The sequence below is a fragment of the Alnus glutinosa genome, chromosome 9 (genome assembly GCF_958979055.1).
Source record: "Alnus glutinosa chromosome 9, dhAlnGlut1.1, whole genome shotgun sequence".
Classification (NCBI taxonomy): Eukaryota; Viridiplantae; Streptophyta; class Magnoliopsida; order Fagales; family Betulaceae; genus Alnus; species Alnus glutinosa.
This window is the reverse complement of record NC_084894.1, coordinates 24,265,416-24,337,504: the sequence shown is the minus strand read 5'-3', so window position 1 is coordinate 24,337,504 and position 72,089 is coordinate 24,265,416. Positions and strand designations below refer to the sequence as shown.

At 37.0% G+C, this 72,089-nt stretch overlaps 4 protein-coding genes across 6 annotated transcripts; 2 read left to right on the top strand and 2 right to left on the bottom strand.

The window, feature by feature from the left end:
• Positions 1 to 47,958: 47,958 nt before the first annotated feature.
• On the top strand, positions 47,959 to 52,649 carry LOC133877603 (protein TOC75-3, chloroplastic). The gene is made up of 7 exons (XM_062315982.1): positions 47,959 to 49,193; positions 50,336 to 50,557; positions 50,681 to 50,788; positions 50,883 to 51,074; positions 51,167 to 51,415; positions 51,841 to 52,095; positions 52,275 to 52,649. Exons 1-7 carry the CDS (start codon positions 48,075 to 48,077, stop codon positions 52,512 to 52,514), a joined length of 2,385 nt encoding a protein of 794 aa, XP_062171966.1. The 5' UTR covers positions 47,959 to 48,074; the 3' UTR covers positions 52,515 to 52,649.
• Positions 52,650 to 54,666: 2,017 nt separating this feature from the next.
• On the bottom strand, positions 54,667 to 58,663 carry LOC133877788 (uncharacterized). Of its 2 annotated transcripts, XM_062316201.1 has the most exons (5): positions 58,273 to 58,663; positions 56,437 to 56,611; positions 55,660 to 55,692; positions 55,417 to 55,511; positions 54,667 to 55,220 (listed from the first exon to the last, which is right to left on the bottom strand). In XM_062316201.1, the coding sequence occupies exons 1-5, from the start codon at positions 58,576 to 58,578 to the stop codon at positions 54,984 to 54,986; spliced, it is 846 nt and encodes a 281-aa protein (XP_062172185.1). In that variant the 5' UTR covers positions 58,579 to 58,663; the 3' UTR covers positions 54,667 to 54,983. The 2 variants fall into 2 exon arrangements, with proteins under 2 accessions (XP_062172185.1, XP_062172186.1); XM_062316202.1 differs by lacking the exon at positions 55,660 to 55,692.
• Positions 58,664 to 61,949: 3,286 nt separating this feature from the next.
• Positions 61,950 to 67,594, bottom strand: LOC133877827 (transcription factor PCL1-like). 2 transcript variants are annotated; one of them, XR_009901781.1, is made up of 3 exons: positions 66,421 to 67,594; positions 64,833 to 65,441; positions 61,950 to 62,256 (listed from the first exon to the last, which is right to left on the bottom strand). XR_009901781.1 is itself a non-coding variant. In XM_062316252.1 (2 exons), the coding sequence occupies exon 1, from the start codon at positions 67,339 to 67,341 to the stop codon at positions 66,427 to 66,429; it is 915 nt and encodes a 304-aa protein (XP_062172236.1). In that variant the 5' UTR covers positions 67,342 to 67,594; the 3' UTR covers positions 61,950 to 62,256; positions 66,421 to 66,426. The 2 variants fall into 2 exon arrangements, 1 of the variants encoding a protein (XP_062172236.1); XM_062316252.1 differs by lacking the exon at positions 64,833 to 65,441.
• Positions 67,595 to 70,114: 2,520 nt separating this feature from the next.
• On the top strand, positions 70,115 to 71,018 carry LOC133878200 (uncharacterized). Its single transcript, XM_062316721.1, has 2 exons — positions 70,115 to 70,499; positions 70,622 to 71,018. Exons 1-2 carry the CDS (start codon positions 70,176 to 70,178, stop codon positions 70,787 to 70,789), a joined length of 492 nt encoding a protein of 163 aa, XP_062172705.1. The 5' UTR covers positions 70,115 to 70,175; the 3' UTR covers positions 70,790 to 71,018.
• Positions 71,019 to 72,089: the final 1,071 nt, after the last annotated feature.

Genomic DNA, 72,089 nt, shown 5'->3' with positions numbered 1-72,089 from the left:
TTGGAAAATGTTAGGTCTTCCCTCCCGTTGTACACATGTTTGGACAATAGTGCCACACGTGAAGGAGCCGTGTTAAGAGTCCTACATTGCCAAGGTATGCTTGGGTTGTGGGCTTTATAAACTTTGAGCAAACATCTTCCTTTAAGGCGCCTTTTGTGGAAAAGTAAGGCTCAATGGACTTTATCATGGTATCAAAGCAGGTTCTTTGGACGATGATGGGCCTTTTCCTCCCGATGTTGAACACGTGTTTGGCCAAAGTTGCCACACATGAGGGAGCATGTTAAAGTGTCTCACATCGCCAAAAGATACATGACCTAGGGTTTTTATAAGCCATGGACACTCTTCCTCTCTCAAGGCGTCTTTTGAGAGGGTCAATGGGCCCATGAACTTTTCACATGGTATATAAAATAAAAAATTCAAACTCAAGATTTCAGAATCTTCCACCTTAAGTTTGCAGGGAGATGTTAGAGAATATACTCTTCATATATTGGGGTATTTGGTTTGAGAAATATATTGTAATTATAATCAATCAAATCTGATTGATTTGATTGATTTATTTGTAGCAGATTTGATGATAATCAAATCACATTGATTGATTACCATACTTATCTACTCAAACCCTTCTATGAACAGGAGTCTATTGTATTGTGAAAACATCAAGAGAAATAAGAGTAAAATGTAGTCATTTGGGCTTTGTCCTGTAGACGTAGGTCATAAACCGAACCATGTAAAATCTCTTGTCTCTTTTCTATTATTCTGCTTTATTTTATTTTAGCATTATGTTTTCTTTCATGGTATCAGAGCAGGTTCCTTGGACGATGATTGGCATTTCCCTCCCAATGTTAAACATGTATGTTTGGCCAAAGTTGCCACACATGAGGGGGGCGTGTTAAAGTGCCCCACATCGCCAAGAGATACATGACCTGGGGACTTTATAAGCTATGGTGTCCCCTTCTCTCTCAAGGCATCTTAGAGAGAGGATTGGGCCTTCCCTCCCGCTGCCACTCTGATGCAATACATGTGTTTGGACAATAGTGTCACACGTGAAAGGCATATTAAGTGTCCCTCTTTCTTAAGGCGTCTTTTGAGAGTAAGTTAGGCCCATAAATTTTTATAGAAATCTATGATGAGAATAATAAAAGAGAGTACAGAGAGAGCTGAAGAGCTGAAGGGGAGATGTACGGATGGCCTATGGGTGCGTTAGGTATTGTGATTTCGTAAAAATAAAGTGTGATTTTAAACCAAATCGTAGAAAATGAATTGTTTGGGATATCATTTTTAAAAAAAAATAAAAAATAAAAAAAATTGCAATTTCAAAATGTAGAAAATTTATGTTTTCAAATTGAATGCAAGATATATGAGTGCTTTTTTTAAAGGTCAAACTGCGATTTTGCTAGACAATTAACTACGTTTTTAAAAATCACGTTTCAAATCACATATTCTAAAATCGTAAACACAAATGGCCGGACATCTTATCTATTGAAGTATAATTAATTGTATTATATGAGTCTCTATAACAAGAGCCAAATCTAGCCCATCCTTGACATTTTTTGCGATTGAAGGACAAGATGGGAGCTTAGGTTACCCCATACTGATTGTCAAATGAGCTTAGTGCGAAAAAACTTGAGAGCAGTTTAGAATTGAGCACCCTTCCTCCCCCACAGGTGATGTTCAATCTTTGACGAAAATACTACCACATTAATTGTATTCTTGCAACAATTTTCTGAAGGTCTAAATATTAACGAATCATTTATTTGAAGCAGTATCAGGATTAAGGGTGAGTTTTGGAAGGAAGGGGGACGAAGACGTTGGGCTGTCAGGTTGAATTTAACCATTTTCTCAGTTCCTTTTTTCCCTCTCTGAAGGTCATTGCAGAAGTGAGAGCCATTCGTTTGTTCTTCCCCTTTTTCTTTTTCTTTTTCTTAAAAAAAAAAAAAAATGAAACAAAGTAAAGTCATTGTATGGACAAGTTTTAATTTTGTAATATCTAACGGTTTCACACGATGTAACGTCATTTAAAACTCTTAAATTAACCACGTGGCAACGTATGCACCAATCCTCTCCACCTATTGATACTCATAATCTTTTTCCTTTTTAGACATGAAAAGAGCTCATTTTGTCTAGACTCTACTTTCAGATATCAATCTTCCATCATTATTTGTAGAAATATATACATTTTAAAAACAGAACAATATGTGTTCCCCAACTGTTCTTTATCTCTAATCTGTAACACATACGTCTTCTAATGGATCTCAGAATGATTTTACTTCTTTAAGAACTCTTCATTCAAAAAGGTTTTAAATTTGTTACCAAAATATATGTCCTAATATCCTTTATAGCTTTCATTATTTTGAAATTGATTTTTGTGGTGGTTGAATTGACAAGTTCATTTTTGAAACGATTGAAGACTTGTCAAAACCTCCAAGGGTCTAAAATCAAGACGAGATTGTCATGACAAAGTTCTCGCATTTCTAGTTTGAAACTTCTCAGTGCTCCTTGATATTGATATTGATAATCTTAAAACCTAGATAGCAATATTGGTTGATCGTCCTATGACTCTCATGTATAGTCTTGTCATTATCACCAACATGTGCAACTAAGTCTTCATCTAGCAAGACATTACTTGGCTTAAGAATGCCATGCCCCTGGGTGTAGTAAAAGAAACAATGGAGATATTCCATGTCCAACCATGTCTTTATCAAGCTAGACAATTACAGTGTAGCAATTAATTGACAAGATGGAGATGTTCAATCTTTGAAGAAAATCTAGAAAGTTGTTGTGAGAATACTTTCCACCACCGACTTTGCCATTGTACTCTAGCGCCAAAGGTCTAAATTCAGGACTAGTGAGGATCAACTTGTGGTGATTTTTACAAGATTCTCACCACGATATTAACACATGCCTTAGGTTTCTTAGGTTTCTGGTACAAAACTTCTGGTTGGTCCGTCATTGATGTTGCCAATTTCAAGACCTCTGTATACGATGCCAAAACTCTCAGCATCAATCAATTTGAAGACCTTTGCTACGAATTAAAGTCCTCTATCATTGTGGCCAGTGGAGGACCCAGCCTTACAGGGGCGGAGCCAGGGAATTCCTGGAGGGGGGGCTGAACTTAAATAATATATATATATAGATATGTGTGTGTGTGTGTGTGTGTGTGTGTGTGTGGAGTGGACTAATAGTTTAAGTTTAATGTTAAGAATATGTTTGCTTCAATTGTTGTTTGATTAGATTTTCAAGATGTGGAGTGATGAGTGCCAAAGATTGCATATGTGGACCCCTTAATTTGCATTTACTAAACCATTAGTTTTGTTATTTTCTAATGTTTTTTGTTAGTTTTGGTATTTTAGTATTTTGCAGGTCATTAAGAGAAAACAATAGCTTTATCGTGAAAGAAATCACATTTTGAGAAGACCTAGATGATGTGGTTATGTTTAACCAAATCAAGGAGATGACTAAATCGGAATTTTTCTAATTGGAGTCAAAATCGGATTAGACTAAATTTTAGATTCTGCCTATGTCACAGTATTTTGGCCATAACTTTCAGTTCAAGTATCCGATTAAGGTGAATCAAGCGGTGTTAGAAAGCTAACTCAATTTTCTATAAATCATTGTGAGATAGGATTTTCCTAATTCGGATGTCTGCTATGCCAAAAGTGTCCCAAAATAAAAGACCGTAAATCTGGACGAATTTGGAGTCATTTTCCTTCTTGGATTGAGTTTTGAGTCTCCTACTCAAACTAGGAGACTAACCTCTGACTTTTTTAGAAATTCTAGGGCTTCTAGGATTTGTTTTCTCCCTATAAATAGACCTCTAAGCCTCAAGAAAAAGGGGGTGAAGCTAGAGCAAAATTTTGGTGTCTTCTTGCAACAATTTTTCTTGTAAGTTCTTTTAATGTTTTCAATTCAAGTTAGCATGTTATTTTTAGCCATGAGAGGCTAAACCCTCAACTAAGTTTGAGGATGAAGCCTCACTTATGATTAGCAACAATATTCTCATGTGATGTAATATTTTCCAATTTTAAAAAAAGTTTGATTTTCAATTGTTTTACTTCAATTCAATTTTGTGGAATGATTCTTGGATACCTTTTGTGATTCAAGGATACATTTGATGATTTAAGATAGTTCCATAGTATTGATTGTGATTGGTTTTCTTTGTTTAAAAAATTGGATATCCCCTGTGATTTATTCTATGGATACAATTGATGTTTTGATTTAAATTGGATATCTTGATGTGATTTACGGATACACTTGATGATTTAATTTAAATTGGATTTCTTTTGTGACTTGTGTAAAGAATGGATACATGGGATGATTTTGATTAATTATTTGAAGCAAAAGTAAAACATACTTAAAATTTTATTGTGAGAACTTTGGAAAATATTATTGACCATGAAAATATGTTGCTATGAGTTTGTGAGTGCGGATTCTGATACCTTAGTGCTCTTTTTATTTGATTTCATTCACTCTAGTTAATTTTGTTTATGCTTTTGGTTTTTATTTACAAAAACAATTTCTTAATTTTGGAACTAGGTTAGGATTAAATTAATTTGGATTTAAATTTTGTTTGCAATTTGTTTTGTTATTCCTTTTTTTTAAAAAAAAAATTAATTTTGTTTTATTCCTTGTGCTAATAAAAAAAAAAAAAAAAGATAGAATTTTTTTTTCTTTTTGGCTTATTTTGTAGCTTCTGCTCACCTTTCTGCCGTAGACACGCCACTGCTCATAGGCATCATCAATAAGTTCAGTAGCTGCAGAATTTTGCCAAATTTATTTTTGGTCGATTTCCTCGAGAGAATCTAAGCTTGCTGAAAAATTCCGAGTCTGAGTCGGAAAAGTCTGTTGAGATGGGAGAACCGGTTCAGAATGTGGATCCACCCAGGACCCTCAAGGAATTATTTGCACCCATCACGACCAACACTCGATCCTGCATAGTGTTGCCTGCTACTAATGCTACTCATTTTGATTTGAAGCCAAATGTAATTCAAATCCTTCCTACATTCAATGGTTTAGAGAATGAAGATCCTTATGCTCATGTGAAGGAATTTTTGGAGAGGTGCAATACTTTCAAGTTTCAAAATTTCTCAGATGAGTCTGTGCGTCTAAGGCTATTTCCTTTTTCCCTACGTGGTAAAGCAAAAGCCTGGTTACATTCCAACCTGCCTGAGTCCATCACCTCTTGGGAAATCCTACTGACCAAATTCTACAACAAATTCTTTCCAATCTCGAGGATTAATGAATTTCATCGAAAGATCAGCAGTTTCAGTCAGGAGGAGGACGAGAAATTCTATGATAGCTGGGAGAGGTTTAAAGAGCTGACTATGAAGTGTCCACCCCATGGCTTTGAGACTTGGAGGCTCATTCAATTTTTCTACAATGAGTTGACTCAATCGGAGCGTTACATGATCGAGTCCATGAATGGTGGTGGTTTCTTGAATCTTACAGGAGAAGAAGCTTATAAGACTCTGGATGAACTATCCGATAATTCACAACGGTGGGATTTTTCAAGTCGTCGAGGTAAATGTTCCACTACTACCAAGAAGGAAGGACTCTATGAGGTGAGGGACAATGAAGATCTCAAGGGGCAACTCAAGGATCTCATGCGTACTGTTAGTATTTTGGCCTCATTTTGTGTTTGGACAAAATCACTTACGTGTAAAGATGCTGTAAACAGGGATTCCACTATTCAGAGTCTGCATGTCAGAAGAAATTCAAGTTCCCTGTCAACCGTCCGGACGATCGAGCCATCCCGTCCGGACGCCCATCTGTCCACTGTTCCATCTGTCCGGACGACGTGTCATCCCGTCCGGACGCTAGACAAACCAGCATCATCTGTCCGGACGAAGTGTTCATTCCGTCCGGACCCCATACTGTATCGAGAAGTTTTTGTGCCAGCTTGCATCCGTCCGGACGTTTCAGCAGCATGTCCGAACGCCTCCCAGTACTCGATCAGTTTCTGATTTCTTTCCAAGTTCCAAGAAAGGGAAGATCAATCAACCGTCCGGACGATGTGGTATCCCGTCCGGACGTCTGACAGCTATGGTCTGGACGCGCGTGCATCAAAGAAGGAAATTGCCGATTCGACTTCAACTGTCTGGACGACTGCCTATCATGGTCCGGACGCGCGCATTACTGATATGGAAATTGCATGTTGAAGAATAGCCGTCCGGACGCTCATCCCCCATGGTCCGGACGCTCTAGAGCCTTATAAGGAAATTACTTGCAGCGGACATGCGACCGTCCGGACGATGTTCCATCCCGTCCAGACGATGTCCTTAAACAGGAAAGATTTCTCTACGAAAATTTCAGAAAATCTGTTCGCACAGTTGTCCGTCCAGACGGCCCATGTCCACCGTCCTGACGGTGCCCAGGTATATTTTTCCTGACGCTCATTTGAGCCCCCAGCCTATAAATAGAGGCCCCTGGGCACTGAGAACTGTAAGAATTCGGTGTGAATTCCATTAGAGCTCAGAGAAGTTATCAATCCCTCTGAAGCCGTTTTACAAGTGTGTTGTGCTGTAAACCGAAGTCTATCTTAGAGGTCGGCTCTAAGGTAAGGAGTTCCATTGAAGACCCCTTCAGGTAGGTGAACCTGGTTGGAAAGCATTCATGTTGGGTTACACGTCAGAGATCAAGGTACGACCATTGCATCGGTACATGTGAGTGTTACTGTCTTGTATCTAGCTATGTCTTCTGAATAGTGGAATTCCTGGGTTTGGCTGCCCCGAAGTGGTTTTTCTCTTAACTGAGTTTCCACTTCGTCAGCAAAAATCTGTGTGTCATTTACTTTCCACTGTGCTTTAATTTTTGTTGACACTTATGCACACACTTTATTTTTAGAAGTCAATTCAATTTTTCAATTGGCATCAGAGCTTGGTACACTCTGAGAAGATTAATTTCTTGAGTGTTATTTATTTGACTTCTATATTTTGATATGTCTCAAACTCTTAATTTTGTTCCTGCCTTTGATGGTACGAACTATGGCTATTGGAAGGCACGTATGCGTTTCTTTTTGAAATCTATTGACTGTTGGGGTATTGTTGAAACTGGATGGACTAAACCAAAGGATGCAACACCTGAACTAGTCCCTCAAAAGAATGCTCGTCTTTCAAATGATAAAGCCCTCCATGCTCTATGCCAAGCACTTTCTCCATCTGAATTCACTAAAATTTCAAATTGCGAATCAGCCAAAGCAGCATGGCAAATTTTGGAAACAACATATGAAGGCACAAAACTTGTAAAATCTGTCAAACTTCAAATGTTGATTTCAAAATTTGAAGAAATTAAGATGTTAGAGGAAGAGACATTTAGAGAGTTTTACTCCAAAATAAGTGACCTGAGGAACTCCATGGTGAGTCTTTGGAAACCTATGTCAGATGTAAAACTCATCCGAAAAATTCTCAGATCTTTGCCCGAGCGTTTTAGGATCAAGGTAACGACTATTGAGGAAAGCAAGGATCTTGAAGAGATGAAGATTGAAGAGCTGGTGGGATCTTTTCAAACATATGAGTTGTCTCTGCCCCCGGTCAAGAAATTAAAGACCATTGCTCTAAAGGCTTCCAAGAAGAAGGTAGAAGCCTCCTCTGAAGATGACTCTAAGGATGAAGACAAAGCTGTGGCTATGTTAGCCAAAAATTTCAGAAGACTAATGAAAGATGATCGGTTCAAGAATAAGTTTTCCGATAAAATAAAGAAACCTCTCAGAGAAGCTGAACCAGAGGAAGAAGAGAAGAAAGATCCCAGAGGACCCCGATGTTTTGAATGCTCAGGCTATAGGCATATCCAGGCCGATTGCGGGAATCTTAAGAAGGGCAAGGGGAAGGCATACAATGTGACTCTCAGTGATGAGTCAGAAGAAGATGCTCCGGAGTCTGACAAATTCCTGGCCTTTATAGCCCTATATATTGAAGAAGAAGACTCATATTACTCGGAGCATAGTGACAATGAGGTAGAGCTCAAGGAGGCCTACAAAACACTCTACAAAGAGTTTGAGAAGCTGAGGGAAGGCCGAAAGCAGCACCTGAATGATCTGAACAATTTGCAGACCGAGAAGAGTTCATTGCTGCTCAAAGTACAAGAGCTCGAGGAAAAGCTACTAGAGACACAGCTCCAGCTAGAAAGAGTCACTGTTGAGAAGTTGACTTGTATGCTGTCCATCCAGAAGAGCCCTAATGACAAGACTGGTCTCGGGTATGTAGCCTCCTCTTCTGATATTCCTTCTTCCTCAAAGACTGTATTTGTGAAACCTACAGTCCCAAAGCTTCCTCCCGCTGTTGAAGATAAACAAAAGGAAAAGGTCAATGATGATGTTCCAGGCACTCAGCAGCCTCATTCCATCAGAAAACCTCATATTTCCCATCACTGCGGTCTCAGTGGGCATGTTCGGCCTCAGTGCTCCCTCTTGAAAGCTCAAAAGGCCAAAGCCAAGAAAGAAGCGCCCAGACAAGCTCATTATGGCGCTAGACCTACGGCTCAGCATCAGACTCCTTGGCATCAGGCATCAGGCATCCTATCAAGTACCATGGGGACAAGTATCAAGGCATCAGTATCAAGCCCCTTGGTCTCATGCTCCTCAGCATCAGCGGCCTCAGCAACGGTTTGTACCAGCCAATTACAGAGGCACTTACAAGAGCAAACCCAAGCATTTGAGAAGGCTTCAAGAGCAATACTCCAGTGAGCCTCCTGTCTGGATGCAAAACATGATGGAGTTGATGATGCAGTCTTGTCAGCAACCACCCACTGGAAGGCAGACTTGGGCTGAGAAGGGCAGTTACCCCAGGAAGGGGAACCGACGCACCTAGCAGGTTCGGGTGTTCATGCCTAGGATTTGGTTCCTAATCCTAAGGCATCAGGTTTGATTGCTTGCACTTTTTATGTTATATTTTTGTGCTTGTTATGCAATCTAAGAACTAGCTTGTTGTGCCCCCTGTTTCTCTTGAGAGAACTTTGCAGGTATCTATTGGGGAAGACAGAAAAAGCAGGTCGAGCGACTGTTTTTCTGTACTGGCATCTTTGAGCAGTTATAGGTGTGATCTTACCTTTGCATATGATGTCATTTCCATATTGCATGTTTTGTTTATTTTTTAATAATAAAAAAAAAAAAGAAAAAAAAAAGGGTATTTTGGGGAGAATTTGCAGGACTGTTTCTTCTTGGCTTATTAGATATTGTATGTATCTTTACCTGATATCTCAATTTTGTGAGCATTAATTTACTTTGCTTAGATACATTTGAGAGTATATGATTATTTTGGCCAAGTTAGTTTACCTGGTTGTGCAAAAGTAGGATAGCTCATTTCCTCATGTGATGAAAAAGTGCACTATCCTAGACTCCCTAAAGGTACATCATTCCTTCTCTGACTATTTGCTTCTAGAAATTCTGAATAAGAGAAGAGGTTTGTGATAAGATGGTCAAATTGACCACAGGCTAGTTGAACCTAGCATTTATAAATTTTGGCATTTCCTCTAGCTTGCAGCACCATAAGAATTGAGCAGTTATTCGTATGAATTTTGTGCTTTAAAAATTGTCTATTCACTGCTTCTGTACTGAATTTGCAATATACCTTGCCCTCTATGAGCAAGTAAAAAATTTATCTTGTCCTTTATGGTACAAGTAAAACAATTCAGTGCTGTATCTCAGGGGGAGTGTATCAGATGAGGATGGCTAGGCCCTAGCAAAAGTAAGGTTTGACTTTTGGCTAATCTGTCACGGATTCTCTCTCTTCTTTAGGAAATCCGGCTGCTCTTGTCATGATTTTTCAAACCTTGTCGGTTTAGTCTCCACACACACACGCATTGCATAAGTTGAGTTGCCTATTTGATTTTTCTATTTTTAGGAAAACTATTTGTGCTAAATGAAATCTCAATTCTCATTTATATATCTGTTTAGTTTCTGAGATGCTCTCTGATTGTGTTATCAGTTGATTATACATGCGTGTTCTAATACTGACTTGAGGAAATTTGATCTCTGTAAATTTTCCTCAGCTTTTCTGCTGTTTCAGTGTGGAGCGTCCAGACGGTCTACATTGACGTCCGGACGGACTGGTGGTCCAAACGGATCTCCCTTGGAGTCCAGACTGGTGGTACGGACGGATCTCCCTTGCAGTCCGGACGGAGATGGAGCCCATATGTCCGGACAGGACCTAACGGAGTCCGGACGCGTGCTGTCATCATCATCCGAACGGTCTCTTTATATCGTCCGGACGCGTGAGACTAGTCTGCTCCTTTCCGAGGCAACGAGCGTCTGGACGTCATCAATCCACCGTCCGGACGGGGACCCCATAGAGGCTATAAAAACCCCTGCTCGCCGCATTCTCACTCTACCCCACAAAATCTCACTTTTGGCTGGTTGTGAGTTCCCACTTTTTGTGAGTTTTTGGCTTTTTGCATTTTTCTTATATTCCAGGTATTGTATTTCAGCCCTTATCTCTTCAGTTTTTTTTTTTAAACTGTTAGAATGTTATTTATTTTTGGAATATGAGATGCATACATTTGCCATGTTAAAATTTCTTCGACTTAGTTGTGATATTATTGTGTATTTATTTTTTACAAGTCTTTTTTACTGCTGTTATTCTGCCAAATTTTTGTTATCCTAACAAGAATATTTTTTGGAAAACTTTTCTTTGGGAAATTCTTGTTGGATCTTTTGCAGAATCATGTCTGCCTGCAGTCCACCCCGCAGGGTCCGTCAGAGGCTTGTGGAAGATAAGGCTGCAATTCAGGCCAAATTATGGACCGTTCTGTCATTGCTGAGCGGAACGTCCTTCGGGCTGATATCATGGTGCCACTGCTGGACAACATTCTTGATATCATCCAGACGTACAACTGGGGATATCTCCACAGCTGTGCTTGTCAGGTATACACCAGATTAGTCAAGCTGTTCTACGCCAACCTGGAGGTGGTTCAGAATGATGATCGTGGAGTGGTGCTTCAGTACTCAGTCACAGGCCATCTCATCACTGTTGATCCTCAGGTCATCAGCCACATCATCCGAGTCCCAGTGCTCGAGATTTTGGCCAGCCCATACAATGAGGTGGTGCTTCCTCCATCCCTGGATGATCTCAGGTAATTCTTCCGTACCGTTCCCCAAGGTGAGGAGCGCTCTACTGCGATCCGGATTGGTGCCCTGTCATCCACCCACCGCATGTTGGCCAAGATCATTCAACAGAACATCTAGCCTGTTGCCTGGCGCAGTGATCTGATCCTAAAACGTGCCCAGTTTGTCTATGCAATCCACCTCCGCTTGCCTTTCTGCCTGTGCAAGCACATTTTGGGGGTTATGAGAGAGGCCCGTGATGAGAGCACTGCTGGTCTTCCATTTTGTTGCCTCCTCACTTAGATTATTCTTCAGTCGGGCATGAATGTCAATGGTGAACTGAAGATGAAAATCCAGCAGCCCATCAGTAAGCAGACATTGATGAAGTCTAATGCGCAGCTGCGGAGAGATGACTCCGATGATGAGGAGCCTCCACCTGCTGCTATGCCGGTCGGCTTTCCAGATATGGCTTCATCCTCACATACTGTGCCGCCATCTGAGCCAGAGGTCAATTATGCTCAGATTATGGTGGCTCTTGATGCACTTCAGGGAGGGATGAGCAGCTTGCAGGTGTCTATGTCCTCCATGCAGCAGTCTATAAGTTCCATGCAGTTAGCTGTGCACTCTATCGACAGGCACGTGGAGCAGAACCAGCTGGCCCTTCAGGAGTGCCTGAAGTATCATCATCCTAGCAGCAGTGATGATGAGGATGTTGCAGATGGGATTTTACCCATGCCTAAGGATGTTTGATTCCCTCTTATGTTTGTAGACTTTTTAGTGTTTTTTGTTATTTTGAGACAATTTCTGCTTTGTTAAAACTTTTTGGATATATATTACTCTGTTTCCCGGGTCCTTCTGAGACCGTTAGGGGGAGTAATTTTTATGACAATTAGTTTTTTATTACTCTGTTTTACCCTTTGTCCCTTTGAGACAAAAAGGGGGAGTAATTTTTATTTTCGACCAGGAATGTATTTCCAAACCGGTCAAGTGATTTTTGTCCCAGAATGGCCAAAAAGGGAGTTTGTTAGTATTTTGGCCTCATTCTGTGTTTGGACAAAATCACTTAAGTGTAAAGATGTTGTAAACAGGGATTCCACTATTTAGAGTCTGCATGTCAGAAGAAATTCAAGTTCCCTGTCAGCCATCCGGACGATCGAGCCATCCCGTCCGGACGCCAATCTGTCCACTGTTCCATCCGTCCGGACGCTAGAAAGACCAGCATTATCCGTCCAGAAGAAGTGTTCATTCTGTCCGGACCCCATACTGTATCAAGAAGTTTTTGTGCCAGCTTGCATCCGTCCGGACGTTTCAGCAGCATGTCCGAACGCCTCCCAGTACTCGATCAGTTTCTGATTTCTTTCCAAGTTCCAAGAAAGGGAAGATCAATCAACCGTCCGGACGATGTGGTATCCCGTCCGGACGCTCATTTGAGCCCCCAGCCTATAAATAGAGGCCCCTGGGCACTGAGAACTGTAAGAATTCAGTGTGAATTCCATTAGAGCTCAGAGAAGTTATCAATCCCTCTGAAGCCGTTTTACAAGTGTGCTGTGCTGTAAACCGAAGTCTATCTTAGAGGTCGGCTCTAAGGTAAAGAGTTCCATTGAAGACCCCTTCAGGTAGGTGAACCTGGTTGGGAAGCATTCGTGTTGGGTTACACGTCAGAGATCAAGGTACGACCACTACATCGGTACATGTGAGTGTTACTGTCTTGTATCTAGCTATGTCTTCTGAATAGTGGAATTCCTAGGTTTGGCTGCCCCGAAGTGGTTTTTCTCTTAACTGAGTTTCCACTTCGTCAACAAAAATCTATGTGTCATTTACTTTCCGTTGTTGCTTTAATTTTTGTTGACACTTATGCACACACTTTATTTTTAGAAGTCAATTCAATTTTTCACGTACAATTGAAGCCCTTGCTCTGAATAAGCCAGTAACTGCAGCAAACATTTACCAAGCTGAGGAATGTTCTTTATGTGCCAGCCCGATGCACTTTACTCAAAACTGCCCATCTCTGTCAACAGGTGCTGAATATCCGCCGGAACAGGTCAATGCCTTCAATGATTATAGGAAACCAACAAGTGGACCTTTTGCTGAGACTTACAATCCAGGATGGCGAAACCATCCCAACTTCTCTTGGAAGCAAAATCAACCACAAAATCAATGAGGAACCTCAACTCAAACTCGTAATCAATATCCTTCTGGGTTCCCTTCACAGGCTCAAAATCAGTTTCGATCATCTCACCAAGCACAACCTCCTGCTTTTCAGTCTACCACTCAAGTGCCACCACTGGAACCACAATCATCATTTGAAGACACAGTCAAAGCATTCATACAGTCAAGTAGCCAGAATATACAAGGGCTTAACCAAACTGTACAAGAGCTTAAAATCGCCACCATGAGCAATAGTCAGACTATTCAAGAACTTAAGAATGAGTTCATGGATTCAAAGCAATTCACGCATCAAGCTATTGCTAAGATGGAAGGGCAAATTGGCCAATTAGCCAATCAAATGGGGGAAAGAGAAAAAGGAAAGTTCCCGAGTCAACCAGTGCCCAACCCAAAAGGGCAATTTGTTATTGGAGGTTCGTCCGCCCCTTTTTATGGACAGGAGCATGTGCAAGACATCACCACTTTGAGGTCTGGAAAGCAAGTGGATAATCAAGTGGCTATGCCTAAAGAAGCCACTGAGGCAGCTAAAGATGAGGAAAACCTTGAAAAGCCTGGAAGAGATCTTGGACCAGACACTGTCATTCCAATTGCAAAAGAGAGTCTCCAGAAGTTTGTTCCTAAAGCTCCATTTCTAGAAAGACTTACGGCTCCCAAGAAAGGCTCAAAGTTTGATGACATTTTGGAAGTGTTTGAACAAGTGCAAATCAACATTCCATTCCTAGATGCCATCCAGCAAGTGCCTTTATATGCCAAATTTCTGAAAGATTTGGTCACCATCAAGAGAAGAACAAACGTTCCCAAGAAAGCTTTCCTTACTGAGCAGGTCAGTTCTATTCTTCAGTGTAAGATCCCTGTCAAGTATAAAGACCCTGGCTGTCCTACAATTGCATGCATGATAGGTGACAACAAAGTTGAAAGAGCTCTGTTAGATTTGGGGGCCAGTGTGAATCTCTTGCCATATTCAGTTTATGTCCAATTGGGATTGGGTGAGCTCAAACCCACTTCAGTAACACTTCAGCTGGCCGACAGATCTGTGAAAGTCCCAAGAGGAATCATTGAAGATGTTTTGATCAAAGTTGATAAGTTCTACTACCCTATGGACTTCATTGTTTTAGACACAGAGCTGGTTATGAATGTGGAGATTCAGATTCAAGTAATACTAGGGCGCCCCTTTTTAGCTATGGCTAATGCCTTAATCAACTGTAGGACTGGAGTCATGAAGTTATCTTTCGGGAACATGACAGTGGAGCTAAATATTTTTGATATCAGTAGGCAACCATTTGACTATGAAGGGGTTAGAAGTGCATGCGCAATAAAAGAGATAGTGGAAGAGACTGTCAACGAGCCAATTGTTGAAGACCAGTTGGGAACGTACGTTACAACATTTGGAGGCGACATGGACCTGGAGACATTACTTGAGCAAGCTGACACCTTGTTGAACTTAAGCCCTGAGACAGAAACTGACACCGGGGAAACCACTGAGACATCATCCCCTGATCCATCTCCATTAGCAGCTGAGCCTACCAAGCGGGAACTGAAGCCTCTGCCTGACACTCTGAAGTACAAATATCTTGACCCGTCTGAATCTCTACCGGTGATCATAGCTACTGACCTAAATGAGACCCAAGAACAGAAATTGCTGGATGTGTTGAAAGAACATAAAGAAGTCATCGGTTGGTCAATTGGAGACATAAAAGGCATCAGCCCTGTAATGGTGATGCACAAGATTCACTTGGAAGAAAATGCTAAACCCTCTCGAGAGCCACAGAGACGGTTGAATCCAGCCATGCAAAAGGTAGTTCGAGCTGAGGTAATCAAGCTTCTGGATGCATGTATCATATACCCAATTTTTGACAGCAAATGGGTGAGTCCAATTCATGTGGTTCCCAAGAAGGCTAGAATTACAGTGATCAAGAACAAGGAGAATGAGTTGGTCCCAACTCGTATTCAGTCAAGATGGTGGGTGTGCATCGACTACTGAAAGCTGAATTCTGCCACAAGGAAAGACCACTTTCCTTTGCCTTTCATAGATCAGATGGTGGAGAGACCAGCTGGCCATGCTTATTACTGTTTCCTTGATGGCTACTCTGGCTACAATCAAGTTCCGGTGGACCTAGAAGATCAAGAGAAGACCACTTTTACTTGTCCTTTCGGTATGTTTGCCTATCGTTGTATGCCTTTTGGTTTGTGCAATGTACCTGCTACTTTTCAACGAGTGTATGATCAGCATTTTCTCAGATATGGTTGAACATCACCTTGAGGTATTTATGGATGACTTCTCTGTTTTTGGATCTTCATTTGAGGATTGCCTGCACCATCTTACCTTGGTGTTGGTACGATGTAAGGAGAAGAACTTGGTTCTAAACCTGGAAAAATGCCATTTCATGGTAAAACAGGAGATTGTTTTAGGGCATGTTGTTTCCCACAAAGGTATTGAGGTTGACAAAGCCAAGGTAGATCTGATCTCCAACCTTCCGCCCCCGCTGACAGTGAAAGAGATTCGCTCATTTCTAGGCCATGCTGGGTTCTACAGAAGATTCATCAAGGACTTCAGTAAGATAGCAAGACCTTTGTGCAATTTGCTTGCAAAAGATTCCCCCTTTGATTTCAATGAATAGCGCCATGCATCCTTTGAAAATCTGAAGAAGACCTTAACTTCCACACCAATCATTCAGCCACCTAATTGGACTATGCCGTTCGAGATAATGTGTGATGCTTCTGATTATGCTGTGGTAGCAGTATTGGGGTAAAGAGTGGAGAAGCTTCCTCATGCCATCTACTATGCCGACAAGACCCTGAATGATGCACAACTTAATTACTCTACCACTGAAAAGGAATTGTTAGCTGTCGTTTTTGCTTTGGATAAGTTTAGATCTTATTTGCTAGGGTCTAAAGTAGTGGTCTACTCGGTTCATGCTGCTTTGAAGTATCTGTTGTCGAAGAAAGATGCTAAATCTCGTCTCATCCGGTGGATCTTGTTGCTGGAAGAATTTGACATTGAGATTCGGGATAAGAAGGGTTCCGAAAATGTGGTAGCAAACCATTTATCCAAGCTGACTGTGGACTTCATTGAAGATGCTTTGCCCATTGCTGAGACATTCCCTGATGAACAACTAGTGCATATCTCCCAGACTCCTACACCTTGGTTCGAGGATATTGTGAACTATCTTGTCACCGGCCAAATGCCTGCTCATTGGACCAGGCACGACAAATCCAAATTCTTGGCTGAGGTAAAACATTTTTTTTGGGATGATCCTTACCTATTCAAATACTACCCAGATCAGATTATAAGGAGATGTATTCCTGAGAGTGACCAGCAAAATGTCATCTCCTTTTGCTATGATCATGCATATGGAGGCCACTTTAGTTCTAAAAAGACCCCGGCAACGGCGCCAAAAACTTGAAGTACAAATTTTAATACTCGCAAGCGCATGAATCGTTTGCAATATAGTGTATGTGCAAGTGCGAGATCGTATCCACAGGGAATTGCGTTTTTGCAAACAAAATTTAAAAATCCAAATTAATTTAATCCTAACCTAGTTCCAAAAATTAAGAAATTGTTTTTGTAAATAAAAATCAAAAGCATAAAAAAAATTAACTAGAGTGAATGTAATCAAATAAAAAGAGCACTAAGGTATCAAAATCCGCACTCACAAACTCATAGCAACATATTTTCATGATCTATAATATTTTCCAAAGTTCTCACAATAAAATCTTAAGTATGTTTTACTTTTACTTCAAATAATTAATCAAAATCATCCCATGTATCCATTCTTTACACAAATCACAAAAGAAATCCAATTTAAATTAAATCATCAAGTGTATCCGTAAATCACATCAAGATATCCAATTTAAATCAAAACATCAATTGTATCCGTAGAATAAATCACAAGGGATATCCAATTTTTTAAACAAAGAAAACCAAGCACAATCAATACTATGGAACTATCCTAAATCATCAAATGTATCCTTGAATCACAAAAGATATCTAAGAATCATTCCACAAAATTGAATTGAAGTAAAACAATTGAAAATCAAACTTTTTTTAAAATTGGAAAATATTACATCACATGAGAATATTGTTGCTAATCATAAGTGAGGCTTCATCCTCAACCTTAGTTGAGGGTTTAGCCTCTCATGGCTAAAAATAACATGCTAACTTGAATTGAAAACATTAAAAGAACTTACAAGAAAATTTGTTGCAAGAAGATACCAAAATTTTGCTCTAGCTTCACCCCTTTTTTGTTGAGGCTTAGAGGTCTATTTATAGGGAGAAAACAAATCCTAAAAGCCCTAGAATTTCTAGAAAAATCAGAGGTTAGTCTCCTAGTTTGAGTAGGAGACTCAAAACTCAATCCAAGAAGGAAAAGGACTCCAAATTCGTCCAGATTTGCGAACTTTTATTGTGGGACACTTTTGGCATAGAAGACGTCCGAATTAGGAAAATCCTTTTCACAATGATTTGTAGAAAATTGAGTTAGCTTTCCAACACCGCTTGATCTACCTCAATCAGATACTTGACCTGAAAGTTATGGCCAAAATACTGTGACATAGGCAGAATCTAAAATTTAGTCCAATCCGATTTTGACTCCAATTAGAGAAATTCCGATTTAGTCCTCTCCTTGATTTGGTTGAACATAACCACATCATCTAGGTCTTCTCAAAGTGTGCTTTCTTTCACGATAAAGCTATTGTTTTCTCTCAATGACCTGCAAAATACTAAAATACCAAAACTAACCAAAAACATTAGAAAATAACAAAACTAAAGGTTTAGTAAATGCAAATTAAGGGGTCCACATATGCAATCTTTGGCACTCGTCATGGAGATCTAACTCTTCTGTTAGCTCTAGGTCCTCTGTTAATCTTCCTGATAATGTTGTGAATACTGAACACTTCTCTGTTGAGGATGATTCCTCTTTTGATTTTAGTAAATGGAGTATTCCAAGACTCCCTGCAAAGGAAATCTATAATACTTCTTGGTTTAAAAGCTCTTTCAGAGCTGAATATGCTTTTAAAACTATTGAACAAACTATTCCTATTTCCAATAGGAATGAAAATTTTGAACTATTTAGTAAGAGATTTGTTAACAATTCCCTTGCTAAAGGTTTTATGTTTTTGCATGTTGGATCTGTTCAAGTCGCTGTTAAACCATTAGCAAGACTTGGTATTAATGCTTCTATGTTAATGTGCCTGCGTGATGCTAGATTTACCGATTTCCAGACTAGCATTCTTGGCATGGTCCAGACTTCTTTGTATAATGGACCAGTTTATTTTGATACTTTTCCTAATATAACTCTTGCTTTGAGTGATGTTAATATTGTTAAAGCATTAACCTTGAATGTTTTGACCTCTAGTTACAATATGTTAGAAGGTAGCCAACCTTTGGTTATCATCTATCGTATTTAGTACAAATTGTTAAAAACCAATTTGAATCCTCAAGCTATTATCAAAAATTCGGGTAATTCTACTTTGTTAATTCAAAGTTCTACCCGTGATGCTAACATGCGAATTCCTCGAATGATGAATTGGAGTGAGATCAGTCTCCCTAGTGAGTGGCTTATTGAGAATGTTTCTCAACCAGCCAAGATCTCCAGCGATGATGCTAATCTTGACTACATCCAACAATACCTTGATGGATCTGTCAAAATTAGCTTAGCTGATTTGAACCTTTCTAGGGTTGAAAGACCCTTGTCTATTAATGAAGGAAGAAATTCCTTCGCTGTTAATCAAAGAAGAAATTATTTTGCTGATTCAACCACAACAGAAGGTTTTCAAAGGCGTAATAAAGATATTGAAACCTTTTTGGCTGATTCTTCTTCTAATTTCAAACTAAAAGGAATTTCCACTAATTCCCAAGTTTGCTCTGCTTTTTATTCTGCCAAACAATCGGCAGCCCTTTCCCAGGCTTCTCGAGCTGAAGAAGGAGAAATCTCAACCCCCCCCCCCCCCCGATTTCTATTTCTCCCTCTGCTTCTGATTTAAATGCTCCTATGCCTGAGCCTGTTTTTCATCATTGCAATGTTATTAATGCCTCTCCTAAGAAAATGAATATTCATGATCTTGATTGGCCTTCTTTGCAAAAGGATTTTCTTTCCAAAGAAAATTCAATGAAAAGGCTTATTTTTGCTAATTCTTTTTTAAAATCTGGAAAAGATTTGATAAAACGTGAGTGGGCGGAAAAAATGGTTGAAGCATAAAACCTGGTGTTTTAAATATTTCAAATGTTTGCATAAAACCTGGTGTTTTAAATATTTCAAATGTTTTAAATGTTGTTAAAAAGCCTTTTGTTTTAGCTAAAGACAAAACAGTTGTCAAAGCTTCTCACCCTCCTATTGAAACTCTCTGAGTAAAAGGAAAAGATGACATTGTTGTTATTGCTTCTCCTTTTAAAGTCACTAAGAATGATACTACTCATTCTGAGACTCGAAAAATTATTGAACAAAACAATTTTGTTAATCAATCTCTTCACATTATTGGTCAACAACTTGATCGCATTGAAGAAAAGGTTGATTCCAACAAAACTGTTCAAAAACCTATTCCTTTGGCTGTTAAGAAAGATGTTGAAAAACCTTTGATTTCTTTACCTGAAGAAAGAAAAGGAATTAGTTTAAAACTAATAGCCAAAAGAATTTGGAAAAAATTGAAGAAATGCTTTTAGAGATTAGCCTTCGTAAGGCTGCTTGAGAGACCACCTCGGTCCTTGAAGCCAGTTCTTCCACTATTAACAATGCTTGCATCATAAACCATGACAAAGGCAAAAATGTTTTAAAACATTCTGATACTGAGTCTGATAATTCTGAAGAATCTAATTCTAATGAATCTGACTCATCCACTGATGATGATATTAGAATTCTTGAAGAAAATTTTGGGAAAATCAATGTTTCTCCAAAACTCCAAAGAATTTTTAAAACCAAACCTATTAATCTAACCAAGAATTGGTATAATAAACCCACTCCTTCTGATTAACAGTTTGAAGAAAGGGTTTTTCAAAACCAGTTTTCTGTTTCTGCTGATAAATTGTATGAGTGGAATATTGATGGTTTATCTGAATAGGAAATCCTTAATAAGATGAATCATATGCCTATGGTTGCCAATGCTTATATGACTAACCATAGTCTTTCTGATTTTGATATTGTTGAATTGATAATTACTAGTTTTTCCGCTTCTCTTAGCAGTTGGTGGGATAAACATCTCACCCAAGAGGCTTAAATAGGGATCAAAACTGTTGTTAAAATCAATGATGACGGGATTCTCGTCCTTAATGATGTCTAGCAATTGCCTGATAATGTCAATACTTTGATATACACCATTATCAAACATTTTGTTGGGACTCCGTCCAATATTACTGCTCGTATTTCTGATTATTTGAATAATCTTAGATGTCCTTCTATGTCTGATTATAGATGGTATCAAGATGTTTTTCTTTCTCGTGTTATGCTTAGAACTGATAGTTTCAAGCCCTATTGGAAAGAAAAGTTCATTGATGGATTACCTTCATTATTTGCTCACAAAGTAAAAGATGAACTTGTTGATCCTGTCACGGGATCCATTGATTATGAAAACTTAACCTATGGTGATTTGTTTTCAAGCATAAAAAAACTTGGCATTAAAATGTGTGTCGATCAAAAAATGATAAGACAACAATTAAAAAATGCTAAGAAAGCTAAGTATGAAATGGGTAATTTTTATGAACAATTTGGTTTGCCTCCCATTGCTCCTAGCAGGAGACATAGGAAGAAACCAGATAAGTTTACTAAAAAATATCGTCGTACTAAAAGACGAGTTGTTAAGCCTGAAAGACCCGATAAAATATTTAGAAAGCATAATCGTTCTAAAACTGTTAAACCTTCCAAAGGAAGATGTTTTAACTGTGGTAAAAACGGACATTATGCAGATAAGTGTCCAAACCCACCTAATGAATTAAAGAAAAAATTAATTCTTTAAATATTGATGAGGAAGAAAGGAATGAACTTTATAGGATTTTACAATCCCAAGATTACTTCGCTACCTTAGGACCGTTATAGTTACGGCCGCCGTTCACCGGGGCTTCAGTCGCTGGCTCCCCTGTCATCAGGTCACCAACTTCCTTGACCTTCCGGCACTGGGCAGGCGTCAGCCCCCATACATGGTCTTACGACTTTGCAGAGACCTGTGTTTTTGGTAAACAGTCGCCCGGGCCTGGTCACTGCGACCTCTTTTGTGAGGAGGCACCCCTTCTCCCGAAGTTATTGGGAAACCGATTTTCAGGTTCTGAGGCCACCTTTTTCCCTTTATTACATTACAATAATACCCTTTCTATCCCTTTCTAACACTCCCCCTCAAGCTGGAGCATATATATCATATAAGCCCAGCTTGGAACAAATAAACTCTAACCGATTACGACATAAAGACTTTGTAAACACATTAGCAAGTTGGTCTGGAGATGCCAAGAAGAACAAAAGGCCTTGGACACGTAATGGATCTTGAAGTACGATTTCCGCATCCCCCTGAACAAATCCACCCACATTAGGATTACTCGTTAATGGTTGATCAAGTTTGATAGATTCGCCCTCTGAAACAAGAAGTTCCGGTCTTGGGGGGATAATATCAACCACTTGACTACTGGCAAAGCTTCTACTTTGCTTGCTTCTCTCGCGCTTGCTTGCGCGAAGGCTTAAAGTCCTTTTTGCTAGGTCCAAAAAAAAGCTTCCGTCAAAGCGAAAGATCTGATCCAACAGAAATCTCGCATATTGAGCGCAGCTGAAAAGGGCTGTATTTGCCAGAGAATTGGGAGTTCCTATCGTAATGCATGACTACTTAACCGGGGGATTCACTGCAAATACTAGCTTGGCTCATTATTGCTGAGATAATGGTCTACTTCTTCACATCCATCGTGCAATGCATGCAGTTATTGATAGACAGAAGAATCATGGTATACACTTTCGTGTACTAGCTAAAGTGTTACGTATGTCTGGTGCAGATCATATTCACGCGGGTACCGTAGTAGGTAAACTTGAAGGGGAAAGAGAGATCACTTTAGGTCATTTTCTTCTCGAGACCTTTTACTTTTTTTCATCATATGGGAGTTAGAATTAATTCCCGTTTATCTACTTCTATCCGTGTGGGGGGGAAAGAAACGTTTGTATTCAGCTACAAACTTTATTTTGTACACTGCAGGAAGTTCCGTTTTTTTATTAATGGGAGTTCTGGGTAAACTCAGTGCATTCCCTAGAGGGGACTCTAATAAGAAAGTTGAATACTCAGTCGATCAACCCTTACTCTTACTATATAAACATTTCATAATAGAAATGAATGAATTGTTTTGTTATCTCTTCATTCATTTAAGAATAAGTTCCATTTACACGGTCTCATAATCAATCATTCATGATTAGCCAGACCCTTCATGCAAATAATATCCAAATACCAAACTCGCCCTCTATATAACCTACGCAAAGTAAAAGAAGTTCTTGTCCTTCTTTCAGCCGGTCCTAACTTCCTTCTCTTCTGGTTAATCCTATGAATCGGTAATCGGATCGGCAACAGGTAACAGGCTTTATCTGGGTCTCAAAAACTTGAAGTATAGACTCCGGGATAGGGCCCTGATCAGCATCATTGGGGCTCTCTCTTAGTGTGGCTACATAGGTGGGCTCGCCTCGTCTCACACCCTTCTTGAGTTGTAGGGCGGAGATAAACTTGTCGTCACTCCCCTTAGCTATGGTCTTTCTGATTCATCCTACATTGATGAAGTTACTTCTGATGATTCTTGCTATCATTTTGCTAGCGAATCATCTGATAAAGATGTTTTCAAAATTGGCTGCAATAAATCCTATTGTGAAAACAAATTTTGTAATGTTACTTCTAAAGCAGAAGAACAAGAAAATTTATTAATCACTTTGATTTCAAAAATTGAAAATGATGAGTTGAAAGATGAATATCTTAAAAAACTCAAGAAAACAATGAAGCATGATTTTGAAAAACCAGTTAAACCCAAAATCTCTCTTGATGAAACTTTGGAAAGGTTTTCTAAACAAAAATCCAAAGTAATTATTATCTTAGATTTGCAGCATGAGATAAGTAATATCAAGAAAGAAATGTTGATTTAAAAAATGACATGCATCTTGTTAAAACTGATAACCAAGACTTAAACCGTCAACTATTAATTATAAATCTTCATAAAAAGCTTCAAGAAGAAACTGAAGATTTAAAAATTGAAGAAGTTACTGGTAACCAACATGATCATTCTAATGATCCTGAATCCAGCAATCCAACTGTCTGTTCCAGTAATGCTTTGAAATTTGTTAAACTCACTAAGAGTTTCATACCACCTAAATAGTATGCCAAAATTACTGTTATTGTTGCAAAAAAATTACTCTTTTGATGCTATTGCTTTGATTGATTCTGGATCTAATATGAATTGTATCAAGGAGGGATTAGTCCCTAGTAAATACTTTGAGAAATCCATTGAAAGATTGAACTCTGCTAGTGGGGATTCTCTTCATATTAAATATGAGCTTAGCAAAGTATATGTTTCCCAGAATGATGTTTGTTTCCCTATTCCTTCTATGCTTGTTAAAAACATGAAGAGTGATAAAGTAATTCTAAGAAATCCTTTCCTTTACTTACTTTACCCAATCTCTTCTATTGATGAAACTGGGATAACAACTATTAAGATGGGTACATAAGTAAAATTTACTTTTGCATCCAGATTGGATATTGAGCTAGACTGGCTAAACCTGGTCTCTGCTAAAACCAAACATTTGAATTCTTTGAAACAAGAACTCAAATATAAGAGAATTGCTCAGCAACTCTCTGACAAACTGTTGCAATCCAAGATTGCTGCCTTTAATGCTAAACTTGTTGATACAGTTTGTTCTAATCTTCCAAACGCCTTTTGGCACCGGAATAAGTACATTGTTGCTTTAGCTTATGTTAAGGATTTCTCCGAAAGGAAAATTCCAACTAAAGCTAGTCCCATTCAAATGAATGCTGAAACTTTAGATTTCTGTCAAAAAGAAATTGCTGACTTGCTAGCGAAAAATATCATTTGCAAGAGTAAGTCTCCTTGGTCTTATGCTGCTTTTTATGTTATGAAAAATGCAGAACTCGAAAGATGTTCTCCGAGGTTAGCATTTAATTACAAACCTCTTAATGATGTTTTAGAATGGATTAGGTATCCTATTCCCAATAGGAAAGACCTTGTTAACCGTCTTAGTGAAGCTCTCGTCTTCTCTAAGTTTGATATGAAGTCAGGATTTTGGCAAATCCAAATTACTGATAGGGATAGGTATAAGACTGCATGTACCACTCCCTTTGGACATTATGAATGGAATGTTATGCCTTTTGGTCTTAAGAATGCCCCTAGTTAATTCCAAAGAATCATGAACGACATTCTTAACGCCTTTAGTCATTTTGCTATTGTTTATATTGATGATGTCCTCATCTATTCTAAATCCATTGATGAGCATTGGAAACACTTGAAATCGTTTCTTGAAATCATTGAAATCAATGGACTTGTTGTTTCTACAAAGAAAATCAAATTATTCCAAACCAAGATTCGATTCCTTGGTTTTGATATTTCTGAAGGGCAAATTCGCCCCATTGATAGAGCTATTAAATTTGCTAGCGAATTCCCTGATGCTATCACTGATAAAAATCAACTCCTGAGATTTCTCGGGTCATTGAATTATATTGCTAACTTCTACAAAGATTTGAGGAAATATTGTAAACCTTTGTTTGATAGGTTGCAAAGTAATCCTCCTCCTTGGATTGAAGTCCACACTTCACTTGTTAAAGAAATCAAAACTCATGTTAAATCTCTTCCTTGTTTGGGAATTCCCACTTATAATGCTTTCAAAATTGTTGAAACCGATGCCTTCGACATTGGTTATGGAGGAATTCTGAAACAAATTGTTTCACCAGGATCTTCTGAACAAATTGTTCGCTTTCATTCCGGATCCTGGAATAATGCAAAAAAGAACTATAGTACTATAAGAAATTCTTTTTGTTGTTCTTTGCATTTCAAAATTTCAATCTGACTTGTTAAATCAAAATTTCTTATTAAGAATTGATTGCAAATATGCAAAATATGTTTTGAAAAAAGATGTTGAAAACATTGCCTCAAAACAAATATATGCTAGATGGCAAGCTATTTTAAGTGTTTTTTATTTTGATATTGTGTATATTAAAGGAATTAATAATTCCATCCCTGATTTTCTCACTCGTGAATTTTTGCTGTGCCACTATGGCAAGTAAAAAAGATCGAGAAAAAGGAAAACTTGTTAACCCTCCTGTTAACCAACCTCTGGCCATCAAACCAGAGTCTTCTCCTGTTGGCACTCTAGCTGCCTCCCCCATTACCACTTCGTTGACCCTTACTAATCGGTTCATGACTTTCAGCCCTGAACCAAATGTTACCTTCAGTAGCGCCCTTGCTACTAATTTCAACCCTTTTCTTGGTGCTCCCCAAAGGCTAAGAATTCCATTTGTTAAAGCTGAACCACCTTCAGCTTATGTTCGATTACCTTATTTTCAACACCTGTTCTTTGTTGAGGTAGGAATGGCTCCTATTAAAGATCCAAGTCAGTTGGCTCTTGCTTTCTTTCCCCCTCGTTTCCATTAGGTTCCTGAACACCCCCTGAAAGACATCTTCTATTATACCAACATATTGATTGAGACAAAATCGGTTCATTTCAAACCGATCCCTGATAAAAAAACTGGTAAAATTTTCTACATGAGTGTCTACTTTGACAAGATTATTTTTCTCAAAGATTGAGGTGACTGTCCTTCCCAGCCCAGAATACTTTCCAATTCTGAGCTTTCTTACTCCTATTATGATTATATGGATGCCTGGTTTAAATTCATGCTTTACTAGAATTCCACCAATAATCATTCCTGGTTTATTAATATTGATAAAAAATTTATCGGGATTCTCCCTCTTTGGTTCTCAAAATGGTGGGGAGAGTTTGGAGCAGTTCTGGATATTTCCCCTCTGAAACTTGCCAAAGCTTTTGGAACCTTCAGAGACAACTTCCATACTGATGCTTATAGGAAGAAATTTCCTACCATAATGCATTTTATTATAAAATTCAAGATTCCTTGGATTTTAAAATGGAATTATGTTAAAGAAGGTGACATCCTTGATCGCCACTGGTTTGTCAAATGGTGGGACAAATTCTCATAAACTGATGCTATTATCCAAACTGTTTATAAGGATTTTTCCAGGAAGGCTATTTTTGAAAAGAGTACTTCCCCGGACCATTACTAACGGACTTGTTACACCATCACATTTTCTTCCTCCTCCAGAAGAGAAGAAAATTGCTGGTGATAAAATAATAGATGAAAAGTCTGTTGCTGCCTCATCCTCCTCATCAAAGACCAAAAAGTCCAAGAAGAAGAAGAAAGGCCCTTCCAAGAATGATATAAGAATGTTCCAACAATTTCTCAAAACTTTCAAGGAAGAAAACAAGACTGAAGACAGCAAAGACGAAGAAAAATCTGATTCATCTTCCTCATCTTCAGATGGTGCTACTTTGCGCGGGAAAAACCATGATGTATTTGGGCATGACCCGCTTTGTTCCCAGGATTCAATCCCGGGTATTAAGGACATTCCAGACCTCTACTATTGACCCTCACGGGTTCCCTACTATTGATTCACGCGTTAGACCATTTACAGTTTGTTAAATTTGTTTTCTTATCATTACTTGCATTCTTGCTGGCTGGTTCTACTGCCTGAATCCCCTATCCCCTCATTCATATTAATTTTAAGTGTTCTTCACACATACACACAACTCTCTCAGGTCTCTCTTCATCTCATCTCCTTCCGCCTCTTTATGGTATCAGAGCCATAAATGTTACGATCTTTTCATTCTGTTTATGTTCTCTTTCAATTGTTTTAGTTTGCATCTTCTGTCGCATTTCTCTTTGCTGTTAGGGATCATAACCACCCCTCCGAATTAGGCCCCTCTTTAGGACATACCTGATACCATAAAGGAGGCGGAAGGAGTTGAGATGAAGAGAGACCTAAGAGAGTTGTGTGTGTGTGTGTGTGAAGAATACTTAAAATTAATATGAATGAGGGGATAAGGGATTCAGGTGGTAGAACCAGCCAGCAGGAATGCAAGTAATGATAAGAAAAAAAATTTAACAAACTGTAAATTTATTTCAAAATAATTGAAATACTTACAAAATTAACAGGGATGGATAATACAAAAGGATGATCGAAAGATCAACAGGGATGGAAACAAGATAGCAAGAGAATGCAGATCAGGAAATACAATTTCTCTATCTAAATGCTTTTGCCTTACCCCAAAGGCTTGGTCCTCTTATATAGGACAAATACAAAGGGTAAAATAGTAAATTAAAACAGGACTGTAGAGCAGCATGCAATGGAACTATAGCAGTCAATAAAGTTGTCGGCCAAGTTGTCAGCCAACTGATGGATCATAATTCCGCAAAAGACAAGCAACCTTTCGGTGGAGCTCTTTATGGAGCCAATAATGTTGTCTGATGCGTGAATCAACAGTAGGGAACCCGTGAGGGTCAATAGTCAAGGTCTGGAATGTCCTCAATACTCAGAATTGAATCCTGAGAGCAAAGTGGGTCATGCCCAAATAGGTGGCGGTTTTCTCCGCATATGTTAGCACTGTCTAAAGAGAAGGAAGATGAGTCATATTTTTCTTCATCTTCACTGTCTTCAACATTATTTTCTTCCTTGAAAGTCTTGAGAAACTGTTGGAACATTCTCATATCATTCTTGGAAGGGCCTTTCTTCTTCTTCTTGTACTTTGATGAAGAGGATGAGGCAGCAACAGATTTTTCATCTGATATCTTATCACCTGCAATTTTCTTCTTTTTTGGAGGAGGAAGAAAGTGTGATGGTGTAACAAGTTTGGCAGTGATAGTCCAGGGGATAACAGTAGGAGTTCCTAGGGAAGTACTCTTTTCAAAAATAGTCTTCCTGGAAAAATCCTTATAAACAGTTTGGATAATAGCATCAGTTTGTGGGAATTTGTCCCACCATTTGACAAACCAGTGGCGATCAAGGATGTCGCCTTCTTTAACATAATTTTTAAAATCCAAGGGATCTTGAATTTTATAATAAAATGCATTATGGTAGGAAATTTCTTCCCATAAGCATCGATATTGAAAATGTCTCTGAAGGTTCCAAAGGCTTTGACAAGTTTCAGAGAGAAAATTTGTTATCAAAATTAATAAACCAGGAATGATTATTGCTGGAATTTTGGTAGAGCATGAATTTGAACCAAGCATCCATATAATCATAATAGCAGTAGGAAAGCTCAGAATTGGAAAGCATTCTAGGCTTAGAAGGGTGGTCACCCCAATCTTTGAGAAGAATAATCTTGTCAAAGTTGACCTCATGTAGAGAATCTTATTACCAGTTTTTTGATTAGGGATCTGCTTGAAATGGACCGATTTGGTTTCAAGCAATATGTTGGTGTAATAGGTGATACCTTTTAGGGGGTGTTCAGGAACCCAATGGAAACGAGGGGGAAAGAAAGCAAGAGCCATCTGACTTGGATCTTTAATAGGAGCCATTCCTACCTCAACAAAGAACAGGTGTTGGAAAAAATTCACGAGTGAGAAAATCAGGGATGAAATTATTAATTCCTTTAATATATTCAATATCAAAATCAAAAACACTTAAAATAGCTTGCCATCTAGCAAATATTATCAGTGGGAATTCCCAAACAAGGAAGAGATCTAACATGAGTTTTGATCTCTTTAACAAATGAAGTATGGACTTTTGTCCAAGGAAGAGGATTACTTTGCAACCTGTCGAACAAAGGTTTGTAGTACTTCCTCAGATCGTTGTAAAAGTCAGCAATGTAATTCAACGATCCAAGAAATCTTTGGAGTTGATTTTTATCAGTGATAACATCAGGGAATTTGCTAGCAAATTCAATAGCTCTATCAATGGGGCGGATCTGCCCTTCAGAAATATCAAAACCAAGGAATCGAATCTTGGTTTGGAATAATTTGATTTTCTTTACAGAAACAGCAAGTCCATTGATTTCAATGATTTCTAAAAACGATTTCAAGTGTTTCCAGTGATCATCAATGGATTTAGAATAGATGAGGACATCATCAATATAAACAATAGCAAAATGACTAAAGGGGTTAAGAATGTCGTTCATGATTCTTTGGAATTCACTAGGGGCATTCTTAAGACCAAAAGGCATAACATTCCATTCATAATGTCCAAAGGGAGTGGTAAAGGCAGTCTTATACCTATCCCTATCAGTAATTTGGATTTGCCAAAATCCTGACTTCATATCAAACTTAGAGAAGACGAGAGCTTCACTAAGACGGTTAACAAGGTCTTTCCTATTGTGAATAGGATACCTAATCCATTCTAAAACATCATTAAGAGGTTTGTAATTAATTACTAATCTCGGAGAACCTCTTTCGAGTTCAGCATTTTTCATAACATAAAAAGCAGCACAAGACCATGGAGACTTACTCTTGCGAATGATATTTTTCGCTAGCAAGTCAGCAATTTCTTTTTGATAGAAATCTAAAGTTTCGGCATTCATTTGAATGGGCCTAGCTTTAGGAGGAATTTTCCTTTCGGAGAAATCCTTAACATAAGGCAAATCAACAATGTGCTTCTTCCAGTGCCAAAAGGCGTTTAGAAGATCAGAACAAACAGTATCAACTAGTTTAGCATTAAAGGCAGCAATCTTGGATTGCGACAGGATGTCAAAGAGTTGCTGTGCAATTCCTTGTACTTGAGTTCCTATTTTAAGGAATTCAAATGTTTGGTTTTAGCAGAGACCAGGTTTAGCCGGTCTAATTCAATATCTAATCTAGATGCAAAAGCAAATTTTACTTCTGTACTCATCTTAACAGTTGTTATCCCAATTTCATCAATAGAAGAGATTGGGTAAAGTAAGTAAAGGAAAGGATTTCCTAGAATTACTTTATCACTCTTCATATTTTTAACAAGCGCAGAAGGAATGGGAAAACAAACATCATTCTGGCAAATATAAGCTTTGCTAAGCTCATATTTAATATAAAAAGAATCTTCACTAGCAGAATTTAATCTTTCAGTAGATTTCTCAAAGTATTTACTAGGGACTAATCCCTCCTGGATACAATTTATATCGGATACAGAATCAATCAAAGCAATAGCATCAAAAGAATAATCTTTTGCAACAATAACAGTAATTTTGGCATACCATTTAGGTGGTATGAAACTCTTAGTGAGTTTAACAAATTTCAAAGCATTACTGGAACAAACAGTTGCATTGTTGGATTTAGGATCATTAGAATGCTCATGTTGATTACCAGTAACTTCTTCAATTTTTAAATCTTCATTTTCTTCTTGAAATTTTTTATGAAGATTTATAATTAAAAGTTAACGATTTAAGTCTTGGTTATCAGTTTTTACAAGATGCATGTCTTTTTTCAAATCAACAATTTCTTTCTTGATATTTCTTATCTCATGCTACAAATCTGAGATAGTAATTACTTTGGATTTTTGTTTAGAAAACCTTTCCAAAGTTTCATCAAGAGAGATTTTGAGTTTAACAGAATTTTCAAAATCATGCTTCATTGTTTTCTTGAGTTTTTTAAGATATTCATCTTTCAACTCATCATTTTCAATTTTTGAAATCAAAGTAACATTACAAAATTTATTTTCACAACAGGATTTATTGCAGCCAATTTTGAAAACATCTTTATCAGATGATTCGCTAGCAAAATGATAGCAAGAATCATCAGAAGTAATTTCATCAATGTAGGATGAATCAAAATCGAAGTAATCTTGGGATTGTAAAATCCTATAAAGATCATTCCTTTCTTCCTCATCAATATTTAAAGAATTAAATTTTTTTTTCTTTAATTTATTAGGTGGGCATGGACACTTATCTGCATAATGTCTGATTAAACCACAATTAAAGCATCTTCCTTTGGAAGGTTTAACAGTTTTATAACGATTATGCTTTCTAAATATTTTATCAGGCCTTTCAGGCTTAACAACTCGTCTTTTAGTACGACGGTATTTTTTAGTAAATTTATCTGGTTTCTTCCTATGTCTCCTGCTAGGAGAAATGGGAGGCAAACCAAATTGTTCACAAAAATTACCCATTTCATACTTAGCTTTCTTAGCATTTTTTAATTGTTGTCTTATCATTTTTTGATCGACACACATTTTAATGCCAAGTTTTTTAATGATTGAAAACAAATTACCATTGGTTAAGTTTTCATAATCAATGGATCCCATGACAGGATCAACAAGTTCATCTTTTACTTTGTGAGCAAATAATGAAGGCAATCCATCAATGAACTTTTCTTTCCAATAGGGCTTGAAACTATCAGTTCTAAGCATAACACGAAAAAGAAAAACATCTTAATACCATCTATAATCAGACATAGAAGGACATCTAAGATTATTCAAATAATCAGAAATACGAGCAGTAATATTGGACAGAGTCCCAACAAAATGTTTGATAATGGTGTATATCAAAGTATTGACACCATCAGGCAATTGCTAGCCATCATTAAGGACGGGAATCCGGTCATCATTGATTTTAAAAACAGTTTTGATTCAGGTTTTAGCCTCTTGGGTGAGATGTTTATCCCACCAACTGCTAAGAGAAGTGGAAAAACCAATAGTTAACAATTCAACAATATCAAAATTAGAAAGACTATGGTTAGTCATATAAGCATTGGCAACCATAGACATATATTCATCTTATTAAGGATTTCCTTTTCAGACAAGCCATCAATATTCCACTCATACAATTTATCAGCAGAAACAGAAAACTGGTTTTGAAAAACCCTTTCTCCAAACTGTAAATCATCATTAGTGGATGAGTGGGATTCATCGGAATTAGATTCTTCAGAATTATCAGACTCAATATCAGAATGTTTTAAAACATTTTTGCCTTTGTCATGGTTTATGATGCAAGCATTGTTAATAGTGGGAGAACTGGCTTCAGGGATCGAGGTGGTCTCTCGAGCTGCCTTACGAAGGCTAATCTCTAAAAGCATTTCTTCAATTTTTTCCAAATTCTTTTGGCTATTAGTTTTAAACTAGTTCCATTTCTTTCTTCGGGTAAAGAAATCAAAGGTTTTTCAACATCTTTCTTAATAGCCAAAGGAATAGGTTTTTCAACAATTTTGTTGGAATCAACCTTTTCTTGAATGCGATCAAGTTGTTGACCAATAATGTGAAGAGATTGATTAACAAAATTGTTTTGTTCAATAATTTTTCGAGTCTCAGAATGAGTAGTATCATTCTTAGTGAAAAGGAGAAGCAATAACAACAATGTCATCTTTTCCTTTTACTCGGAGAGTTTCAATAAGAGGGTGAGAAGCTTTGACAACTGTTTTGTCTTTAGCTAAAACAAAAGGCTTTTTAACAACATTTAAAACATTTGAAATATTTAAAACACCAAGTTTTATGCTTTCGAAATAGTCAAAAAACAAAATATGTTTTTGTTCTTCAACCATTTTTTCCGCCCACTCACGTTTTATCAAATCTTTTCCAAATTTTAAAAAAGAATTAGCGAAAATAAGCCTTTTAATTGAATTTTCTTTGGAAAGAAAATCATTTTGCAAAGTAGGCCAATCAAGATCATGAATATTCATTTTCTTGGGATAGGCATTAATAACATTGCAATGATGAAAAACAGGCTTGGCATAGGAGCATTTAAATCAGAAGCAGAGGAAGAAATAAAAATCGGGGGGGAGATTTCTCCTTCTTCAGCTCGAGAAGCCTGGGAAGGGGCTGCCGATTGTTTGGCAGAATAAAAAGCAAAGCAAACTTGGGAATTAGTGAAAATTCCTTTTAGTTTGAAATCAGAAGAAGAATCAGCCAAAAAGGTTTCAATATCTTTATCACGCCTTTGAAAACCTTCTGTTGTGGTTGAATCAGGAAAAGAATTTTTTCTTTGATTAACAGCGAAGGAATTTCTTCCTTCATTAATAGACAAGGGTCTTTCAACCCTAGAAAGGTTCAAATCAGCTAAGCTAATTTTGACAGATCCATCAAGGTATTGTTGGATGTAGTCAAGATTAGTATCATCGCTGGAGATCTTGGCTGGTTGAGAAACATTCTTAATAAGCCACTCATTAGGGAGACTGATCTCACTCCATTTCATCATTCGAGGAATTCGCATGTTAGCATCACGGGTAGAACTTTGAATTAACAAAGTAGAATTACCCGAATTTTTGATAATAGCTTGAGGATTCAAATTGGTTTTTAACAATTTGTAATAAATACGATAGATGATAACCAAAGGTTGGTTACCTTCTAACATATTGTAACTAGAGGTCAAAACATTCAAGGTTAATGCTTTAACAATATTAACATCACTCAAAGCAAGAGTTATATTAAGAAAAGTATCAAAATAAACTGGTCCATTATACAAAGAAGTCTGGACCATGCCAAGAATGCTAGTCTGGAAATCAGTAAATCTAGCATCACCCAGGCACATTAACACAGAAGCATTAATACCAAGTCTTGCTAATGGTTTAACAGTGACTTGAACAGATCCAATATGCAAAAATATAAAACCTTTAGCAAGAGAATTGTTAACAAATCTCTTACTAAATAGTTCAAAATTTTCATTCCTATTGGAAATTGGAATAGTTTGTTCAACAGTTTTAAAAGCATATTTAGCTCTGAAAGAGCTTTTAAACCAAGAAGTATTATAGATTTCCTTTGTAGGGAGTCTTGGAATACTCCATTTACTAAAATCAAAAGAGGAATCATCCTCAACATAGAAGTGTTCAGTATTCACAACATTATCAGGAAGATTAACAGAGGACCTAGAGCTAACAGAAGAGTTAGATCTCCACATCTTGAAAATCTAATCAAACAACAATTGAAGCAAACATATTCTTAACATTAAACTTAAACTATTAGTCCACTCCACACACACACATACACACACAAACACAGATATATATATATATATATATATATATATATATATATATATATATATATATATATATATATATATATTCCTTTGTAGGGAGTCTTGGAATACTCCATTTACTAAAATCAAAAGAGGAATCATCCTCAACAGAGAAGTGTTCAGTATTCACAACATTATCAGGAAGATTAACAGAGGACCTAGAGCTAACAGAAGAGTTAGATCTCCACATCTTGAAAATCTAATCAAACAACAATTGAAGCAAACATATTCTTAACATTAAACTTAAATTATTAGTCCACTCCACACACACACATACACACACAAACACAGATATATATATATATATATATATATATATATATATATATATATATATATATATATATATATATATATATATATATATATATATATATATATATATATATATATATAATTTAAGTTCGGCCCCCCCTCCAGGAATTCCCTGGCTCCGCCCCTGCAAGGCTAGGTCTGCTATTGGCCACAGTGATAGAAGACTTTAATTTGTAGCAAAGGTCTTCAAATTGATCGATGCTGGGAGTTTTGGCATAGTATACAGAGGTCTTGAAATTGGCAACATCAAAGACGGACCAACCAGAAGTTTCGTACCAGAAACCTAAAACATGCGTTAATATCGTGGTGAGAATCTTGTAAAAATCACGACAAGTTGATCCTCACCAGTCCTAAATTTAGACCTTTGGCACTAGAGTACAATGGCAGAGTCGGTGGTGGAAAGTATTCTCACAACAGCTTTCTAGATTTTCTTCAAAGATTGAACATCTCCATCTTGTCAATTAATTTCTACACTTTAAATGTCTAGCTTGATAAAGACATGGTTGGACATGGCATATCTCCATCGTTTCTTTTACTACACCCAGGGGCATGACATTCTTAAGCCAAGTAATGTCTTCCTAGATGAAGACTTAGTTGCACATGTTGTGATAATGACAAAAATATACATGAGAGTCATGGGACGATCGACCAATATTGCTGTCAAGGTTTTAAGATTATCAATATCAATATCAAGGACCACTGAGAAGTTTCAAACTAGAAATTAATGCGTGAACTTTGTCATGACAATCTTGTCCTGATTTTAGACCCTTTGGTGGTTTTGACAAGCCTTCAATCGTTTCAAAAATCAACTTGTCAATTCAACCACCACAAAAATCAATTTCAAAATAAAGAAAGCTGTAAAGGTAACAAATTTAAAACCTTTTTGAATGAAGAGTTCTTAAAGAAGTGAAATCATTCTGAGATCCATCAGAAGACGTATGTGTTACAGATTGGAGATAAAGAACAGTTGGGGAACACATATTGTTCTATTTTTAAAATGTATATATTTCTACAAATAATGATGGAAGATTGATATATAAAAGCAGAGTCTAGACAAAAGGAGCTTTTTCATGTCCAAAAAAGAAAAAGAATATGAGTAACAATAGGTAGAGAGGATTGGTGCATATGTTGCCACGTTGTTAATTTAAGAGTTTTAAATGACGTTACATCATGTGAAACTGTTAGATATTACAAAATTAAAACTTGTCAATACAATGACTTTACTTCGTTTCATTTTTTTTTTTAAGAAAAAAAGAAAAAGAAAAAGGGGAAGAACAAACCAATGACTCTCACTTCCGCAATGACCTTCAGAGAGGGAAAAAAGGAACTGAGAAAACGATTAAATTCAACCTGACAGCCCAACATCTTCGTCCCCCTTCCTTCCAAAACTTGCCCTTAATCCTGATACTGCTTCAAATAAATGATTCATTAATATTTAGACCTTCAAAAAGCAGGTGCAAGAATACAATTAATGTGGTACATCACCTGTGGGGGAGGAAGGGTGCTCAATTCTAAACTACTCTCAAGTTTGTTTGCACTAAGCTCATTTGACAATCAGTATGGGGTAACCTAAGCTCTCATCTTGTCCTTCAATCGCAAAAAATGTCAAGGATGGGCTAGATTTGGCTCTTGAGGCTATTGCCTATTGGTCAATTCTTTCTCCCACCCACGGTCCCACGCCCTTACGCCCTGGCTCCCTCATCTTTTCATTTTTCATTTTTTTTTTTTTTTTAAAAAAAAAAGGATAAAAACTATTTGGTAGTCCTCCTTATTTCTTGTCCTTATCTTTTTATCTCTCTTTTCAACCTCACGCCTCCCCTCCCTCTGTCTGTGCTTCAATTCGCTCATGAATCTTCATTGTCTATTTGTTTACAACCCATCTCAAGGAAATCACATAATCAAACACAGACTACACAGTGAACACTCAAATTTTTCTTTTAGAAAAGCCCAAATTTCAAAGAAAAATCATATTAAGGATTTAGAGCCTGCAGAAAAATAAGTGCAAATAACTCACAATGATGAGTGTTTACTGGTGCTGGTGGTGCTTGAGCCGATGGACAGACGGCCGACGGTGGATGCATAGCCAGATCTTAGTCTCTCAGACTCAGTTCTCTTGCCTCTCGGTATTTTCAACCTCTACGTTTTTTTTATTCTTTTTTCTTGGGGTTGAATGTGAGATCGAGGGTTTGAGGAAAGTTTGAGAGGTATTGTAAAGTACATTTTGTCTCTTTTTTTCCTTGTGTAGTGTGATTTTTTTATTGACATTGGGTTGCCGTATTGAAGAAGATTTGCTACTGATTATTATTATTATTATTATTTTATCTGTTGCGTCTGGTGATTTCTCTTATTCTTTTTTCTTTTTCTTTTTTTTCTTTCTTGTATAATATCCGCCAATTCTAGCCCAAAAGTCTACTTAAGCTAATGAACTTGGGTCCGCCCGGATATATTAACTACCATTTTTCTTTATGCTTTATCACTGTGGAACACAAACTCTACAAGAAGCTAATGAACTTGCATAAGTGTACTCATGACCCTTATTCCAAGTTAAATCAACATTTATTTCAAAAGAAGCTTAAACGGATAAGAAAATGATATATTTAAGTTAACATCAATTAACTGATTTGTTATAATCAGTGCATTAAATGATCATCCATGGCCTTTGTTGGGAAATATTCCCGATAGTTAGTAAATGGGCTGACAATTTCCTTCGGCCCATTGACTAACTTTAATCCTAAGAAAGGGCTCAGCCCGTTGATTCATCGGGTGGCAAAGCCCGAGCCCATCCAAGAGTATCTTGCAAAAAGTCAAGGGAATATTAAAGTCCCAAAATATCAGGAGACATGAATGTCCACGTTTCGGATACATGAAGACCCACGTCCCCATGTTCCGGAGACATGAAGACCGACAATCTAGAGGCGTAAAGACCCACGACCCCTGGATTGTAGGGATCCTGAAAAGCCCGGGATCACTACTCAAAAACCAATTCAAGTCCTCACTATAAATACACACAGGCACTCAGGTATTCTCTACTTGAAATTATTGTTATTAAGCACCCATACACATTCTTTCATAAGACTGACTCAAGCATCGGAGTGGGTTTAGCTGGCAGCCCCAGCAAGTTCATTTATGATCTTTACTGTTTTATAGGAAGAATGAAGAACCTTCCAGAAACTTGTGCCATCATACCGAAAACTGTCTTAACAACTTTTTTCTTTTTTTTTTAATATGTAAAACTACATTAGCACTGAAATTCATAAACAAGAAATTAAGGTCCACATTTGTTGCATTGATTTGGACATTTTTGAACATTTAGAGCTGCAGAAACTGTTTATTGGTGACCATATATATATCATATATGGCTTATTCAAACACAGAAAATGATCATCTCGGCAAACTACTTATTGATACCCAAAACTCGTACACGATTCAATTTTGATTCTTTATCACCAGTTGCATTCTTCTCTCAATTGGCTTGGAGTATTCTTCCATGATTTTCTTCATCGCCAACTGTAATGGACAAAGACCCATGAGATATGAATAACTTTGACAGAATAATTGAAGCTCGATCTTGAACTCGTCGATCTCCACATACATATATATTCAGGATATGAAATTTAACAGCCAAAAAAAGAAAAAAAAAAAAAAAAAAAAAAAAAAAAAAAAAAAAAAGGAAAATTCAATAACCATTTATGTTAAAAAGTGTAATTTAGTGTATTTATCTTTCAATTTTCTATTTTAAATTTCACTCGCTGTTAAAATTTTTCGTTAAATCCTAGCGAAAGGGTGTCGAAATTTATAAAATAACACTCCTTTTGAAAAAAAAAAAAAAAAAAATTGCAAGATTTAGGCATTGGTCAGGATTTAACGGAATTTGCATAAATATCCATGCATGAATCTTTGAAATTTTTTTATATATTTCTTTTTTTAAAAAAAAAAAAATGGGTACTTTGAACATTTTGAAATTGAAAGATGGATCCACTAAATTGATACTTTTTAAATTTTAAGGATATATATGATTACAATAGTGATGAAAGAAAGTGGACAGAAATTTCCTACAAATCGATTTGTAGGAAATTTCTTATGACTCACATATAATATTAACATGTGTCTCTTGGCATGTGAGAAGCATATGTTTTAATAGCATATACTTCTCACATGCTTTTTTAATAGCATTAATAAAAAAACATGTGCTTCTCACATGCTTAAAGGGACATGTCATTTTTATATGTGGATCGTAAAAAATTTACTACAAACCGGTTTGTAAAAAATTTATGTCCAAAGGTTGATATGATAAGTGAAGTTTTCTTTAAAGAAGAAAGTACCTTCACGAGCATTGATGGAGATCGGAAGGTGTGACGGTGAGTTTTTAGCCACCGAACGTGCATTGGCGGACATCTGCGTGTTTGTAGCTAAATTTGCAACTGTACTGACAGTACTGTATTTGGACGACTCATTCCGGAGCAAAGAAGTGACAGCTTCTTTTACCTTCTCCACCACACCCATATCACCAGGAGTTCTTCTGGGACTCATCTTCTCCGATATCACTTGAGAAAGTGCTCTCTCATCATCCCCAGGCTCAATCTTATGAATCAAATACTCCTTCACCGAAACACCCTTATCCCAAATTTGCTCTCCAAAACTAGCATTTCCGCTGTGTGGAGCAGCCGGGGCTGAATAAGCTTGTGGACTCGCCGGCGTTGAGTAAATTTGTGGAGCTGGCCACCGGCATGACAAGGGTTGTGGAGCTTCCTCGCCTGAAACGGTTTGTGAAGCCGTCGGGGCTGAAATGGTGAGGCCTTGAAATTTTGAAGCAATCGCATGGGTTTTTTCATCCAATGGTGACAACTTCTTATTGGCAGTCATAGTTTCAGTCATTGTAGGCTTTTGCTTTTCTTGCTGATCGGCACCACCAAGATTAACACTGCATGCCAAAACATGCTTCTCAGAAACCACGTGAACTGCTCTTGGATGCTGCCTCGCCGTTTCCTTGTACCCTTCAGGAGCCAGCTCCGATTCATACACTAAAAATTAAATATTTTACTAAGGAAATTAAAGAGAATCCATGCACCAAGCAAGAAGGATTTGTTTCATAAGGGGATTGATCAGGTCTCCATATATACTTGGGTGCATATACGTTTAATAGTTGTGCAAAAATTTCACTAACAATGGTTAATAAAAAGTTGGTTCAAAAAGAACCAAAATTTAAAACATAAAACGATTTTAAGGTGCCTAAATATGTGATAAGTAGCATTTTATGACTTTTTTTATTGTTTAATTTTGGTTTATATTAATTTGATCCACCAAGGTGGATCTGTCATGGATCATAGGACAGAAATAAATAGTTATTTGAATTTAATGAATTCTTTTATAACTTAGAGGTTTTTAAAATTAAATTATAATGAAAAACCTAGCCCGTATAGAACCACGGGTGGGTTATAGGCTAGTTAAAATAAGATAGAAAAAACATGGGAATTAATAGATAATCTATTAAGCAAAAAGAGAAGGGAATTAATAATGATGTTACTTGGGGCTCCAAGGTATTCAGCATCTTCATCGTCTTCATCATCATCCAAGCTGACACCCCAAGAGGGTGTGGTAGCACTGCCACCGGTGCTGCTACCATCCTCACTATGCTTCTTCTTGCTGAGAGAACGTCGAATTTTCTTTGCCTTATCCTTAACTTTGGCCAGAACTGATTTCTTGTGAGGGTGGGCGGCATAATCTTCTTCTGGGTCACGATGGTCCTTCCAAAATGTATAAGGTGATGAAGAGGACGTTGTTGACCACTTTGAACCTTCGCCTCCTGTGCATGCATGCGTCTAAACTTTGTTAGAATGGGAATTAATTAAGCGTACGTACGTGATCAAGGCATACATAAATATATAGAATTAATTAATGTTCATGCATGGAATTAAGCTCCCTGATTAAATGACATAATTAACAAGTAAACCAAAACAGTGATGCTGCATGTATATATAGTTAATTTGAAAGCCATGGTAGATATATACGTAAATATATTTATTAAATCCAAGGTTTTATCTATCCTATTAATTTTCATAATAAATTAATTATTGATAATGTTAAAGTATTAATTAAAAGATTAAATATACAATTTCTTATTATTAGGCGGTTATAACTTTTAAGTAACGGCATCTGCTCGCCTAGGCGGGTGGTTACTAACCATTAGGTTATTGCGGTTATTAAAGGCAAAACCACTTATTAGTTAATGGTCCTTTTACGCTTATTTTAGTGTTTTGAGTCACTTTTTATGGCCTATTTTAAACGATTCTGAAAATGTTTTGAGCCTGTTTTAACACTTCTATTTTATTTTAAGATTTAGGTTTCGTTTGGTTTGTGAAATGGGTATTCCATTAGAAAAATGAATAGTTACTATGAATGAGAAAGAGTGGAGTGGAATAATTATTCCACACATATACCATAATTGGAATTGACCCAAAATTACTAAAAAAAACTCACATAATTTCTTATTTTTCAAAAAAAAAAAAAACTCAAATCTTAAAAAATAAAAATAAATAAATATTGGACCTTAGATCTGTGGGTGGCCAGAGGCCACAGATCTGATCTAAATTCTTTATTTTTTTTTTCTTTTGTTTTTTTTTTTAATTTTTAAATTTTAAATTTTAAATTTTTAAATTTTTTTTTAAAGTTTAGTTTGAAAAAATTAAAAAAAAAAATATATATGATTTTTTTTTTTTGAAATGTTATATATTCCCTCAAGAATAACTATTCATCTTCGTAAGGGAATGGTTATTCTCATAGAATATGTCCCTATCAAATAAAGGAATAGCTATTCTAATAAAATAGTCCTTTCATTCCAAAGACTTATTCTGCGAACCAAACGATACAGTGTTTTAGGTAAAATACGTATATCTTGATTCCATATTCCAGCTTAAAAGTAACAAAAATAATTATCATATCTAAAACATTTGATTATTTTTCTACAAGTAATTAAAATCGATATTCTCAACAAGTGGGTTTTTTGTAGAAACATAAAAAATATAGGGACTAGGATAGCAATTTTTGTTGCGTCGTGTGGGTTTGCTATGCTAGCTAACGTGAGCCAAAATTGACTCTAGCTATCATGTGCCACGAACGCCACCATAAACGTCTGCTGGTCTAGTAATATTATCAAAGATAATGAAAGATTAATTAGCTCGTGTTTGTTTATCTGCCTAGGCGGGTAGCAGTTAATAACAGTTAATAATTACATTCGTACAATCCTATTTACAGGTAATTTGAATCATTTCAAGTACAAACAAATTCCTTAAATTAAAGTAACTAAATCCCTTAACTTAGGTAACGAAATCAATGTTTATCATAAATGATTCTTATCCTTATCACCTAGCTATCAGATTAAGCTTTTATGACAAATTGTGATTTTAACATGGTATCATAGCAAAAGCCATGAATTCGAATCTGACTTCATAATTCACATCTATTTCAATTAGATATTTCACATGCATGTTGAGCAAACATATAGAAAAATTTGTACATAGACGCAAGAACACAGTTTTTCTTACTTGACCGACCCTCTTACATTAGACAAAACTGATGAAAGTTGTGTAAAAATTTCTAGCATAGAGGGAAGACAGGTTTCCTTCTTCATTTATTATCCTTAGTTTATAAATGCTATGCTCAAACAATATATCCACTGGTTTAAGGCAGAAATGTCTGAAAGGATTTACCTCGGAGAACTTGTTCAACAGTGAGGCCGCTAGGGCTCTTAGGATTGTCACGGTGTCTTTGCATGCGGTCGAGTTGAGCCATTGCTCCAATTCACGACAAAGGCCAGGGTCTTAGTATTTCAAATAACTGTTTGTGGTTTTGTCAATGCTCCTTAATTTATGTCTTATCATGGAGAGAGATTTAAGAGAGAGGATTAATGGTGATTAAGCGCTGGCTTCGGGGGTTCTTAATTGCATGGACAATAAACAAGAGCCACATGTCATCTTGTTCAGATACATGTGGGCTCCATTATTACACGTGGAAACAGAATGTAGTGTGTTTTAGCTTGCCAAGTGGAACTCAGGGATGGTCGAAACACCAAATATTTGACCGGGCTAGGAGAGCAACCATCTTCGGATCTTCCTCTTCTTAAGCCTTATGCATTGGGACAGGAATTTCGATCTTGTGATGGACATGGAAGCAAGTACAAGAGCCAGGAGTACTCAGCTGGGACCTGATCCAATCAAGCAGGCATATAAAATACAATAGAAATGGTGTCTTAGTTTATACACAAGCATTCATAGGTTTGAAATGCCTGATCATTTTTTTTTTTTATAACTTTTTCTCCAGTAATATCTTCACTTCTCTTCTCAAATTCTACGACTTGTTTTTCTTGTAAAATAATGCTACTTTTCACACCAATTTATTACACTTATTTTATTAAGGTGACCGACAGAGGCGGAGCAGGGGGGTCACCGAACATGCCCCCTCTCAACCTCCAAAAATGTTTCTTACCCATGGTAAAAAATCTTCTAGATGCCCTGTTTGCCTACCCTCAATTACAAAATCAATAACAGTTGAAACTCAGCCACCAAACTTTAGGGACAAACTTTAGCTGCGGGCATGTCTAGAAATTTTTATGGATTTTAAGTTCAGGTTAAATTAAAATGTGGAGGAAGATAAAGAGAACTTAAGAAGCACGATGCCCCCTTAAACACACCGTTTAAATAAAGTTTTGTCATTTGACTGTTTGTGGGCCACTACCTTAACTTCTTTCTTTCTTTTTTTGTTTTGTAAGTTGCCTTAGCTTCTTTCATTTGAGGCGTTAGTGGGCTTAGGAAAAAAAAAAACACATTTGTGGGCCAATGGGTTTGGTTGAGAGACCAAACTCTAAAAACTTTTCAAAACAGCACAACACTAATAAAAACAAAGAAGATGATATGATACATGTACTACAAGTGCACTACAAGTGCGCAACATTAAGGTATATTGGGATGGAGCCCACACATGTGGGTCCTCTCAAATGTGCCTTGGTGTTGTATACTTGTAGTGCACTTGTTGTAATTTGAGCATTACCCTAAAAATAAAAGTCTAAACTCTAAAGTATATACTTAAAAATAAATAAATCAAATCAAATCAAATAGTATATTAAGGCTTAAATCTATAAGGAAAAGCTGAGCAAGAGATAAATTAAAGGTCATTGACAGTTAAAAACAAAATTGAGAATTGCGATTTAGACTTGTTTGAAATTTTGAAGTTTTTCTTTCAGTTTGCTATTTCTTTTTTATTCAAGCCTTTAACAATTCAAATCAATTTCTTTTTTAAAATTTCTCATTTCTTAAAATATTTCATGTAATCAAACTTTACTTTGATTAAACTTTTAAATTTAATTGCTCAATTAAATTAATTGTTATGAATATATATAGTTTTTCTTACATATTTTAATTGTATGAAATATATAATTGTAGTTACCAGAAATTATGAAGAACAACAATGATTCCATTATGCTCCAATCAAATTCTAAATGAGTTCGTGCCGAGGTAGATTTAACAAATATAAAAACATATATTTGCTTAAGAATTTTTTTTATTACCATCCTAATAATAGAGACTAAATTCGAATGACATATCTAAAAAAAAAAACCCTTGTCAACCAATTATGAAGACTCGTCAAAGATAATTGAATAAAGCAACAAGTTAGGCTAGGCATGACATAATAAATTGTATGTTACATTTATATGTTTTAAACAATATAAATGAATTTTTTAGTTATATTTTAAAAAATATATATATTTTTAATTAAGTTTTGTTTAACTTTAGTTTTTTTTTTTCTTTCATAAAAGGATATAAAAATAAAAAATAAAAATCTTGTCCGCACTGAACCAAAATCCTAGCTCCGCCACTAGTGGCCAATCACCCATAATTCTTAAGAAGTTATATATATTTTAAATCTTAGGTATTTTAAAATTTTTTATTAATTTCAGAGAAAGTATCCGGTGTTGTCACCAAATAAAAGAATAGGAATAGTTATTCTATTTCAATTTTTTCGAGTAATACATATTCATACTCTTAAAGGAATTACCATTATATGTACCAAACGTGCTCTAAATCAATTTGCAGTGTATGTATGGCATATATATATATATATATATATATATATATATATATATATATATATATATATATATATATATATATATATATATATATACACACATTATAAGTAAGATTAAACTTTGTTAATAAAGAAAACTAATCACAATAGAGTGGGTGGGTGCCCCAACATCAAAGCCACAAACACAAATTAATATAATGCTTGAACAAATCAAACAAATGATTGAAAATGGATCAAAAACTGACCCAACACATTGTTCTTTGGACTTGAATGCCAATAAGAAGACCACCATATATGGACGAGAGAGCCTTTGCCTTCTTTGGATGACGCTTGCAACACTAACATGAGGACTTGGAGGCTATGGCAGGGAAGGATGCACTGTAATTAATTGATATGGAGCCATTAACGAGGAGCTTCATACTGATGTGACGATGTCCAAGTCCAACAGGAGGGATGCTGGACAAATGAAGCGCAAAGGACATTTATTTATGCATGCAGTCTCAACAGAAAAAGGAGGTCACTTGTGACGGGGGGAAATTGGAAACGATTAAAGATACAAAAAATCTATAAATCTGCAGTTCCGATGGGGGTGGGAGAACGGCGAGAAGGCGCATGAGCGCATGCAGAGAAAGGGGTGTGGGGGGTGGAGGCCGGGAAAGTTTGGGCAGTAGGAGACAGGGATGGGGGGAGTCGAAGGTATAGTGGGTGATGATGAATGACATATCTAAGCTTGAGGGCCTAGATCTGTTACCTAAGGGTGGCGTGTGGGCTCACTCGAAGAGGGAAACGGTCAGTGGAGTGAAGAGGTGGTCGATGAGGGCGGAGGTGAGACATGAAGGTGGTGGCAAAAGAGAAAGAGTTGTAAATTTGGCTTGCAAAACAAATGAGAAAGAAAAAGAAGAGAGCAGGAAGAGGGGGTGAGGAGGAGCAAAAAGAGAAGGGTACCCTTTAATTTTTTTGTATTATATTTTATTATATTCAAAATTTTGAATACAGAGAGAATTTGTTTTTTGAAATTATGTTTAGATAGTCTAAAAAATCTGAAATAAAATTAGAAAAAATTGAATAAAATCTTAGTAGAATTTAAATTCTAAAAAAAACCAAAACATGTTTTTGAAAAATAATAAAATATAGTATGAATTTTGATGACACCCAAACATGTTCTAAAGCTCTTTCCTCCTCCCCAAGCGCTCACATGGGAGCACTACAAAAATAGCTGCATTTTGCCACTTACATTTCGCCACGTGTACGGACACAGTACACGTGGCGAACAGTTTGCCACGTGTAAATGACCATGTGTGCGACTCGTGTTAGATCCGATTGTCACTAATTACACATTTTGTTGCGTGTACCACAATACACGTGGCAGATTAACCACGTGTATTTAATACACGTGTCTGACTGTCAGCCACGAGTATTAAAATACACGTGTGTAAATTTTTTTAAAAATAAAAAAAAAATTAATTGTATTTTTTATTTAATTCTTTTTTAAATTTTTAATTGTATTTTTAATTTAATTTAAATCTTTTTTAATTTAGTTTTGTTCTTGTTTTTTTAAAAAAATTTTGGGTTAATTACTTCTTCTTTTTTTGTAATTTTCTTATTTCCGATCAGAAATATCGCAATATTTATTTTACCCAAAAATATCACAAAATCAAATTACACAAATCAATAATTAATAACGTATTTGTTAACTACGCAAATCTTTACAAATAAAAAATAATTACAAAAAATAAACATATTCATTACTAACAAAAAATAACAAAAAATAATTACACAAAATAAACATATTCGTTACTAACAAAAAATAATTACACAAAATATCTACAAATCCAAAGGGCGTCCCTGCGGATCACGAGGTACCGTCTCAGGCGTGTTCTCGCCAACCGGCTATTGCTGCGCAAAGGATGGTGTAGCAACAGGGGAGTGCTGGCTCAACCGTCGTCCAATAGGCGACAACGGACCAACTGTTGTCGCATTACCTGCAAGTAATAAAAACAATTAAAGTATATAATATTATACGCAAATTTAAAGGGGTAATGAAAACAAATTAAAATTAATTTTGTCGTATACACAATATAAATCATACCTGCAGATGCACTACTAACAGATGACGTACTACTTACGTTTGCAGGTGAAGACTGAGCACCAAGGCATGCTTGTTTTACAAAAGGAGAAGAGAGTCTCTTACTAAGATATGAAGCTTCTATCCCTAGAAACAAAGAGAGAAGAGCCTACTACATATATTATCTACTTCTTGTAATTATATCTTGTAATTTTTCCAGATACATGTAATGTTTTTATTTGTATTTAAAATTTATATACAACTTTATTTGTTGTTCTTTTGAAATAATAATAATAATATAAAAAAGTCCAATTATCATATTGACTAGTATAAGAAGAACCTTGATGATGGTTTTCCATCACCAATTTTGTCCAAATAAATCCAAATTCTATCTTCTTTAAATCATTACCAACTTCAGGGGGGGGGGGGGGGGGGGGGGGGGGGGGGGGAAACTAATTATAATACTAATCTTATTACAGTCCATTAGTAATCTAAATAAAAATAAAAAAACTAAATTTTGTGACCCCTTTAAATTGGTGAGAGAACTATTTTTCATTCAGCTTTAGCATTGGACAAAGTTTTATTCAAATTGGATTGAAAAAAAATTACCTTAAACTCAGACTACTCTCATTTAGCAACCCCAAAATTACTAAATTTTGGTATCCATCCCATCCACTCTTTCAACATTTTATCTCCACCCATCCAACTCTTCTCACTTCCCATAACTTATACAATGCATGTAGTCCATAATCCTTAATCCATACTTTTTTTTTTCTTTGATGATATAACTCTTGAAGTGTAATGTTATAAATAATATTTTTATCTTACAATTATTCTACCATACTGATGAAACAATTTTAACTATTTTTTGAATAATTCCTTATTAAAAAAAATAAAAGATCCAAGATTAATTGAAACTGTCACGTGCCATGTGAGGCTTGTAGAATAATAGTAGAATAAAAAATAAAATAAATTTTACCATTTTTTAAATTCATAATCCCTAGAAGAAAATACAATTTACCCCTCAAAGTTTGACCAATTTTTCACTTTAACCTTTAATGTTTAAAAGTTGCAATGTGCTTCAATAAAGTTTTCAAAATTCTTAATGTGAGTAATCCGTTAGTGATTTCGGTCTTTTTCAACTCAAATTATTGAAAAGGCCAAGATGCCATTTTTTTTATAAAAAAATAAATAAAAAAAAAAAAAAAAAGAAAAGAAAGTAATTTTTTTTTTTTTTTTAGAATAATGGGAGAATAAAAAATAAAAAATAAAAAATATTTTTTTAGCATTTTTCAAAATTTCATAATCCCTAATTCCGAACTTTTTGTAGACGTTGTAGACCTCGCCCAATGCACAAAATCCACTCCTAAACCCATTTCTCCAACTAAAAAGTAAAAAACCAAAACCCCTCTCGCTGACGCTGACTCGTCTCTTCTCTTCTCTGCCCCCCTTATCTCCACCAAACTCCAAACTCCAAACCCCGAAAGCCATGCCCTCCTTCGCCGCTCCAACGCACATCCAATCAACTCCTCCTCTCAGCTCATCCCGGCGAGCATTAGCCTCCCCCACACCAAAACGCACCGTCCAATGCAACTTTTCGCTTCCCTCTTCCTCTACCTCTTCCGCAACCAAAAATACTAAACCCCTCAAATCCTTTGTCAAAACCCTCGCTGCCGCCTCCGCCTCGTCCCTCCTCCTCCACCTCCGTTCGCTCTCCCCCAATCTCGGCGGTTCTGGTGGCGAAGGAGGAGGCTTCGGAGGATCGGGCGGTGGAGGCGGTGGCGGAGATGGCGGAGGCTTCTGGAGAGAGTTCTTCTCTCCGGCATTGGCCATTGCCGACGAGTCCCAGAACCAAGAATGGGACTCGCATGGGCTTCCGGCGAACATCGTGGTCCAGCTCAACAAGCTGAGTGGGTTCAAGAAGTACAAGGTATCTGATATCCTTTTCTTCGATCGCCGGCGGTGGGCTACCGTCGGCACCGAGGACTCGTTCTTCGAGATGGTGTCCCTGAAGCCGGGCGGGGTCTACACGAAGGCCCAGCTCCAGAAAGAGCTCGAAACCCTAGCCACCTGTGGAATGTTCGAGAAGGTCGACCTGGAGGGGAAGACCAACCCGGATGGCACAATTGCGGTGACAATATCGTTCACGGAAAGCACGTGGCAGTCAGCGGACAAGTTCCGGTGCATCAACGTGGGGATGATGCCGCAGTCGAAGCCGATCGAGATGGACTCTGATATGACCGATAAGGAGAAGATGGAGTACTATCGGAGCCTCGAGAGGGACTACAAGAGGAGGATCGATAGGGCCAAGCCGTGCCTGTTGCCGCCACCGGTGCACCGGGAGATCATGCAGATGCTGAGGGACCAGGGGAAGGTTAGCGCGAGGCTGTTGCAGAGGATTCGGGACCGGGTCCAGAAATGGTACTACGACGAAGGGTATGCGTGTGCGCAGGTGGTGAATTTTGGGAATTTGAATACGAAGGAGGTGGTTTGTGAGGTGGTGGAAGGCGATATTACGCAGGTCAACATTCAGTTCCTTGATAAGCTTGGCAATGTCGTTGAGGGGAATACCCAGGTCGCCGTGGTGAAAAGGGAAATGCCCAAACCGGTATTACTCTTTTCTTTTCTTTTTTTGGCTTGGTTTGTGTTTGTTTGTTTTTGAGCTATTTTGATTGAGATATGAAATGGGCAATTGGTTGTTTTTGGATTAATTATATACTTGGCACACGAACATTCTAATTGGTGATTGGTTTGTTAGGTGCGTTTGGAATTGCGATTTCGTAGAGAAAAAGTGCGATTTTAAACCAAATCTCAGAAAATGAACAGTTTGGAAACTGCGTTTTTAAAAAATTGCGATTTGAAAACGCTAAAAAGTGCTTATTCAAATCGCAGGCAATAAGGTGTTTTTTTTTAAAACGCAGTATTTTAAAAGGTTAATCTGCAATTTTAAAGGCCAAACTGCATTTTTAAAAATCACTTTTTTAAATTGCATATTTTTAAATCATTATTTTTAAATCGCACTTTTTGAAATCACAAACCCAAACGGACCCTTAGTGTGGTATGCTTCATTCCAAACTTTACGGTGCTCATTGGCTTCAAAATTATACGCTTGGTTTCAAACTTTAAGTTGGTGATTGGTAGCTAGCATTGCGAATGGATGATTGATTGGTGAATGTTTGAATTGGACTGATAGCAACGGGGCCAAGTTTTTAACATAGAGATATTCAATGGCTAATTACTTGTTTTTGTATTAATTTTAAAGGCCAAACTGCATTTTTAAAAATCACTTTTTTAAATTGCATATTTTAAAATCATTATTTTTAAATCGCACTTTTTGAAATCGCAAACCCAAACGGACCTTTAATGTAGTATGCTTCATTCCAAACTTTACGGTGCTCATTGGCATCAAAATTATACGCTTGGTTTCAAACTTTAAGTTGGTGATTGGTAGCTAGCATTGCGAATGGATGATTGATTGGTGAATGTTTGAATTGGACTGATGGCAACGGGGCCAAGTTTTTAACATAGAGATATTCAATGGCTAATTACTTGTTTTTGTATTAATTACATGTTTAGTACAGAAGCTTTGGAACAGGTGATTGGCTTGTTAGTGTTTGCTTAAATTCAAGCTCTATGTGGTTCATAGGGTTTAAAGTTATATGCTTTGGTAAATGGGTGATTGGTTTTTAAGGTTTGGAGTGGATGATTGATTGATTGATTGATTGGTGAATGTTTGATTTGGGCTGACAGCTCCGGCCAGGTAAAGTTTTTAACATAGAGGCAGGGAAGCAAGCTCTGAGGAACATTAACGGGCTCGGTTTGTTTTCGAACATTGAGGTGAACCCACGGCCTGATGAGAAGAACGAGGGAGGGATCATTGTTGAAATAAAGCTTAAGGAACTAGAACAGAAGACAGCTGAAGTTGCTACAGAGTGGAGTATTGTTCCTGGGCGTGGAGGACGTCCCACTTTGGTATACTTTATTTGATTATTTATATGTCTGCTCTGTTCAGAAACCATCAAACTTTTGGGGTCCCAGTTTTGAAGATCTCGTTGTGCTTGCTTTTGTCTTGTCTTGTGTTTGTTGTGTGTTTAGGCTTCATTGCAGCCTGGTGGGACTGTTACTTTTGAACATCGGAATCTCAATGGGCTAAATAGATCCATTAATGGTTCAGTGACTACTAGCAACTTCTTGAATCCTCAGGTAGGCTTACCTTAAAGTATAATTTTCTGTTGTATGTGTATGATCTGCATAAGATCTTGTATCGCAAAATGTCCAAAGTATATTCTTTCCTCAGGATGATCTTGCTTTCAAACTTGAGTATGTGCATCCTTATTTGGATGGTGTGTATAATCCACGCAACCGTACTATGCGAGTGAGCTGCTTCAACAGCCGGAAATTGAGTCCAGTCTTCACTGGCGGGCCAGGGGTGGATGAAGTCCCTCCTATATGGGTTGATCGAGCAGGCGCTAAGGCCAATATTACAGAGGTAAGTATGGTGGTTTTTTTTATCCATTGCTTTGTTATTGTGGGCAAGTTTTAGTAAACTTATGGTGGTGATCTAATGTATATGCCTTGCAGAATTTCACCCGTCAGAGCAAGTTCACGTATGGACTTGTAATGGAAGAGATAACAACACGTGATGAAAGCAGTCATATCTGTCCCAATGGTCAAAGAGTGTTGCCAAGTGGAGCAATTAGTGCAGATGGACCTCCTACAACCCTCAGTGGTACTGGCGTTGACCGAATGGCATTTCTACAGGCGAATATTACACGTGATAACACCAAGTTCTTAAATGGAGCTATAGTCGGTTCAAGGGATGTATTTCAGGTGAGCTTAGATGCTTGTGGCATATAGCTTTTTCTTGGTTTGTTAATATTGATGCCCTATAATTCGGGTTTGAAAAGAGTGAGGGAAGGAAGAAAAATGCATAAAGATCTTTAGGAAGGAAGCCATATAAGCAGGTTCATCTTAATTTCACTCTATATTTGTTAGGAGCCTTCCTTCTTCTTGAAAGTTTATCTCTCCACAAATTGATAGTTTCTGATAAGTTGAGAAGATTTCTGCCCTTGGGCTCCAGCTAGTTGCCGGTTTACAACGGATATAATTGCTATTATGACAATTGGAGTTGGTGAACAATTTGATGTGGAAGTTTTTGTCTCTACAAAAATAGATTCTGTCATCCATTTAGTCAAATTCTCTACATGACATTTTTTTTTCCTAGCTAATGTGCATATTTTATGTACAAAATGCAGGTAGACCAAGGCCTTGGCGTCGGCAGCAAGTTTCCGTTCTTCAATCGCCACCAACTAACATTGACACGATTTTTTCAGCTGAAGGAAGTGGAGGAAGGTGCTGGTAAACCACCACCACCTGTCCTTGTCTTTCATGGCCACTATGGTGGCTGTGTGGGAGACCTTCCAAGTTACGATGCTTTTACCCTTGGAGGTCCGTATTCTGTGAGGGGTTACAACATGGGTGAGATAGGTGCAGCCAGAAACATCGTTGAGGTAGGAATTTCGAGATGCAAGTGTTTGATTAGCTGTCCTTGATGTAGTCGCCTACTTAATGTTTGAGTGAGAGAGAGCATAAATTATTACAAAAGCTTATTATGATTATGCTTATGAGATTTTTAGTGTTAAATGGGTAAACCAATATCTGATTCCCTTTCCTGATGTTGCCTCTACAGCTAGCAGCTGAGCTACGGATACCTGTAAAAGGTACACACGTGTATGCATTTGCAGAACATGGCAATGATCTAGGAAGCTCAAAGGATGTCAAGGGGAACCCAACAGAGGTCTACAGGCGATTGGGACATGGGTCTTCTTATGGTGCTGGTGTCAAGCTAGGCCTAGTACGAGCCGAGTATGCTGTTGATCATAACTCTGGCACTGGTGCATTTTTCTTCCGATTTGGAGAGAGGTTCTGAGATGCAATTGGCTTCATATTTTTGAAGGACATTTTGTTCATTAGGTTTTTGGATAATCTGCTGGAATTTTTTGTTGTCTCGTAAAGGCTTTTTCAGATACTTGAAACTATATATATGAGTTATTTAGAGTGGAAAGCACTTATGTTTTTATTTATTTATTTAATATTATTATTATTATTAAATATTTTTGTCTTTGTTGAATTATCTCTACAATTATTTTTTTGTCTTGGACGAAGAAGGATTTGCAACTCCAGCTGTTTGAGGGCTACAATTTTTGCTCGGGTGCTACGACATCAAAATGTGGAATTAGAGGGCGATGCCATCTAGATTGTGCAAGCATTGAAAAAAGAGGAAAAGAATTGGTGTAGATATGACTAGTGTGATTGAAGACGCAATAGTGATACTAAATAGTTTGCAATTCTGGATTGTGAACCATGTCAAAAAAGTGGCAAATAGAGTATTTTATAGGCTAGTTAAGGAAGCACTTGTTTTTATGGTTGAACATGTTTATATGGAGGAAGTCTTTGATTTTATTCTTGACATTGTAAATGCTAAGCGCGGTATTCATTTTCTACAAATGGATTTGTAGGAAATTTTTTACAAACCAACTTCTAATATTGACATATGTCTTTAACATGTGAGAAACACATATTTTTTAAATTACTCATGTTTTCACATGCTTTTTTAATAACTTAAAAGATTATGTCTCTTTTAGAAACTGGTTTATATGAGTTTTCTACCAACGAGTTTATAGAAATTGTGTTCATTCCTGTGTTTTAACATTAGAGAGCAACTTCTGTTAGGTCATGGCATACAACTAGGGTTTTATGCCCACCAATATCATATTGACATGTCATCTCAGGAAAAAAAAAAAAAAAAAAAAAACTTAACAAACTCAAGTGTTACTAAAACACCGAATTATAACAATAGTTTTGCCCAATTTCCCTCTCAGACAAGTTGAGAACAAAGAGACTGGAAAATGCCACCAACGCCCGTGCTAAACCATGCCGCCATTGCCGGGTTCAGAACACGCCATCATAGTCAAGCCAAACCCAACACCACCGAACGTTGCTCCTCCAACGTGGGTCTAGATGCTGTGGGTCTGGACACTGTCGGCACCACCAAGGAACACGCCGCCACGCCACCGAACGCTGCTCCTCCAACGTGGGTCAACCGCTCTTCCCCTTATGGTTCTCTAATTTTCCTTCATTTTCCCTCACTTTGTCGCTCTCCAAACAGAAATCGCTAAAAATCAATGGTAAAAGTTGAAGAGAATATGAAGAAATCAGATGCAGATTGGAAATCAAATGTATAGAGGGTTTTATATATATATATATAAAGAAAAAGAAAAAAAAAAAAAAAAAAAAAAGGGTAAGATTTTGGTAAGTGTTTGGAAAAAGGTACAAAGTTGAGAATTTATTTGTTGGAGCTCATATTTCAAAAAAGTTGAAAATTAGTTTGGTAAAATTTTGGAAGTGTTTTGTAAAAATAAAAAATTTATAAGTATTTTTATAAAATAAAAAATTCAAAAATTGTAGCACCATACTCCTTAGTAGCAATGTTGCCCTTGTGGTGGTGGTAGTCTTCAGGCTATCAGATCTAACTTGCAGCCACCGTAAGGTCGTTAGACGATTACTACCATAGTGGTTTAAAGTGTTGACAATTAACTTTTCTAACTATTTTTTCGACATGATCAATATAAAATTGCAAACTTACATCAAAAAATTATTAAATAAATAAATAAAGGAAGAAAAGAAAAAAGGCTAGTGTTGGAGTGGTCGGCCAAAGGCATGTTTCAACCACCTCCTAATTCAACCGCTAGGGTTGTTCGACCACCTCATAATTGGCTAGAGGTGGCGGTCGAACCACCCTCATAGCCATGGGGTGATCAGCCATCTCGACGTTAACCTTTCTTCTCTATTTTAAAAAAATAAATTAAAATTTTAGCCTAAATTCTTACTTTCGTAATAATCGTGTAAGAAAAATAGTCAAAATTTGTACAAAGAGAATTATTTGTTATATAGGCATACTAGGAGTTATTTGTCCCTTATGAAACCCCATGTACCAATTTAGCAATTTGTTTTAAAAAAAAAAAAAGTAAAGGAAATGAAAATAACTTGGGAAAGCAACACAGTCACTAACACAGTAACACTATATCTAAACCAATTGTAATTGATGTTATCACTTGCTATTGGTTGTAGCCAAAAGAAGAATTTTAATTACAAATCGTTCTACTCTAAGCATAAAATCTACTACCTTTACAAGCTCATGCCTCACAAGGTCAATGTCTCAAAGTCTTTGTACTTTTCGCATACCTTCCCTCTGAAACTCTTCTATAAATGGATGCAAATGGGGCCTTAAAAGTCACTTCAAGATATGTTGTAAAAGTGAAATTACTCAACTGTTTAAGATGGCAACAAAACTTGATCATCTTCCAATGGCGGGTGAAAGCAAAGCTGCATTTCCCTGCTATAAACCCAATTCCTTCTTCAATTGAGCAAGGGTAGCTTCTATCTCATCAATATTCTCCTCAATGCTGCTCCCCTTGCCAGCTTTATCTTTACTACTATTTTCTGTTCTCTCTGTCCCAGACGTTCTAAAAGGATTGCCTTTCTGAGGTTCTTCATCAGAGCTGTACGATTCAACCTCTTGATCAGTTATGTTGAGTTCTTTCTCAAGAAATTCCACAAATTCTTCTCCAATTTCCTGCCAAGCGCAAATTTGACATGATGCAATTTAGGATTCCCCTTAAGGTCATTTTCCTTACAGATTAGACAAGCTTTCGCATATAAATCGTATCTGAAATATGTGAAAGAAATTTCTTCTATATGGTGTGGGTGCATGTTATCAGATTATTATGTTCACATAGACACTATAAGTGATAAAGACATTAATGTCTTACCGCCAATTCTTCCCATAGGCTTTTTGGCTTTCCTTGTGAAGTAGCACTCGCTTCCCAATTCTGGAATTCTCCTTGAAGATCTCTCAAGAAGTCCTCTGTAACATCAAATCTACAATTAAAGCACTATGTCGAAGTAGACTTGCAACCTTAAAGGGAAAAGAAAACAGCTGCCCAACAAGATTTGAGCATAATGAAAGTTAGCTTTATGGCCCATATGATGTCTCACAGGGAGGACATATCTACCTATTGTTATTTGAACATCCTTGAAAAAATTACCTGCAGCATAAAGGGCTTAATTATAAGAACGTAGAGAACAAACCTAACTCCGGAAAAGGATAAGATAGAAAACATGGAAAACGCCAGAAGATCTTTTCTGCTGGGAATTTTTATTTTTTTTTAAAAAAAAAGGTGTTCTTGCAGATGACAAAAAGTTGGATGACATGCAAGGAAGCCAGGGCCAACAAGGAAATCAAAGGTACTGGGGACATGGACCACTAGAGTCTACCAAATAGCAAGAAGTATACGCAGATGATGTAAGAAAGGAGAAAAACTTTTGGTCTAAAGGTTCATTAGGGAATTCCCTTTATTAATAAATTGGTTTTAAGTTGTTGATCCAAACATAGTAGTCTATCTAGATGTTCTTTTAAGACATTCTGCTGAAGAATGCAGTTACTTGGATGGTTAGGATAAATTTGACTGGTCCTTTGGCCCAAGAGATCTCCTTCATTAAAGGTTCCACTTAACTAGCATGTCACTATACTACTTATCAAAAAAATAAAAAAAAAACTAGCATGTCACTATACCGGTATATAGTGCTATGTCTGTGACAATATCTCATTTTTCAAAGGGTAGATCTCTCAAGGGCTATCTGGCAACCAGTGAAAGGGAATTAGCATTAAAGTAGACAACCTTTATATGTAAATAGTAAGTGATAAAAGAGAAAATGGGTTTCTATGTGCATAAGAGCTTTACAAATTCATACAAGATCAATTAGATTTGAAGAGGATTATAAGTTTTTACCAAACCCATAAAACTCTTCTTCTTCATCTTGTGTTTTCGTACTTTGGCTTCTTTGACCACCAGAATAGGAATAATCAGATCTGCGATTTCCAGTGTCATATTTCCTCCGAGATTCAGAACTCAGTAATGTATTGTATGCATGTTTAATCCTCATAAATTTCTCCTGTGCATTTGCCTGTGCACCAAAATATTTTGCAATATTAGCAGAGTCTATCTATATACCAGTAAAAGAATCAGATTTAGGTTAGCAATTTAAGACCATAGTTTTCAATTTGATAGATTTAAGACTTGAGTTTATGCCCATTCTAATTTCAAGACCTCATCACCATTTTCGGCAAAAATGAATGTGAATATATAATTACATTCAGATAAAAAATAAAACAAAAATGTCAGAACAAAAAGAAGTGGGTGGACTAAGTCAGCATTTTCGTCAGAAATTACTTTAAAAATACAATTATACTCCTCAAATAAAAATAACTTAAAAAGAAGCCATAACTAAAGAAAAAAAAAAAAAAAAAAAAAAAACCAGGACCGTGGCCATGGTGGCACGACCTAGCCATGGATGGGTGGCACAATTCAACCATGGCTGTGTCGTGCTCCTAGCCACCCATGGTGGCTCACGGCCACCCTCTTTGTTAGGAGGTCGCTTTCGTCCACCCATTTAGAGGGGATGGCTAGGGGCCACCTCGGTCAGAGTGGTGGAGCCATCCCTCAAGGCAAACCCTAACAAAGGGGGTGGCCCTTAGCCACCATGGGTGACAAGGAGCACAACCCAGCCATGGTTGGGTTGGGTCCCATGGCCACCACCATGTTTGGGCTTTTTTTCTTTTTCTTTTTAATATTTTTTATCTGGGTGGCATAATTTTATTTTCATAACCATTTCTGAAAAACGAAAAACTCAGTCAGAGGTCTCAAATTTAGAATAGACCTAAACTCAGGTCTTAAATCTATCAAATAAAAAACTGGGAACTTAAATTCAAAATGACAAAAAGCACAGAAGGTTGATGACCTGACTTCCTTAAATTTATTGTAGTACAAGATAAACTACCAAAAAACCTATAGAAGATAAAGAATTCTCCCTCTTCCTTTAAAACATCCAAATATACAATAATAAGAAACAAAAGAGAATGTATGCCGATACTATCAGGAATGAAAGTCAAAATTATGGGAAGCAAGTTGAGATCACCAAAGGATGATCAATTAGTTTCTCATGCTAGCCCAACATGGCTGGGGCCGCGCCTGCTTAAAGTCTAGCAGCATAAAAATGGTTACTGATTTCTGGACAGGTGTAATATCTTAACCATAAATTGAGGTAGATTAAAAGCAATAAGAAAGAATATGAGTGAAATGGAGATTGCTAAGCACACCAAAAATGAACACGAACTCTACTTAATAATGACTTTTGTTGAGCTTCGTAGTTCAAATTGATCCCTCATCCTTTCTTCCTCATGGATGGCATATTGGATTCCTTAGGGCTAAATGCGTCATAATTGTGTGGTCGGTTTTCTCTCAATTCTAAACTTTCATTGCTATTCTTAGAGAGGTCCTTCATATTTCGAAGGTAACCAAACCTAAAATTCCTTAGTTATTTCACCTAATTGCTTATGACTATAGCCTATAGGATAGAACTGCCACCTCCAATGATTTCACACTCACTTTTTCGACCATGAGGTAAAGATAGAACTTTAATTCTGTACCCATTTGTTCAGAACTCAAAATAACCCAATAAAAATCCTCTACTTAGAATTATATGGATCAAAATCCCATGTAAACCATAAACAAGAAAGTAAAACACGAATATTTACATTGGATTAAGTGCTTAATTCAGAAATTTACCTCCTTGTTGACATCTGGGTGATACTTTAGAGCAAGTTTACGATAAGCCCTTTTGATTTCATTCGGAGTTGCAGAGGGAGGCACCCCCAAAACCTCATAAGGAGACTCTCTGCGACTCGCTCTCAAAGGGGAAACACTACTACTTCTTGTTTTCTGCTTGTAACTCCAGAACCTGCAGATGGGTCTCGAAGATCTGGTTTGGTTTTGCAAAGAGAGAAGCGAAAGGTGAGGAAGAGATCTAAAGCAGAGGTGGGAGAAACAGGGGAGGGTGGTGGGTGGTGTCAGAGGTAGAGCCAATCCATGCATGTTCGTCAAGTAATCTGTGAATCTTTGTTCGCTCGTGCCAATGAAGACTCTCGTTGAGACATGTTGCGCTTTGGATGTGGACTCCAATGCCCCTGCCCGTGCTCTTTTACTATTGGTCCGGTTTTGGTTGATGTGGAGGTCTCTCTACCAGAGATCGTTACCATCGACGGTCAAAAATGGTCGTCATCAGTATTCTATTTTTCAGTCAGCAGTTTATTTACTCTTTCACATTCATTTCATCACAGCTGATATGTCAAGTTTCAAGTGATTTTTTTTTTTTATTTTATTTTTTATGCTTTTATGAATAATGAATAATATTAATTGTCTTAGATAAATATTGTATTCCAATTATATAATAAGTTTTGCAATAGAGAATATAACAATTATGTTCTCAGAATACAATACTATCCGAATGTAGTGTGCAGATTACAAATTCTAAACACTACTCTAAATAATAAATTGTGTAACAGCAGTGAAAAATAAGGGAAGAAAAAAGATTTCATCAAATATGCCGAAAATATATTTTATAACTTACAGAAGCAGTTTATTACAGTTTTCTGACTGTTTAGAAGGCAGTTTCTGATCGTTGAAAAAGCAGTTATATATATATATATTAAAAAAAAAATATGAAGTATTAGAAAAGCAATTGTACACATCAGAAAAATGCACACGTAAATAAAAAGTTCGTGGCTCGTGTGCGACGATGCGCACATGCTAAGTGCGTCTAAAACAACTAGTTGTGTGTACCCAAAATCTAATCTAATATAAGAGTAAGATAAATGCTTATAAAGTATGCAAAAAAAAACTCGTAGCTTTTCAATGTATGGCAAATTGTAATTAGAAAATATAAGAAAAGTTGAAATATTAAAATTTTTTAAAAAAAAAGTAAATTTTCATGAAATAATTGTCGACAGAATCCACCTGAATTGGCCGCATCCTTCGACCGTCAACCGATATATTTAAAATAAAATAAAATAAAAATTTCCTGTTGACAATATATCTATAGGAAAACAAACTAGGCTGGATCTATTTTCCTATATATTTCACCATATTATCTTTAAAAGCAGCCCATAATATAAGACAAGTTGGAGTCGCAAAACCCATCAATCTTTCAAAGAAACTTATCTAGCTAGTGACATAACCCATCAATTGCAATGCACAAACTCATGTGAGAGGACCCTTAGAATCCATATTGCTCAAACGAGTATTCAGACAGTCCAAACAAGTGTCCAAAATCTTATATGAGCAAAGTGGAGCGCGAGTACCCTCTCACGTAATGATGATATGTAATGCTTTGATTCGCTAACGAGGAGTCCAAAAAGCTTGAAGTAGAGAACTTGATGGGACTACTGAAACTGTAATTACATCCTCTAAAATCATCTGGAAAACAAAAACAAGAAATGAGATTGTTGGGGATGGGGATTCAGGATTCTTGGGAATTTCATTAAGATTTCACGAAATTTAGGTAGAGAATGAAGATGGGGAGGGGGGGGGGACCCAAGCTCCACACATCTCCCCTCTTATTTCTTGTCAATTCGGGTAAAAAATTATAAAGAATCCTAATCCGATCGTAGGATATTTGCACAAAATTAAAATTTAAAGAACCAAACATTCAACTGAATAAATAAATAAACAAAATTGAAAAATACGAATATTTGTTCTTCACTAATATGCAAAAACCCTTCAATTAGCAATGAGTGGTAAGTGTTGTTGATAACTATCATCCTGCCTTATTACTTAGGTTAAAAATGACCTTGGGCAATTACAGGCAAACGAATCATCTCCATTTCAACTAAAATGGAAGAGCAGTGCTATACGGCCCCCTCCCACGAGACTTTCATTCGACTCATGCATGATTTATTGACTAAAAAACTGAAATGCTGCACTTATATTTATGTATATATATATTCCAAAAGAAATGCCACGTGTATCGGATGAAAGTCTCATGGGAGGGAGCCGTATAGCACTGCTCGAAATAGAGAGGAGCCGGTCCTTCGTAAAACAAGGAGCAAAATTGTCCAAAAAATTAAAATGACAATTTTGCCCCGTATTTTATAGTGATGAATGCATTTATGCCGCTATAAATAATGCAAAAACTTGTCAATTGGCAACGGGTAATAATTCTTGTCCCTATAGTCACGACTATTGCCTTCATGCTTGATATGCAGGATTATGTGGGATGATTTTCAGCCAAATGAATTTGCATGGGGGAAATGGACTGTGCTGGTGGTGGGCTATTTCGAAGAAATAATACTAGAACAATAGAATATTTCGAATAATTCTAAACCTCCTCATGTTAGGGTAATTTGAAGAACAAAATAATTTTTCTCTCCCAATTTTGTTCAGATTACGAGGATAAATAAGATTAGCTGGATCTTGAAAGATAACTTAATATAACTTATCTCCTAAAAGTCTATACTACTAAAATAATATAATAAATTGGACTTTATCAACTTATAGTTGATGTTGATCTCATTCAGGTCAGCTTCCAATTTCCATGCAACTTCATGATTGGCCACCTAATAAACTGGAAAAAGTATATTCCACCGGCTGAAAGAAAAGTACAGACACACTCGAAATTAGGCTGGGACTCACTTTAAATAAATTTGGCTTCTAATCGGTTTATTTATTAAACGAGCAAAGTTTAAACCAAACTTTTATAAATTCAATTTGGCTCGTACAAATTTGTATAACTTTATTTTTATAATATAATTTTTAACTTTGTAACGAGAACATGTGTATAATGTAATAAATATAGCTTAAATTCTTGTAATTTTGGATCTTGACGTAGATATATGTATATTTGTGTCAGGTCAAAAAAAAAAAAAAAAAAAAAAAAAAAAAAACCAATACACACTCTTTATAGACCCATCATCTCACATGGGACCCACACCACATAAGCCCCGCCCCATGTGACAAGGTAAGTGTATATTGAGTGTTTTTGTATCATCTCCCATGTGTGTGTGTGTGTGGGTGGGGTTTATACGTATGTATACTTATGTGTGTGTAATGAATGTACATTCATACTTTAAGATAAACATATAAACTCAAGATTAAATTGTTTAAAATTGAAATTAATTTATCTAATTATTCAGCTAATAAATCTTAACAATAATTAACTAAAAGCTCGAACTCGTTCTAAAATTAAATGATTAATGATTAGAACTTGAACAGATTATCTAGCTCAGAAATAAGTTTAAATTCTGCTCGTGTTTGAAGAAAAAAAAAAAAAAAACCCTTGAACACATGACTCGACTGAGCTCAATTACAGTCCTAATGAGTGCTGGATCGACGAGACTTGAAGTGGAGTTCTTCGATTCATACTAAAATAAAGATCCAGAGAGAAGCCTCATAAAAGTGCAAAATCGTGAAACGGCATCAACCAGTGAGATAATGTTATTTAGAAACCAACCAAAACTCATACAAATTCCATTCAATAATTATTTATTAAGCAGGCTTCAGTCTGACATGCTTTCCAAGCACAAGCAGCACTAATTGGAAAAAACAAAATTATACTTCAAAATGGTAAATCTCTATGGGAGGTAAACTGGTAATCATCTTGATTGACAGCAGCATCACACATCAATGTGTATATCAGCAATTGAGCATAACTGCCATTGTAGATGCCTTACGGCCTCCAGCAAGCTCCCTTCAGAATAAACTTGGAGCAACATATCCCTGCAAGTGAGACATATACTGGTGTAACTCAATATCAATCAATTGAAAATCCTTTTACACAACCCAACTGAATAATGAACCCTGAATCTCAACTCAAACACATTATAATGTCATCCAAGACCACTTCCAAAACCATCCAAGAGAAAATTAATCAATTATTGTTCATAAAAAATGATCTTTTTAGTGCCATTGAAACAATGAGAGAAATTCACAATGAACTTAGTCCCTTCAGCCAAAAGTCATTTTCACTAATACCTCTCCTCTGCCTCTGCACTTCTATCAGAAGTGTTTAGACAAATTTCAAGCACTAGCATTTGGGAAGATTTTTGCATCCTTGCAGATGTTGATTAATCTGATATCTGTCCCTACAGTTTCTTTTGTCCTTCCACACACCCTTGATCCTGAAGAAAAATGGATACTGCAACAGGAGGTCTAAAACATAGGGTCTGCAGAGTTATTAAGTCAGAAAAAATTTCTAACTTGTACCGGTACCATACATTTGGCTCCAAAACCACTTTAGTTCTTCTTACGTTTTCAATCGTCTAACTCTTCCATGTTTCAGATATATTAGCAACACATGAGATGAATTTTGAAACTAACCATAGCACATATGCAGAGATGTTGTGAGCACAACAGAACACACTTTTAGAGAACATACGCTAATCCCGAACAATCAGCCTATTAATCCATTATCCATTTCTCTTTCTTCAAACTGAATTCATCTCATAAGATTGGAAGTTCAACAAAGCTAATTCACTACCTTTATAGATCTTTGAAAGATAGTGAACCAGACAAGAACATTAGAGGTATCAACAGGAACTAGATGAACAATCTGAATCGCTACATGATCTTTTGGACAAGAGAATAGTCTTACTGAAACGAAACAGGAAACAAGTGTCAACTGGTTCAAAACACGTCAATCTATTCTGCAGATTACAGTAATTGAACTTCCAACTTATCTATCTCTCGCATTTATAAAATTATGTACTACTACAAAAATTAATGGTATTGGAAAACTAAAGCTTTTCTCCAACAATTGTGAGAAAGATTCAGATTCTAAAACTCTATTCACCTAATCAATCCTACAAAGGCAATTTTCCTAAAATGGCAAAAAGGATTATGCTAAATGATTGTTTTAGCTAAAAGGTCACATATGCCAGTATAATTGCACAGAGAGAAGAACAACCAATCTTATTGAGATTAAAATGATGTGCATAGGTATCTAAACGAACAGAGCCGCTCACGAATAGGCTCTATCTCTGTTCATTTAATAAATGAGCCGACCGTTAACACAAAATTAGGTTCAATTATTAAACGAGCCATACACGTATAAACTTGGCTCAACTCGTATAAACTTATATGAAATCGTATAAGTTAATTTTTATTATTTTTTATAGTATTATTTTAATTTTGTAATGTGAATACTTCAAAAGATAAAAGGAAATTATCTTCCTAATATAATAGATATAGATTAAATTATTGTTTTTGTAAGTCTTGATGTAGATATATATGTGTTTGTATGCACATGAGTTTGTTTGTGTGTATGTATAGATACATGTGTGCGCGTGCATAATTAATGATTCTGCAAGAACACTTTCCCACAGCTGCCCAAAGTCACTGCAACTAATTACTAATATATGATATAAACCAAACACTATGAATTTTCAAATAGCCTCACGACCCACAGAGTTGGAAGCAAATGGCCTAAGTACGCCATTTGGTTCAAGGCATTCCAGATTCCAATGAAAGACCACATACATTTCCACAAATGAGATGCTTGGGAATGTGGGCTTTCCTCATTTGGCTTGCTATGTAGAGTTCCATTCGGTGAAACTAAAAACATGTTTTATCCTAGTTCTCAAAGATACCCCTATTCTGGCGATGGTGGCCAACAGGTGGCTGACAGACAGTGATCAGTGAAGTTGGACGACGCTAGTGGCCATTTGTGAGGTGGCCAACAGGTGGTGGTAGGCAAACGGTGGCTTAAATCATGGAAACTAAGTGGGAGCAATTTAGACATGACAGAGTACCCAACATTCCCACCAGGTGTGAATCTCAGATTGTCACCTGTCTTATTCTCACAAAATGCGAGAATGTGATATCTACGAAAATATCAGATTGCCAAAATATTTGGTACACCAGGGACATTTATGGGAATACTCGCAGATTCCAGAAAGTAATGGGACTCCTGCCAATACTTCTTGAACCAAACAGTCCTAAAGTGGCTCCTCCAATACTTATAAAGTAGCACTTAGAAAAACGAAATGCATAACCAAGCAGATGATCTAACTCTCTCTCTCAAATAAGAGACTTTTTGAGATGGAACATCAAAATCATTCTGCACAAGAATTTTTAGGCTAGGTTTGGTAATGTCTCTGAAAACATTTTTCTATGTACAGTGACAAAAAACACTTTTTTTTTTCTCAAAACCAGTAACAAACTTAAAACACAACACTTTTCAAAACACAAAACACTCTTTAGAAAACTTTTCCCACCTTAGAAGAATATTTTGACAAAACAAGTGCTTAATTTTTGCAAGTGTAGAGGCTAACTTATTATTTAAGAACACCTCCCACCTCTGTGAGGCTCAAGATTACCAACGAAGCAACCTTATAGGTTGAGTTGCAAGAGTTAGCTTCAACCAAGTATGCTCAACTTCTGAATCTACACAAAAGCATACTGTAAATAATCCAAAAATCTTATGCAGGCAGGCAGTAACGGAAAACCATATCACATGCAATAAACTAAAAGCAAGTGTTTAAACCCCCAGAACTGGCAGCTAACTCACTTTTGCTAAGCCTTTCTATTGGCTCTTTGCTTTTATGCAGAAAAATAAGGTTTTTTATACATTCAATTAATACTCAAGAGAATAAAATTTATGAATTATAGTAAATGTTAAGAATGTATTTCATGACTTGGTGTGAACTAGATAGCCTAAAAATAATAAACCACAACCCCCTGCTGCTATCCTGAAACTAAAAACAACCATATATACTGAGCCAAAGTGTGTTACTTAGCCTGGTTCATACGAAATTCCAAGATATATAGGAGAAGGGATTTGAAGTGTCTCCATATAATTCCTAAGAACATCTCCCACATCTGTGAGGTTCAAGATTACCAACGAAGTAACCTTATAGGTTGAGCTGCAAGACTTTAGCTTCAACCGATTTGTCCAACTTCTCAATCTACACAAAAACATACCATAAATAATCTGAAAGTCTTATGCAGACAATGACTGATTACCATATCACACACAATAAACAAGCAGCACGTGTTGAAAGCCCCAGAATGAGCCTATAGGTGCTCGAACTGTTATTCCATATTTAAAGATATAAAAAAAAATATGAAAAATGATTTTTTTACATCTCTTTTCTAAATCAATCATTGGATATGTAGGACCCACAAAGACCCACATGCGGGTCCTACAGATCCAATCGTTGATTTAGAAAAGAGATGTATGGAAAATGTACAAAAGATGTACATGTAACATGTCTAAAAACGAAATATATATATATATATATATATATATATATATATATATCAAGAGGCACAATTCGGAGGAATGTTATTATCTGTCTACACATAAATACTGCTATGGTAGAAATACCTACATAAGGAGGAGGAGACGCGGGAGCTGTTTCTGGAAATCTTGTAATTTCAGTTTCAGTCTTCCTAATGTTAGGGTCTTGGTTGAATATGAGGAAGCTGGGGCAACCAAGAGTTTAAGTTCCAATTCCAGATAGAAGAAGTAAATCCCATTGTTTTTCCCAATAAGGAAAGGACAAAAACGAACAGAAATAATAGTAAATGGGAACTGGTACGTGCAGACCCAAGGATTTGGAAGGCATTCTACTTGCAATTTCCTCCTATCATCGTCTACAAGTAAATGGTATGCAACGTTTCAATTGCTATTTGTTCAAACATGCTGAGACAAAATGGAGCAAGAATACAAGCATTTTTGCAACAAAAGGCATGACCACTATTTTTGGTAATCCACTTTAAGAAGCCATCAAATTTGAGAGAAACAAAATGTAGTAAAACTAGTAGCATACTTAAAAAGCAGTACAATCATATCTGCTATTCATAGGTAGTCCTAGCTCTTGTTTCCCCAATTACAAGCTCACACTAAATAATCAAATCTGATTAAGATCAAGAAAACCTCACCTCTATCTACCCTTGATTAGACCCAACATGAGGATGGTACGCCCAATCCCTCTGTTGCATCATACCGTACGCACCATGCGACTCAAACCCGTGATTCCCCACAGGCACACCCATGTGCCCGACCCCGAGAACTGGTATCTGCATCATCGGCGGCGGCGGCGGATATTGCATATGAATCGGCATCGGCACGTGCGCTGCGGCCTCGTGCGACGGCATCGGCGTCGACGCAAACAGCTGGTGATCCGACGTCGAAGAGAGAGTGCCAGAGGGGCCCACGTCGCCGGGCAACCCTTGCATTCTCTTCAGGTAGAGCCGATACTTCTGGAGGTGGCTCGCCACGTTCTCGCGGGTCAGGCCCTCCACGTTCATCAGCTGCATGATGGTTTTGGGCACCGCGTTCTTGATCCCCAGGTGGCCCACCACGTCCACGAACCGCTTGTGCAGCTGCGGGGTCCACACCAAACGCGACCGTTTCAGGGCCCGCGCGGTCGACGAAGGGTCGTCGCTCGAGTTCTCCGCTCGGAGCGCTGAATCGGCCTCGAGCTCCGCGCAGTCGATTCTTCTACACTTTCTCGGGTCGCTACCGGAGCCCGACCCCGACCCGTCCCGATCGATGGTCTCGTCGGGCTCCTCCACCACCACCATCGGTTCTCCGGCGGGGTTCTCGGCGAAGGATTTGAAGTTGTTGCTGGTAGAGAACCCCAGCCCCTTGGAGAGCGTGGAAAGCGTGGTCCGCGACGCCCGGTTGACCTCGAGCGCGGTCCGGTACGGTTCCGGCGATATGCTGAACGCCGAGGCCAGCTCCGGCGGGATCAACGGCTGGGACAACGGCGTGAGATCGTCAGCGTTCGGAAGCCCCGCCTCCCACTCCGCCACTCGCTCCTCATACTCGGTCATCTCCACCTCCTCCTCACCCATCATTCACACAAACACAGGAAAACCGCAATCTTTCCTAGCGGCTCACACGGCCATATCCGATATATCTCCGAATTTCGCTTCGTTGTCGGATCTGAGAGAGAGGAAATAGATATTTCGTGAGATTCGGGGGGGCGCGTTTGGAAAGCGGAAAAAAAAAAAGAGCGAAAAATTAAAGTTTTCTGTTGTGTTTGGGCTTTCGGGGGAGGAAAACGAAAGGGGAAAGAAAAGTGCAATATCCGATTCGAGATCGATCTTCTATTCGTGCCAACGTGGACGACTTAGCCAGATATTTTTTTATCTTCTAAATATCTATCCCCTGTTCACCTCCTTCCCCCACGCGGCTACTCCACATTTCACTCGGTACTCGCTCTAGATTTGCGAAACGTGTCCTCCCGGTAAAACCGAAATTACGGATATAGGCTCATACAGATATTGAGTGAGCTAAGGATGTGTGATTGGATGCGAGTGGCCACGCAAGCAAAGTGCGCGCGCTTTTGGAGGCTTTTTGGTAATTTTAAAATATTGTTCTTAACCGACCTGAAGTCCATGGTTTTTTAAAGCTGTGATTTTGTTTTGGAGTGGGGGGGTGGGGGGGTGGACGGTGGACCAATAGGGAAAGAGAGTGTTGGTGAACAGCTGGAGAGGGGGAAACGTGGGCGTTTTTTGACGGCATAGCTTTTGGCGGTGATGTGTTCGCTATTGGATCATTGGATGGTGATGAAGGTGCATCGTTCTCAATGATGGGGAATCAGACGGCGGGTAATATGAGGACGTACAAAATATAATACAAATTAATTGGACGGGCAATCATGAGACGAAAGATTCTCTAACCTCTCGATTGTTTCTCCGTCCAATAAATTATTCGAATACGTGAGTAACGTGAGTTTCATAAATAAATTATATATATATATATATATATAAGGATAATTTTATAAAAAGATATTGAATTATTTGTCATTTTGGGATAAGGATATTAAATCAGCAAACGTTTCAAACTCGAGTACACAAAATACTCCTATTTTTTAAGAGTAATGCTACACATCATTCCTTTATCTTCCTTTTGTCCTCCCAAAATTGATATGGCTCTTAAAATCACCATTAAATTTTTGATATATGACTATTGAATTTTAATCCAATGGTGATTTTAAGAGCCACTTCAATTTTGGGAGGATAAAAGGAGGACAAGGGGATGATGTGTAGCATTACTCATTTTTTAAAGGAAAAAAAAATGCTAGGATTTAGGTATTAGTCAAAATTAAACGAAATTTACAAAAATACCGATTCCTGAATCTTTAAAAAAATTTATAAATTTTTTTAAAAAAAAATAAATACAAGGATATTTTGAGACTTTTAGAAATTTGGATACCCCAATTTAAGATATTTGCTAGTTCAATACCCTTATCTCAAAACAGCATATAATTCGATACCCTTTTATGAAATTATCCACCATATATATATATATATATAAAAGAAATATTAAATATACCCCATCGTCTTACCTTTATTTATTGCAACTAGTATGACAATATCTATTCGCTTATACTAAATAAGAAAAATTGTACTATTGATTCGTATAGTTGATCTAAATTATAACTTGTTTTTTTTGTTATATCAAAATTAATTCAAAAAATTTTGTGGTTGGCTTAATTTACAAATTGCTCCCTGAAATTAAATTCCATTAAAAAATTTGACAGATTCTGTTACGCACTATGTTAGCGTCAATAAGATGGCGACACTTATCGATCATAATAAAATTAAATATAAATAGAACTTAAAAAATTATTTAAAAAAAATTATTTTTTTTTTCTTTTAAATAAGAAAAGTTGCGACAAAAGTGGGCATTAGGAAAAGTACGTGGCTGGTTGGGACAAGGATTGAAGCAAGATGCACGTGGACGATGATGACACTCGAAGTTGGCCAAATTCCAAATCTAATTAGCACAAATTGCAAAATTGCAAATCTGTAATTTCACTATTTTATTACATTTTCAACAATCATAGGATCCAATAATATTACATGTTCCGTACCATTTTCGGGAATTTTTGCATTCAAACATTAGTTCTTAAAACGCGACCGTCTAAATTGCAAACAATTTAAACATTAAATTTGAGAAAAATTTTATCTTAAAAATAAATAGTAACGTCTTTTCTACGTGCAAACAAGTCATTAATTTGTATTATTTCGTGCACATTGCAATCCGTTCTTCATCTTGTACACATTCCTGATTATGCTATTGACAAGTTACTTTAATTTTCAAAATTCATACTCGATATTAACCTAATCGGTATGAAAAAATAATGATATTGTTAAGTATAATATGACTTTATTATCCAACCTATCATATCTCATATTTTAGAGTGAATCACCGAAATAATCAGTATGCAAACGTTAGATCAAAATCTCTTATAATTGAAGATCTCTCCTCTTAACCCTACCCTTTTTCTTTGAGCAAGAGTTTGTGAGATGGACTTCCCTACTCGAGCCCTGCCCGAGCAAAGGGCCCGGGCAGGGCCCTCGTGCTCCCGGCCTGCCCCTCCTAATTGGGAAGGAAATGGTAATGAATCACAATTCCCAAACGTTGGGCCAAGACTAGTGAATAAAGAGCTGAGACTTCAGAAACCATTGGGCTAAAGCCTCAACTGCTATTTTACTTCCAAATCCAACTGTGGGTTTTTGAATTGAAGCTCAATTTTCCATCACTTTTGGTGGGTCTGAGTGGGCTTTAGGCCTGTCATATCCAAAGATTTCAATGGAACACATAAGCAACAGTGTTTCTGACTATGTACCTTGGAGTCTCTCTCTAGAGACACAGAGAGGAGTGGTAGAGCAGATGAACCATGGCTACCATATCTTTATCCCTATCTCCCAAACCCTTCCTCTCCATTAACAAGCCAAAACCTTACTGCTTTCTTGCACCCAAAAAAGCCACTACCTCATCCGAAAGACCCAGTCTTTCACACAATTTACTTCAAAGAATTACTCATAAAAGCACCCAAGTTTGGAGAGTCTCAGCCGCCTCTGGCGGGGAAGTTGTGCCATCAGAAGCAGCCCCACTAGAGAGTTCCCAGGAGATAGTGTCCACGAGTGATGATGGTGTCTCCAACATCATATCAGGTCTTCTCTTGATAGCCTTCATTGGCCTGTCTGTTCTCACTATTGGGGTAAAGTCACTTTCCCAAAATGCCAGATTTCCATGTTATGTTATGCTATTTTGTATACAGTTGGCTATAATTGTGATCTTGGGATGTGGGTTCTTACTAAATTAAGGTGTTTTGGGTTCCAGGTTATCTACATAGGTGTGACAGATTTCTTGCAGAAGAGGGAGAGAGAGAAGTTTGAGAAAGAAGAGGCAGCTAACAAAAAGAAGACTGGGAAGAAGAAGAAGGTGAGAGCAAGAGCTGGGCCTAGGGGATTCGGGCAAAAGATTGATGATGATTATGATGAGGATTAGGATTTTCAATGTAAGCTTTTCAAGGTCTTTGTTGGAATGGGTTTTCTTTACTTCTCTATTCTGGGTCTTCCACGGAGAAATCTAGGGGCACAAATTTCCAGTTTTTGTGACATTCTTAGGCGACTGTCAGATTTTATTCAAGGTGTTTGTCCAAAAATCTAAAACAGACAAACAAATGCTTCTCATTCTAACCTTTTTTTAAGAAGTTATTTGTGTCTACTAATTCTAATTAATTGGTATATATTGGGTTATAGCAAATGCTTTTTCAGGATACACGAGAGCCCAGAAAACCTCTAAAGTTTGGTTTTATTTTGCACAAAATTGAATGAACCCAGAACACCATTAACAAAAAGGAAGGATTTAGAGACTTAATCTTGACCGTTAGTTGAACTTATATTAATCTTAAAGTTGAGGCGTCACTAGTACCCTAGAGCCCACTAAAAGTTGGAGTTTTTTCAACCCAAACTCTATTTATGACACACAAAATAGTCTATGGGGCTATGGGCTATGGTATGAGCGGCCGCATTTGCATTCTCTTAACATGTATGAGTGGTACGACGCTCCACCATCTTAAATGGCGCAAACTCTCTTTGATTTCATTAACTATATGTCCAAATTTGCTTCAATTGTTCCCTTCCACTTTTGTCGCCATTACGATTTGTAGGGCATCCCCCTCCAATATAATGTCATTAAAACCCATCTCTCGACAAAATTTCACGGCATGGAAAGCTGCAAATGCTTCTGCTACTGCTGAATCGGCTATCATGTTCCTTATGGTGCTGCGAGCAGCTATAACAAAGCCTTCATGATCCCTGTCAACAATGCCCAAGCCAATACCTTATTTAATTATCTTTTTCTTTTTCTTTTTCATGGGAGACTCTCTTTTTTAAAGTCTCTTTAAATACCTTCCGGTTAAGAGATTCTCCTACCATAAACACATATATTTATATATAATTATAAAAAAATGTTTTTTAACGGAAAGTTAAAATGCAAGTTAAAGAATAGGGCTAGAGTCTTTCTCCCTAATAGGAATAGAGATATATACACTTGCTCGCTTAATGAATCATAGATTGAAGTTTTTTGATCTTTTGTATTGTTTATTGAGATGATAAAACTTAATCAACACCCTTTCGACGTCCATCCTTGAAACTTAGATTTTCCTCTTTGTGGAAGCAATAAACAAGAAGTACACATATGAAAGGTAACAGCTTCTAAAGGTATGTGCAGCACATCGTATCTGCAGCTAGACCTCAAAAAGAAAAAGAAAATGGCACACTAGTGTACGATATATTATATAACC

Excerpts from the sequence above, each read along its gene's own strand:
- LOC133877603 (XM_062315982.1), top strand. The coding sequence starts at position 48,075 with ATGCCCTCCTTCGCCGCTCCAACGCACATCCAATCAACTCCTCCTCTC. Across the intron at positions 50,789-50,882 it reads GCAACTTCTTGAATCCTCAG|GATGATCTTGCTTTCAAACT; the intron begins GTAGGCTTACCT and ends TTCTTTCCTCAG. Across the intron at positions 51,416-51,840 it reads GTTCAAGGGATGTATTTCAG|GTAGACCAAGGCCTTGGCGT; the intron begins GTGAGCTTAGAT and ends TACAAAATGCAG.
- LOC133877788 (XM_062316201.1), bottom strand. The coding sequence starts at position 58,578 with ATGCATGGATTGGCTCTACCTCTGACACCACCCACCACCCTCCCCTGT. Across the intron at positions 56,612-58,272 it reads ACCCAGATGTCAACAAGGAG|GCAAATGCACAGGAGAAATT; the intron begins GTAAATTTCTGA and ends TTTGGTGCACAG. Across the intron at positions 55,221-55,416 it reads GCCTATGGGAAGAATTGGCG|GAAATTGGAGAAGAATTTGT; the intron begins GTAAGACATTAA and ends TGCGCTTGGCAG.
- LOC133877827 (XM_062316252.1), bottom strand. The coding sequence starts at position 67,341 with ATGATGGGTGAGGAGGAGGTGGAGATGACCGAGTATGAGGAGCGAGTG.
- LOC133878200 (XM_062316721.1), top strand. The coding sequence starts at position 70,176 with ATGGCTACCATATCTTTATCCCTATCTCCCAAACCCTTCCTCTCCATT. Across the intron at positions 70,500-70,621 it reads TGTCTGTTCTCACTATTGGG|GTTATCTACATAGGTGTGAC; the intron begins GTAAAGTCACTT and ends TTTGGGTTCCAG.